Below are 72,089 nucleotides of genomic sequence, written 5' to 3'. Positions count from 1 at the left end.
ACATTTTTATTCATTCACCAATTGGCCAATTCTCTTTGCTGGGTATTTTAAATGGAGCAGCAATGAATGTGAATGAACAGATGTCTCTAGAGTAGGATATGGAGCTCTTTGGGTGTATATTCAAAAGTAGTATAGCTGGGTCATCAGGTAGATCTAAGTCTTTTAAAGAACCTCCACATGGATTTCCATAGAGAGTGTACCAATTAACATCACCAGCAGCAGTGAATAAGTGTTCCCCTATCCCCACATCCATGGCAAAATGTTTTTTTTTAGTTTTTTTAAGTGGGGTAAGATGATATTTCAAAGTTGTTTTAATTTGAATTTCCCTGCAGCTAAAGGATTTTGTTTTCTTTTGATTGATTAATTTTGTTAGCTCCTCATATAGTCTAGATACTAATCCACTGTCAGATAAAATAGCTAGTGTAGATTTTTCTTACTCTGTAGCCTGTCTCTTCATTCCAGTGATGATATTTTTGATGCATGCAAATATTTTAATTTTTTTATAAGATAGCACTTTTTAATGTTTATTTTTCTTACAAACATGTTGCAAGAAAGTACCGATAACAGGAATTCCAGAAGTATTGTTCTGTAGTTTTCTTACCTATTGGCAGAACCATAAGTGTGGCAATGCAATATTATAAGAATATATCTTATATTCTATGAGGATGTATATCTTTTGCTGAAAACATCAAATATAGAGGCTGAAAGCAAACTTCTAAAATGAATATGCCTTTATAGATATTGGTTGATAAACAGTGATGCTTGTAATACAGTTTGTTATCTTAATCAGTTAAGGTCAGTTAGAGTCAGTGACTTAATCACTTGTAAAAACTTCCTTAAAGATTTCGGTAAAGTATCCCATTCCTTCCCCCATGTGATGCTTTTATTGCTGTTCAATAAAGACAGCAAAGCTCTTTGTTAAGGACAGACCCATAGAGATAACAAAAAGACATATACACAGAGACAGAAGACAGAGGGATTCATTCACAAGACAGCTTCAGGTAGGCAAAGGTTCAAACTAATGCAATAGATAGAGTATGGAATGCACAGGGAGCATGAAGTAGAGAATTCAAATGTGGACTCACTCTTAGTTAAATGATTCCAAGGGAAAAGGCTTTCATTTCTTTCCTTAATTCAATTCAGATGCTTTATTAATCACTAATGCATTTAATCCACTCACATATGCAGAAACTATTAGCTGATGATATTGTTTGTTTGCTTGTTTTGCATAAATATAAGCTGAGAAACATAAAACTCACCACAGTGTGAAACAATTAGCCCTGTCATTTGAAAGGCATGAGCTCAGAACCCTGAACTTTCAGGACAAACCTTAACTCTGGGTTTGTGTTTCTGAGCTCCCACCTCCTTGCAGAGCTAGGATACCTTTTAACCTGTCATGATCATGACAACACAGCTTGAACCTCAGAACACACCAGAGAAATCTGGTCCTCATTATAATCATGAAAAACCTATTTCTTAGCTAGACTATGTAAAAAGTCTATGGTAATTCTGTAGTATCTTTCCCCAGCCTATGCAGGAATATATGGGTATACACAGAAAATTATAAGGAACAATCAATAAAACATCGACAAATTGTTAAACAGTACAGTGTCTGTGGTAGTTAAATTTTTATGTTTTTTTAAATCTAGAGAGTTTTCTAAAGTGCCTACTCTAGTTTACACTCCCATAAGTAGCATATAATAGTGTTCCTTTCCTAACAATCATGTCAAACCTAATTTATTTTAGTAATGGGCGTTACAATTGGGTTGAGATGGAATCTTTTTTTTTATGCTGGAGCTACACAGTATTGCTAACTCTCATTCTTTTTTTTTTCTTCTCCATCTTTATTAAATTGGTTATTTCTTACTAACATTACAATGGTTGTTCTCTTTCCCAGTTTCCAGGTCAACATCCCCCCAACCCCTCCCATACCCCTTCTATCTAGGTGTTGCCCTCACCATCCTCCCACCATTACTGCCCTCCCCCCAACAATCACGTTCACTGGGGGTTCAGTCTTCGCAGGACCAAGGTCTTCCCCTTCCACTGGTGCTCTTACTAGGCTATTCATTGCTACCTATGAGGTTGGACCCCAGGGTCAGTCCATGTATAGACTTTGGGTCGTGGCTTAGTCCCTGGAAGCTCTGGTTGCTTGGCATTGTTGTTCATATGGGGTCTCAAGCCCCTTCAAGCTCTTTTAGTCCTTTCTAAGATTCCTTCAACGGAGGTCCTGTTCTCAGTTCAGTGGTTTAATGATGGCAATCACCTATCTACTTGCCACATTCTGGTTGTGTCTCTCAGGAGAGATCTACATCCGGTTCCTGTCAGCCTGCACTACTTTGCTTCATCCATCTTATCTAGTTTGGCGACTGTATATGTATGGGCCACATATGAGGCAGGCTCTGAATTGGAGATCTTTCCGTCTCTGTTCTAAACTTTGAAAGCTATTCCCTCCCAAGGGTATTATTGTTCCCCTTTTAAAGAAGGAGTGAAGCATCTGCATTTTGGTCATCCTTCTAGAGTTTCATGTGTAATGTGCATTTAAAGGAATTCGAGCATTTGGGCTAATATCCACTTATCAATGAATGCATACCATGTGTGTTTTTCTGTGGTTGGGTTACCTCACTCAGGATGATATTTTTCCTATGAATTCCATAAAGTCATTGTTTTTAATAGCTGAGTAATATTCCATTGTGTAGATGTACCACATTTTCTGTATCCATTCCTCTGTTGAAGGACATCTGGGTTCTTTCCAGCTTCTGGCTATTATAAATAAGGGTGCTATGAACATAGTGGAGCATGTGTCTTTGTTATATGTTGGGGCATCATTTAGGTATATGCACAAGAGAGGTATAGCTGGGTCCTCAGGTAGTTCAATGTCCAATATTCTGAGGAACCTCCAGACTGATTTCAAGAATGGTTGTACCTACCAGTCTGCAATCCCACCAACAATGGACGAGTGTTCTTTCTCCATATCCTCACCAGCATCTGCTATCGCCGGAGTTTTTGATCTTAGCCATTCTGACTGCTCTGAGGTGGAATCTCAGAGTAGTTTTGATATGCATTTCCCTTATGACTAAAGATGTTGAACAGTTTTTAGGTACTTGGCAGCCATTTAGCATGCCTCAGCTATGAATTCTTTGTTTACCTCTGAACCCCATTTTTAATAGGGTTATTTGTCTCCCTGCAGTCTAATTTTATGACTTCTTTGAATATTTTGGATATGAGTCCCCTATCAGTTGTAGGATTAGTAAAGATCTTTTCCAGAACTATTGGTTGCCATTTTGTCCTAACAACAGTATCATTCGCCTTACAAAAGCTTTGTAGTTTTATGAAATCCCATTTGTTGATTCTTGATCTTAGAGCATAAGCCATTGGTGTTTTGTTAAGGAAATTTTCTCCAGTGCCCATGTGTTCGAGATTCTTCCCCACTTTTATTCTATTAGTTTGAGTGTAATTGGTTTGGTGTGGAGGGCCTTGATCCACTTGGAATTATGCTTTGTACAGGGTGATAAGCATGGATCGATCTGCATTCTTTTACATGCTGACCTCCAGTTGAACCAGCACCATTTGCTGAAAATGCTATCTTTTTTCCATTGGATGGTTTTGGCTCCTTTGTCAAAAATCAAGTGACCATAGGTGTGTGGGTTCATTTTTGGGTCTTCAATTCTATTCCACTGGTCTACCTGTCTGTCTCTGTACCAATACCATGCAGTTTTTATCACTATTGCACGGTAATACTGCTTGAGTTCAGGAATAGTGATTCCACCATAAGTCCTTTTATTGTTGAGGATAGTTTTAGCTAACCTGGGTTTTTTGTTATTCCAGATGAATTTGCAAATTGTTCTGTCTAACTCTCTGAAGAATTGGATTGGTATTTTGATGGGGATTGCATTGAATCCATAGATCAATTTTGGTAAAATGGCCATTTTTACTATATTAATCCTGCTAATCCATGAGCATGGGAGAACGTTCCATCTTCTGAGATCTTCTTCAATTTCTTTCTTCAGAGACTTGAAGTTCTTATCATACAGATCTTTCTCTTGCTTGGTTAAAGACACACCGAGGTATTTTACATTATTTAGGACTATTATGAAGGGTATCGTTTCCCTAATTTCTTTCTCGGGTTGTTTCTCTTTTGTGTAGAGGAAGGCTACTGACTTATTTGAGTTAATTTTATACCCAGCCACATTGCTGAATGTGGTTATCAGGTTAAGAAGTTCTCTTGGAACTTTTGGGATCACTTAAATATAATATAATATCATCTGCAAAAAGTGATATTTTGACTTCTTTTCCAATCTCTATCCCTTTGATCTCCTTTTGTTGTCTGATTGCTCTGGATAGAACTTCAAGAACTATATTGAATAAGTAGGCAGTGAGTGGGCAGCCTAGTCTAGTCCCTGATTTTAGTGGGATTGCTTCAAGTTTCTCTCCATTTAGTTTAATGTTAGCTACTGGTGTGCTGTATATGGCTTTTACTATGTTTAGGTATGGGCCTTGAATTCCTAGTCTTTCCAGGACATTTATCATGAAGGGGTGTTGAATTTTGTCAAATGCTTTCTCAGCATCTACTGAAATGATCATGTGGTTTTGTTCTTTCAGTTTCTTTATATAGAGGATTATGTTGATGGTTTCCATATATTAAACCATCCCTGCATGCCTGGGATGAAGCCTACTTGATCATGATGGATGACTGTTTTGATATGCTCTTGGATTCGGTTTGCCAGAATTTTATTGAGTATTTTTGTGTCGATACTCATAAGGGAAATTGGTCTGAAGTTCTCTTTCTTTGTTGGGTCTTTGTGTGGTTTAGGTATAAGAGTAATTGTGGCTTCATAAAAGAAATTCAGTAGTGCTCCATCTGTTTCAATTTTGTGGAATAGTTTGCATAGTATTGGGATGATGTCTTCTATGAAGGTCTGATAGAATTGTACACTGAACCCAGCTGAACATAGGCTCTTTTTGGTTGGGAGACCTTTAATGAATGCTTCTATTTCTTTAAGAGTTATGAGGTTGTTTAAATGGTTTATCTGTTCCTGATTTAACTTCGGTACTGGTATCTGTCTAAGAAATTGTGAATTTCCTGCAGATTTTCTAGTTTTATTGAATATAGGCTTTTGTAGTAGGATCTGATGAATTTTTGAATTTCCTCTAGTTCTGTAGTTATATCTCGCTTCTCATTTCTGATTTTGTTAATTTGTACACACTCTCTATGTCATCTCGTTAGTCTGGTTAAGGGTTTATCTATCTTGTTGATTTTCTCAGAGAACCAACTTTTGGTTCTGTTGATTCTTTCTATGGTCCTTTTTGTTTCTACTTGGTTGAATTCAGCTCTGAGTTTGATTATTTCCTGCCTTGTACTCCTCATGGCTGTATTTGCTTTATTTTGTTCTAGAGCTTTTAGGTGTGCTGTCAAGCTGCTGATATATGCTCTCTCCTATTTCTTTCTGCAGACACTCAGACCTATGAGTTTTCCTCTTAGCACAGCTTTCATTGTGTCCCATAAGTTCGGGTATGTTGTACATTCATTTTCATTAAATTCTAAGAAGTCTTTAATTTCTTTCTTTATTTCTTCCTTGACCAGGTTATCATTGAGTAGGTGTATATGTGGACATTCTTCCCTTATTGTTATTGTAGACCAGCTTTAGCCCGTGGTGGTCTGATAGGAAGCATGGAATTCTCTCTCTATTGAGGCTGGTTTTATGACTTATTATATGATCAGTTTTGGAGAAAGCACCATGAGGTGGTGAGAAGAAGGTATATCCTTTTGTTTAGGATAGAATGTTCTATAAATATCTGTTAAGGCCATTTGGTTCATGACTTCTCTTAGTCTGTCTGTGTCTCTGTTTAATTTCTGTTTCCATGATCTGTCCATTGATGAGAGTGAGATGTTGAAACCTCCTACTATTATTGTGTGAGGTGTAATGTGTGCTTTGAGCTTTAGTAAGGTTTCTTTTATGTACATAGGTGCCCTTGTATTTGGAGCATAGATATTTAGGATTGAGAGTTCATCTTGGTGGATTTTTCCTTTGATGAATATGAAGTATCCTTCCTTATCTTTTTTGATGACTTTTGGTTAAAAATCGATTTTATTCTATATTACAATGGCTACTCCAGCTTGCTTCTTCAGACATTTGCTTGGAAAGTTGTTTTCCAGCCTTTCACTCTGAGGTAGTGTCTAAGACAGACACTAGCCTTTGCTTGGAAAGTTGTTTTCCAGCCTTTGTCTCTGAGGTGTGTTTCCTGTAGGCAGCAGAATGCAGGGTCCTCACTGCCTATGCAGTTTGTTAATCTATGTCTTTTTATTGGGTAGTTGAGTCTATTGATGTTGAGAGATATTAAGGAATAGTGATTGTTGCTTCCTGTTATATTTGTATTTGGATGTGAGATTATGTTTGTGTGCTTTTCTTCTCTTTGTTTTGTTGCCAAGACGATTAGTCTCTCCCCTTTGTTGGGTATTTCAGCTAATGACATCCCCATTGGGTCCTGGGAGCCTCTTGCTTTCCTGGCATCTGAAACTTTCTGGTGGCTACCCCCAGTTCCCCATCCCCCACTGCTACACTCTCTCCTTCCACACCAGATCCAGCCCTCCCTTTCTTTCTCCCTCCCAGATCCTTCCCTTCCTCTACCTCCCTTGATTATTTTGTTCCCCTTTCTAAGTAGGACTGAAGCATCCACACTTTGGTCTTCCTCCTTCTTGAGCTTCACATAGTCTGTGAGTTGTATTGTAGGTATCAAAGTAGGAGATTTTTTCCTAATATCCACTTATCAATGAGTGCATACCATGTGTGTTTTTCTGTGATTGGGTTACCTCACTCAAGATATTTTCTAGTTCCATCCATTTGACTATGAATTTCATGAAGCCATTGGTTTTGATAGCTGAATAGTATTCAATTGTGTATATGTACCACATTTTCTGTATCCATTCCTCTGTTGAAGGGCATCTGGGTTCTTTCTAGCTTCTAGCTATTATAAATAAGGCTCCTGTGAACATAGTGGAGCATGGGTCCTTTTTATATGTTGGAGCATCATTTGGATATATGCCCAGGAGAGGTATAGCTGGGTTCTCATGTAGTACAATGTCCAATTTTTTGAGGATCCTCCAGACTCACTCCAAAGTGGCTGTACCAGCTTGCAATCCCACCAACAATGGAAAGAGTGTTCTCCACATCCTTACCAGCATCTACCGTTACCTGAGTTTTTGATCTTAGCCATTCTGACTGGTGTGAATACATCCGGAATTTTATCCATTTTCCTTCCAATTTCTAGTCAATAGAATTACTTAATTTTGTTTTGCTGAGACACGGTCTGGCTGTTCTATAACTCACAACATAGATCCAGCTGGTCGCAAACTCACAAATATCTGCCTGCTTCTGCCTCTGCCCCTCTGCCCCTCTGCCCCTCTGCCCCTCTGCCCCTCTGCCCCTCTGCCCCTCTGCCCCTCTGCCCCTCTGCCCCTCTGCCCCTCTGCCCCTCTGCCCCTCTGCCCCTCTGCCCCTCTGCCCCTCTGCCCCAGCCTGTCTCCAGAATGCAAGGGTTAAAGGTGTGTGGCACCACACCTGAATATAGACTTTAAAATCATGTCTATGATTCTTTGAATTGCCTGAGTAGTTCTTGCAAATTAATTTTAGCCTTGAGATTTTTCAGATTTTCTTGCAAAGGGACCACAGTGCTGTAATCTTTCCTCTTATAATTACTTTTATTGTGCTTGTAGATTTATGTAAGTTGTGTTTTCATTTTCATTTTTATTAAATTCTAAGAATTTTAAATTTTCTTTCCTGATTTCTCTCTTGACTTTTCCATTCTATAGTGTGTTGTTTGGGTTTCCATGAGTTTATATAGTCTCTTCTTGCTGATATCAAGTTTTACTCCACTGTGCCCTAAAAGCATTCAGGATATTATTTCAATTTTCCTAAATTTGTTGAGACTTGTTTTGCATCCTAATTCATGGCTTATTTTGGAGAAATTTCCATGGGCTGCTGAGAGGAAAGTAGTTGTTCAGTGTTTGGGGTTTAGGTGGAAGCCTGTTAGAAATAGTTGTTTTCTTTTTCTTTCTCTCTTTCTGTTCTCTCTCTCTCTCTCTCTCTCTCTCTCTCTCTCTCTTTCTCTCCCTTCCTCCCTTTCCTCCTTCCCTGCCCCCTCTCCCTCTTCGTTTTCTGAGACAGGGTTTCTCTATGTACCCATAGATGTCCTGGAACTTGCTTTGTAGACCAGGCTAGCCTCGAACTCACAGAGCTCTGCATGCATCTGCTTCCAGAATGTTGGGATTAAAGTCATGACACACCACACTGAACTTGACATAGTTGTTTTCTAACTGGTAGAATAATTCTTTATGGATATAAATATTTAAAATAATTTCTTGCTTATTTTCTACTTATTCTGTCTTCTTGTGTACTGGTAGAAGAATGTGTTATGGAAATGAAGCATTGAAATATTTTGCTTGTACTGTATGTGCTGGTTCTCTGATTCGATCACATGGAAAACTGCAAGAACACTATATGAACATTGGATACCTGTTTCTGCTGTTTGTTGAGTTTCTGGTGCCATCTTGTGGCCATATAAGTTTAGAATAATTAAAATTCGTTTTGCTTTCTACAGCATTTGATAAATTTACACCACTGTGGAGGTATCCAAATCCCTTCAGGGAGAGAGCTGGACTCTCAGAAGTGCACACAATCCTGAGAGATCAGGGAATACTTCCACTTCTGCTCACATTTCTGCCCCAAGAGGAACCTGCTTAGGGTCCTCTGGATAGAAGAAACTAGGAGCAGTCAGGGACAGGAACCTTCTGGTTTCTGCCGGTCACCTGGAGCTCTGACATACCTGAGAGCAGAGGTAAGACCAATGTTGCAGCTCCAAGCGACACGCCTGGAGGCTTTAGGTCATGCAAACCCAGGAGCAATTATCTGTTCCTAGATCTGGCTGAAAAAAAAAATAGGTCTACAGGAGTGCTGACACACAGGCTTACAGGAAGGTCAAGCCACTGTCAGAAACAGAAAGACAAACTATCACCAGAGAGATAGTGAGAGGCAAGCGCAGGAACCCAAGCAAATGAGACCAAGAATATTTGGCCTGAGCAAAGCCCAGTTCTCCCACCAAAACAAATACTGGATATCCAAACACACTGGAAAAGCAAGATTTGGATTTAATATCACATTGAATGATGATAGAGGACTTTAAGAAAGCCATGAATAACTCCCTTAAAGAAATACAGAACAACACAGGTAAACAAGTAGACGTTCTTAAAGAGGGAACACAAGAATCCCTTAAAGAATTACAAGAAAACACAACCAAACAGGTTAAGGAATTGAAGAAAACCATCCAGGATTTAAAAACGGAAATAGAAACAATAAAGAAAGCACAAAGGGAAACAAGCCTAGAGATAGAAAACCTAGGAAGGAGATAAGAAGTCATTGATGCAAGCATCATCAACAGAATATAAGAGATAGAAGAGAGATTCCAGGGGCAGAAGATACCATAGAAAATATTGACACAACCATGAAAGATAATGTAAAATGCAAAAAGCTCCTAGCACAAAAAATCCAGGAAATCCGGGACACAATGAAAAGGTCAAACCTAAGGATAGTAGGTATAGAAGAGGACGAAGACTCCAAAATTAAAGGGTGAGTAAACATCTTCAAGAATATTATGGAAGAAAACTTTCCTAACCTAAAGAAAGAGATACCCATAGGCATACAAGAAGCCTACAGAACTCCAAATAGATTGGACCAGAAAAGAAATTCCTCCCATCACATAATGGTTAAAACAACAAATGCACAAAACAAAGAAAGAATATTAAAAGCAGTAAGGGAAGAAGGTCAAGTAACATACAAAGGCAGAACTATCAGAATTACACAAGATTCTCACCAGAGACTATGAAAGCCAGAAGATCCTGGACAGATGTCATACAGACCCTAAAAGAACACAAATGCCAGTCCAGGTTACTGTACCCAGCAAAACTCTCAATTAACATAGATGGAGAAACCAAGATATTCCACGACAAAACCAAATTTAAACAACATCTTTCTACAAATCCAGCCCTGCAAAGGATAATAAATAGCAAAGCCCAACAAAAAGAGGCAAGCTACACCCTAGAAAAAGCAAGAAACTAATCTTTTTGCAAGAAAAGTAAAAGAAGAGAAGCACACAAACATAATCCACCTTCAAATAGGAAAATAAGAGGAAGCAACAATCATCACTATTCCTTAAAATCTCTCAACATCAATGGACTCAATTCCCCAATAAAAAGACACAGATTAACAAACTGGACACATGATGAGGACCCAGCATTTTGCTGCCTACAGGAAACACATCTCAGAAACAAAGACAGATTCTACCTCAGAGTAAAAGGCTGGAAAACAATTTTCCAATCAAATGGTCTGAAGAAGCAAGCTGGAGTAGCCATTCTAATATCGAATAAAATCGACTTTCAACCAAAAGTCATCAAAAAAGATAAGGAAGGACACATCTTATTCATCAAAGGAAAAAATCAACCAGAATGAACTCTCACTCCTAAATATCTATGCTCCAAATACAAGGGCACCTACATACATAAAAGAAACCTTATTAAAGCTCAAAGCACACATTTTACCTCACACAATAGTAGTAGGAGATTTCAACATCCCACTCTCATCAATGGACAGATCATGGAGACAGAAATTAAACAGAGACATAGACAGACTAACAGAAGTTTTGAAACAAATGGACTTAACAGATATTTATAGAACATTCTATCCTAAAACAAAAGGATATACCTTCTTCTCAGCACCTCAAGGTACCTTCTCAAAAATTGACCATATGATCAGTCACAAAATATGCCTCAACAGTTACAGAAAGATAGAAATAATCCCATGCATCCTATCAGACCACCACAGACTAAGGCTGGTCTTCAATAGCAACAATAACGAAAGAATGCCCACATATACATCGAAGTTGAACAATGCTCTACTCAATTATAATTTGGTCAAGGAAGAAATATAGAAATTAAAGGCTTCTTAGAATTTAATGAAAATGAAGGTACAACATACCCAATCTTATGGGACACAATGAAAACTGTGCTAAGAGAAAAACTCATAGCGCTGAGTGCCTGCAGAAAGAAACAGGAGAGAGCATATGTCACCGGCTTGAAAACACACCTAAAAGCTCTAGGACAAAAACAAACAAGGACACCCAGGAGGAGCAGAAGGCATGAAATAATCAAACTTAGAGCTGAAATCCACCAAGTAGAAACACAAAGGACTATACAAAGACTCAACAGAACCAAAAGTTGGTTCTTTGAGAAAATCAACAAGATATATAAACCCTTAGCCAGACTAACCAGAGGACACAGACAGTGTGTCCAAATTAACAAAATCAGAAATGAAAAGGGAGAAATAACAACAGAGCCAGAGGAAATTCAAAAAATCATCAGATCCTACTACAAAAGCCTATATTCAACAAGCCTTGAAAATGTAGAGAAAATGGACAATTTTCTAGACAAATCCAGGTACCAAAGTTAAATAAGGAACAGATAAAGCATTTAAAAAGCCCCATAACTCCTAAAGCAATAGAAGCAGTCATTAAAATCTCCCAACCAAAAAGAGCCCACAACTAAGTAGGTTTAGTCCAGAATTCTATCAAGCCTTCATAGAAGACCCCATACCAATACTGTCCAAAATATTCCACAAAGTTGAAACAGATGGAGCACTACCAAATTCCTTCTATGAAACCACAATTACTCTTATACCTAAAACACACAAAGACCCAATAAAATAAGAGAGCTTCAGAACAATTTCCCTTATGAGTATTGACACAAAATTACTCAATAAAATTCTGGCAAACTGAATCCAAGAACACATCAAAACAATCATCCATCATGATCAAGTAGGCTTCTCCCAGGTCTGCAGGGTTGGTTCAATATACAGAAAATCATCATTGTAATCCACTATATAAACAAACTCAAAGATAAAAACCATATGATCACTTCATTAGATGCTGAGAAAGCATTTGACAAAATTCAACACCCCTTCATGATAAAAATTCCTGGAAAGAATAGGAACTCAAGGCCCATACCTAAACATAGTAAAAGCCATATACAGCAAACCAGTAGCTAACATTAAACTGAATGGAGAGAAACTTGAAGCGATCCCACTAAAACCAGGGACTAAACATGGCTGCCCACTCTCTCCCTACGTATTCAGTATAGTTCTTGAAGTCCTAGTCAGAGCAGTCAGACAGTGAAAGGAGGTAAAACGGATACAAACTGGAAAAGAAGTCAAAATATCACTATTTCCAGATGATATGATTGTATACTTCAGTGACCCCAAAAGTTCAACCACAGAACTACTAAGCCTGAAAAACAATTTCAGCAAAGTAGATGGGTATAAAATTAACTCAAACTAATCAGTAGCCTTCCTCTACACAAAAGATAAACAGGCTGAGAAAGAAATTAGAAAAACAACGTCCTTCATAATACTTGCAAATAATGTAAAATTAGGGAAACTACACCCTTCATAATAGAGCCAAATAATATAAAGTACCTCGGTGTGACTTTAACCAAGCAAGTAAAAGATTTGTACAATAAGAACTGAAGAATTGAAGACCCAGAAATGAATCCACACACCTATGGTCACTTGATTTTTGACAAAGGAGCCAAAACCATCCAATGGAAAAAAGATAGCATTTTCAGCAAATGGTGCTGGTTAAATTGGAGGTCAACATGTAGAAGAATGCAGATCGATCCATGCTTATCACCCTGTACAAAGCTTAAGTCCAAGTGGATCAAGGACCTCCACATCAAACCAGACACACTCAAACTAATAGAAGAAAAATTGGGAAGCATCTGGAACACATGGGGACTGGAAAAAATTTTCTGAGCAAAACACCAATGGCTTATGCTCTAAGATCAAGAATCGACAAATGGGATCTCATAAAACTGCAAAGTTTCTGTAAGGCAAAGGACACTGGTTAGGACAAAACGGCAACCAACAGATTGGGAAAAGATCTTTACCAATCCTACAACAGATAGAGGCCTTATATCTAAAATATACAAAGAACTCAAGAAGTTAGACCACAGGGAGACAAATAACCCTATTAAAAATGGGGTTCAGAGCTAAACAAAGAATTCACAGCTGAGGAATGCCGAATGACTGAGAAGCACCTAAAGAAATGTTCAACATCTTTAGTCATAAAGGAAATGCAAATCAAAACAACCCTGAGATTTCACCTCACACCAGTGAGAATGGCTAAGATCAAACACTCACGTGACAGCAAATGCTGGCGAGGATGCGGAGAAAGAGGAACACTCCTCCATTGTTGGTGGGATTGCAGACTGGTACAACCATTCTGGAAATCAGTCTGGAGGTTCCTCAGAAAATTGGACGTTGAACTGCCTGAGGATCCAGCTATACCTCTCTTGGGCATATACCCAAAAGATTCCCCAACATAAAAAAAAGACACGTGCCCCACTATGTTCATCACAGCCTTATTTATAATAGCCAGAAGCTGGAAAGAATCCAGATGCCCTTCAACAAAGGAATGGATACAGAAAATGTAGTCCATCTACACAATGGAATATTACTCAGCTATCAAAAACAATGACTTTATGAAATTCATAGGCAAATGGTTGGAACTGGAAAATATCATCCTGAGTGAGCTAACCCAATCACAGAAAGACATACATGGTATGCACTCATTGATAAGTGGCTATTAGCCCAAATGCTTGAATTACCCTAGATGCCTAGAACAAATGAAACTCAAGACAGATGATCAAAATGTGAATGCTTCACTCCTTCTTTAAAAGGGGAACAAGAATACCCTTGGCAGGGAAGAGAGGCAAAGATTAAAACAGAGACTGAAGGAACACCCATTCAGAGCCTGCCCCACATGTGGCCCGTACATATACAGCCACCCAATTAGACAAGATGGATGAAGCAAAGAAGTGCAGACCGACAGGAGCCGGATGTAGATCGCTCCTGAGAGATACAGCCAGAATACAGCAAATACAGAGGCAAATGCCAGCAGCAAACTAATGAACTGAGAATAGGACCCCCGTTGAAGGAATCAGAGAAAGAACTGGAAGAGCTTGAAGGGGCTCCAGACCCCATATGTACAACAATGCCAAGCAACCAGAGCTTCCAGGGACTAAGCCACTACCTAAAGACTATACATGGACTGACCCTGGACTCTGACCTCATAGATAGCAATGAATATCCTACTAAGAGCACCAGTTGAAGGGGAAGCCCTGGGTCCTGCTAAGACTGAACCCCCAGTGAACTAGACTGTTGGGGGGAGGGCGGCAATGGGGGGAGGGTGGGGAGGGGAACACCTATAAGGAAGGGGAGGGGGGAGGGGGATGTTTGCCTGGAAACCGGGAAAGGGAATAACACTTGAAATGTATATAAGAAATACTCAAGTTAATAATAAAAAAAATGGCCATTTCACCAAAAGCAATCAACAGATTCAATGCAATCCCCATCAAAATTCCAATCCAATTCTTCAGAGAGTTAGACAGAACAATTTGCAAATTCATCTGGAATAACAAAAACCCAGGATAGTTAAAATTCTCCTCAACAATAAAAGGAATTCCAGGGGAATCTCTATCCCTGAACTCAAGCAGTATTACAGAGCAATAGTGATAAAAACTGCATGGTATTGGTACAGAGACAGACAGATAGACCAATGGAACAGAATTGAAGACCCAGAAATGAACCCACACACCTATGGTCAGTTGATATTTGAGAAAGGAGCCAAAACCATCCAATGGAAAAAAGATAGCATTTTCAGCAAATGGTGCTGGTTCAACTGGAGGTCAGCATGTAAAAGAATGCAGATCGATCCATGCTTATCACCCTGTACAAAGCTTAATTCCAAGTGGATCAAGGCCCTCCACATCAAACCAGATACACTCAACCTAGTAGAAGAAAAAGTGGGGAAGCATCTAGAACACATGGGCAATGGAGAAAATTTCCTGAACAAAACACCAATGGCTTATGCTCTAAGATCAAGAATCAACAAATGGGATCTCATAAAACTAAAAAGCTTCTGTAAGGCAAATGATACTGTTGTTAGGACAAAACGGCAACCAACAGTTTCGGAAAAGGTCTTTACCAATCCTACAACTGATAGGGGACTCATATCCAAAATATTCAAAGAAGTCATGAAGTTAGACTGCAGGGAGACAAATAACCCTATTTAAAAATGGGGTTCAGAGGTAAACAAAGAATTCACGGTTGAGGCATGCTGAATGGCTGAGAATCATCTTAAAAATGTTCAACATCTTTAATCATAAGGGAAATGCAAATCAAAACAACCCTGAGATTTCACCTCACACCAGTGAGAATGGCTAAGATCAAAAAACTCAGGGGAAAGCAAATGCTGGCGAGGATGTGGAGAAAGAGGAACACTCCTCCATTTTTGGTGGGATTGCAGACTGGTACAACCATTCTGGAAATCAGTCTGGAGGTTCCTCAGAAAATTGGACATTGCACTACCTGATGACCCAGCTATACCTCTCTTGGGCATATACCCAAAAGATTCCCCGACATATAAAAAAGACACATGCTCCACTATGTTCATAGCAGCCTAATTTATAATAGCCAGAAGCTGGACAGAACCCAGATGCCCTTCAACAGAGGAATGGATACAGAAAATGTGGTACATCTACACAGTGGAATATTACTCAGCTATCAAAAACAATGACTTTATGAAATTCATAGGCAAGTGGATGGAACTGGAAAATATCATCCTGAGTGAGCTAACACAATCACAGAAAAACACACATGGTATGCACTCATTGATAAGTGGCTATTAGCCCAAATGCTTGAATTACCATAGATACAGAGAACACATGAAACTCAAGAAGGATGATCAAAATGCGAATGCTTCACTCCTTCTTTAAAAGGGGAACAAGAATACCCTTGGCAGGGAATAGGGGGGCAAAGTTTAGAACAGAGGCAGAGGGAACACCCATTCAGAGCCTGCCCCACATGTGGCCCATACATATACAGCCAGCAAACTAGATAAGATAGATGAAGCAAAGAAGTGCAGACCGACAGGACCCAGATGTAGATCTCTCCTGAGAGACACAGCCAGAATACAGCAGATACATAGGCGAATGCCAGCAGCAATCCACTGAACTGAGAACGGGACCCCCGTTGAAGGATTCAGAGAAAGGACTGGAAGAGCTTGAAGGGGCTCAAGACCCCATATGAACAACAATGCCCACCAACCAGAGCTTCCAGGGACTAAGCCACTACCCAAAGACTATACATGGACTAACCCTGGACTCTGACCTCATAGGTAGCAGTAAATATCCTAGTAAGAGCACCAGTGGAAGGGGAACCCCTTGTCCTCCCAAGACTGAACCCCCAGTGAATGTGATTGTTGGGGGGAGGGTGGTACAAGGGGGAGGATGTGGAGGGGAAACCCATATAGAAGGGGAGGGGGAGGGGGAGGGGGATGTTGACCCGAAAACCAGGAAGGGGATTAACAATCGAAATGTAAATAAGAAATACTCAAGTTAATAAAAAAAATGGGGTATAGACCTAAACTACTCATTCTCAGCTAAGGATTATTGAATGGCCAAAAAGCACCTAAAAAATGTTCAACATCCTTAGTCATCAAATACAAATCAAAACAACTCTGAGATTCTACCTCACACCAGTCAGAATGGCTAAGATAAAAAAACTCAGGTGACAGCAGATGCTGGCAAGGATGTGGAGAAAGAGGAACACTCCTCCATTACTGGTGGGATTGCAAATGGGTACAAACACTCTGGAAATCACTCTGGAGGTTCCTTAGAAAATTGGACATTGGTGCAGCAGGAACACTGTGTCTGAGACACCGCCAGAACCTGAAGGGCCTGACCGGATAAACAGTTCTCTGCACCCAAATCCTGTGGGAGGGAGAGCTAAACCTTCAGAGAGGCAGACACGCCTCCAGACACAGGCCCACAGGCACAGCTGAGGACCTGTAGATAGGAAAAACTACCCGCCCGAAAGCAGAACACTCTGTCCCCATAACTGGCTGAAAGAAAACAGGAAAACAGGTCTACAACACTCCTGACACACAGGCTTATAGGACAGTCTAGCCACTGTCAGAAATAGCAGAACAAGGGAACACTAGAGATAATCTGATGGCGATAGGGAAGCGCTGGAACCCAAGCAACAGAAACCAAGACTACATGGCATCATCGGAGCCCAATTCTCCCACCAAAACAAACATGGAATATCCAAACACACCAGAAAAGCAAGATATAGTTTCGAAATCATATTTGATCAATATGCTAGAGGACTTCAAGAAAGACATGAAGAACTCCCTTAGAGAAACACAGGAAAACATTAATAAACAAGTAGAAGCCTACAGAGAGGAATCACAAAAATCCCTGAAAGAATTCCAGGAAAACACAATCAAACAGTTGAAGGAATTAAAAATGGAAATAGAAGAAATCAAGAAAGAACACGTGGAAACAACCCTGGATATAGAAAACCAAAAGAAGAGACAAGGAGCTGTAGATACGAGCTTCACCAACAGAATACAAGAGATGGAAGAGAGAATCTCAGGAGCAGAAGATTCCATAGAAATCATTGACTCAACTGTCAAAGATAATGTAAAGCTGAAAAAGCTACTGGTCCAAAACATACAGGAAATCCAGGGCTCAATAAGAAGATCAAACCTAAGGATAATAGGTATAGAAGAGAGTGAAGACTCCCAGCTCAAAGGACCAGTAAATATCTTCAACAAAATCATAGAAGAAAACTTCCCTAACCTAAAAAAAGAGATACCCATAGGCATACAAGAAGCCTACAGAACTCCAAATAGATTGGACCAGAAAAGAAACACCTCCCGTCACATAATAGTCAAAACGCCAAACACACAAAATAAAGAAAGAATATTAAAAGCAGTAAGGGAAAAAGGTCAAGTAACATATAAAGGCAGACCTATCAGAATCACACCAGACTTTTCGCCAGAAATATGAAAGCCAGAAGATCCTGGACAGATGTCATACAGACCCTAAGAGAACACAAATGCCAGCCCAGGTTACTGTATCCTGCAAAACTCTCAATTAACATAGATGGAGAAACCAAGATATTCCATGACAAAACCAAATTTACACAATATCTTTCTACAAATCCAGCACTACAAAGGATAATAAATGGTAAAGCCCAACATAAGGAGGCAAGCTATACCCTACAAGAAGCAAGAAACTAATCGTCTTGGCAACAAAACAGAAGAAAAGCACACAAACATAACCTCACATCCAAATATTAATATAACAGGAAGCAAAAATCACTATTCCTTAATATCTCTCAACATCAATGGCCTCAACTCCCCAATAAAAAGACATAGATTAACAAACTGCATAGACAGTGAGGACCCTGCATTCTGCTGCCTACAGGAAACACACCTCAGAGACAAAGACAGACACTACCTCAGAGTGAAAGGCTGGAAAAAAACTTTCCAAGCCAATGGTCAGAAGAAGCAAGCTGGAGTAGCCATTCTAATATCAAATAAAATCAATTTTCAACGAAAAGTCATCAAAAAAGATAAGGAAGGACACTTCATATTCATCAAAGGAAAAATCCACCAAGATGAACTCTCAATCCTAAATATCTATGCCCCAAATACAAGGGCACCTACATACGTAAAAGAAACCTTACTAAAGCTCAAAACACACATTGCACCTCACACAATAATAGTGGGAGATTTCAACACCCCACTCTCATCAATGGACAGATCATGGAAACAGAAATTAAACAGAGACGTAGACAGACTAAGAGAAGTCATGAACAAAATGGACTTAACAGATATTTATAGAACATTCTATCCTAAAGCAAAAGGATATACCTTCTTCTCAGCTCCTCATGGTACTTTCTCCAAAATTGACCATATAATTGGTCAAGAAATGGGCCTCAATAGGTACAGAAAGATAGAAATAATCCCATGCGTGCTATCGGACCACCACGGCCTAGAGCTGGTCTTCAATAAAAATAAGGGAAGAATGCCTACATATACGTGGAAATTGAACAATGTTCTACTCAATGATAACTTGGTCAAAGAAGAAATAAAGAAAGAAATTAAAGACTTTTTAGAATTTAATGAAAATGAAGGTACAACATACCCAAACTTATAGGACACAATGAAATCTGTGCTAAGAGGAAAACTCATAGCGCTGAGTGCCTGCAGAAAGAAACAGGAAAGAGCATATGTCAGCAGCTTGACAGCACACCTAAAAGCTCTAGAACAAAAAGAAGCAAATACACCCAGGAGGAGTAGAAGGCAGGAAATAATCAAACTCTGAGCTGAAATCAACCAAGTAGAAACAAAAAGGACCATAGAAAGAATCAACAGAACCAAAAGTTGGTTCTTTGAGAAAATAAACAAGATAGATAAACCCTTAGCCAGACTAACCAGAGGACACAGTGTGTCCAAATTAACAAAATCAGAAATGAAAAGGAAGACATAAATACAGACTCAGAGGAAATTGAAAAAATCGTCAGATCTTACTATAAAAGCCTATATTCAACAAAACGTGAAAATCTGCAGGAAATGGACAATTTCCTAGACAGATACCAGGTACCGAAGTTAAATCAGGAACAGATAAACCAGTTAAACAACCCCATAACGCCTAAGGAAATAGAAGCAGTCATTAAAGGTATCCCAACCAAAAAGAGCCCAGGTCCAGATGGGTTTAATGCAGAATTCTATCAGACCTTCATAGAAGACCTCATACCAATATTATCCAAACTATTCCACAATATTGAAACAGATGGAGCACTACCGAATTCCTCCTATGAAGCCACAATTACTCTTATACCTAAACCACACAAAGACCCAACAAAGAAAGAGAACTTCAGACCAATTTCCCTTATGAATATCGATGCAAAAATACTCAATAAAATTCTGGCAAACCCAATCCAAGAGCACATCAAAACAATCATCCACCATGATCAATACCAGGCATGCAGGGATGGTTTAATATATGGAAAACCATCAACGTCATCCATTATATAAACAAACTGAAAGAACAAAACCACATGATCATTTCATTAGATGCTGAGAAAGCATTTGACAAAATTCAATACCCCTTCATGATAAAAGTCCTGGAAAGAATAGGAATTCAAGGCCCATATTTAAACATAGTAAAAGCCATATACAGCAAACCAGTTGCTAACGTTAAACTAAATTGAGAGAAACTTGAAGCAATCCCACTAAAATCAGGGACTAGACAAGGCTGCCCACTCTCTCGATACTTAGTCAATATACTTCTTGAAGTTCTAGCCAGAGCAATCAGACAACAAAAGGAGGTCAAGGGGATACAGATCAGAAAAAATAGTCAAAATATCACTATTTGCAGATGATATGATAGTATATTTAAGTGATCCCAAAAGTTCCACCAAAGAACTACTAAAGCTGATAAATAACTTCAGCAAAGTGGCTGGGTATAAAATTAACTCAAATAAATCAGTAGCCTTCCTCTACACAAAAGAGAAACAAGCTGAGAAAGAAATTAGGGAAACGACACCCTTCATAATAGACCCAAATAATATAAAGTACCTCGGTGTGACTTTAACCAAGCAAGTAAAAGATTTGTACGATAAGAAATTCAAGACTCTGAAGAAAGAAATTGAAGACCTCAGAAGATGGAAAGATCTCCATGTTCATGAATTGGCAGGATTAATATAGTAAAAATGGCCATTTTACCAAAAGCGATCTACAGATTCAATGCAATCCCCATCAAAATTCCAATCCAATTCTTCAGAGAGTTAGACAGAACAATTTGCAAATTCATCTGGAATAACAAAAAACCCAGGATAGCTAAAACTATCCTTAACAATAAAATGACTTCAGGGGGAATCACTATCCCTGAACTCAAGCAGTATTACAGAGCAATAGTGATAAAAACTGCATGGTATTGGTACAGAGACAGACAGATAGACCAATGGAACAGAATTGAAGACCCAGAAATGAACCCACACACCTAAGGGCACTTGATTTTTGACAAAGGAGCCAAAACCATCCAATGGAAAAAAGACAGCATTTTCAGCAAATGGTGCTGGTTCAACTGGAGGTCAACATGTAGAAGAATGCAGATCGATCCATGCTTATCACCCTGTACAAAGCTTAAGTCCAAGTGGATCAAGGACCTCCACATCAAACCAGATACACTCAAACTAATACAAGAAAAACTAGGGAAGCATCTGGAACACATGGGCACTGGAAAAAATTTCCTGAACAAAACACCAATGGCTTATGCTCTAAGATCAAGAATCGACAAATGGGATCTCATAAAACTGCAAAGCTTCTGTAAGACAAAGGACACTATGGTTAGGACAAAACAGCAAACAACAGATTGGGAAAAGATCTTTACCAGTCCTACAACAGATAGAAGCCTTATATCCAAAATATACAAAGAACTCATGAAGTTAGACCGCAGGGAGACAAATAACCCCATTAAAAAATGGGATTCAGAGCTAAACAAAGAATTCACAGCTGAGGAATGCCGAATGGCTGAGAAACACCTAAAGAAATGTTCAACATCTTTAGTCATAAGGGAAATGCAAATCAAAACAACCCTGAGATTTCACCTCACACCAGTGAGAATGGCTAAGATCAAAAACTCAGGTGACAGCAGATGCTGGCGAGGATGTGGAGAAAGAGGAACACTCCTCCATTGTTGGTGGGAATGCAGACTGGTACAACCATTCTGGAAATCAGTCTGGAGGTTCCTCAGAAAATTGGACATTGAACTGCCTGAGGATCCAGCTATACCTCTCTTGGGCATATACCCAAAAGATGCCCAAACATATAAAAAAGACACATTTTCCACTATGTTCATCGCAGCCTTATTTATAATAGCCAGAAGCTGGAAAGAACCCAGATGCCCTTCAACAGAGGAATGGATACAGAAAATGTGGTACATCTACACAATCTAATATTACTCAGCTATCAAAAACAATGACTTTATGAAATTTGTAGACAAATGGTTGGAACTGGAAAATATCATCCTGAGTGAGCTAACCCAATCACAGAAAAACACACATGGTATGCACTCATTGATAAATGGCTATTAGCCCAAATGCTTGAATTACCCTAGATGCCTTGAACAAATGAAACTCAAGACGGATGATCAAAATGTGAATGCGTCACTCCTTCTTTAAAAGGGGAACAATAGAAATACTCAAGTTAATAAAAAAAAAAGAAAAAAGAAAAAAAAAAAGAAACACCCAATTTAATAAAGATGGAAAAAAGTGAAAAAATGAAAAAAATAAATTCAGAAGTACATAAAAGCTTGTATATTCTCTACATGTTGTAATAAAAATCATTTTTTAGACACCCGCGGATCCCGGCCCGCAGCAGCTCTCTGCTCCCAGACCCGGTGAGAGAGAGACCCAATGGCCTGGTCAGGTGGGCACTCCTGAGGCTGCAGAGCGGAAGAGACCACCAACACTGCTCACCCCTGCCCACATCCCTGGCCCAAGAGGAAACTGTATAAGGCATCTGGGCTCCTGTGGGGGAGGGCCCAGGAGCGGCAGGACTTCTGCGCCTGAGACACCCCGGAACCTGAAAGAAACAGACCGGATAAACAGTTCTCTGCACCCAAATCCCGTGGGAGGGAGAGCTAAACCTTCAGAGAGGCAGACAAGCCTGGGAAACCAGAAGAGACTGCTCCCTGCACACACATCTCGGACGCCAGAGGAAAAAGCCAAAGACCATCTGGAACCCTGGTGCACTGAAGCTCCCGGAAGGGGCGGCACAGGTCTTCCTGGTTGCTGCCGCTGCAGAGAGCCCCTGGGCAGCACCCCACGAGCGAACCTGAGCTTCGGGACCACAGGTAAGACCAAATTTTCTGCTGCAAGAAAGCTGCCTGGTGAACTCAAGACACAGGCCCACAGGAACAGCTGAAGACCTGTAGAGAGGAAAAACTACACGCCGGAAAGCAGAACACACTGTCCCCATAACTGACTGAAAGAGAGGAAAACAGGTCTACAGCACTCCTGACACACAGGCTTATAGGTCAGTCTAGCCACTGTCAGAAATAGCAGAACAAAGTAACACTAGAGATAATCTGATGGCGAGAGGCAAGCGCAGGAACCCAAGCAACAGAAACCAAGACTGCATGCCATCATCGGAGCCCAATTCTCCCGCCAAAACAAACATGGAATATCCAAACACACCAGAAAAGCAAGATCTAGTTTCAAAATCATATTTGATCATGATGCTGGAGGACTTCAAGAAAGACATGAACACACTTAGGGAAACACAGGAAATCATTAATAAACAAGTAGAGGCCTACAGAGAGGAATGGCAAAAATCCCTGAAAGAATTCCAGGAAAACACAATCAAACAGATGAAGGAATTAAAAATGGAAATAGAAGCAATCAAGAAAGAACACATGGAAACAACCCTGGATATAGAAAACCAAAAGAAGAGACAAGGAGCTGTAGATACAAGCTTCACCAACAGAATACAAGAGATGGAAGAGAGAATCTCAGGAGCAGAAGATTCCATAGAAATCATTGACTCAACTGTCAAAGATAATGTAAAGCGGAAAAAGCTACTGGTCCAAAACATACAGGAAATCCAGGACTCAATGAGAAGATCAAACCTAAGGATAATAGGTATAGAAGAGAGTGAAGACTCCCAGCTCAAAGGACCAGTAAATATCTTCAACAAAATCATAGAAGAAAACTTCCCTAACCTAAAAAAAGAGATACCCATAGGCATACAAGAAGCCTACAGAACTCCAAATAGATTGGACCAGAAAAGAAACACCTCCCGTCACATAATTGTCAAAACACCAAACGCACAAAATAAAGAAAGAATATTAAAAGCAGTAAGGGAAAAAGGTCAAGTAACATATAAAGGGAGACCTATCAGAATCACACCAGACTTCTCGCCAGAAACTATGAAGGCCAGAAGATCCTGGACTGATGTCATACAGACCCTAAGAGAACACAAATGCCAGCCCAGGTTACTGTATCCAGCAAAACTCTCAATTAACATTGATGGAGAAACCAAGATATTCCATGACAAAACCAAATTTACACAATATCTTTCTACAAATCCAGCACTACAAAGGATAATAAATGGTAAAGCCCAACATAAGGAGGCAAGCTATACCCTAGAAGAAGCAAGAAACTAATCGTCTTGGCAACAAAACAAAGAGAATGAAAGCACACAAACATAACCTCACATCCAAATATGAATATAAAGGGAAACAATAATCACTATTCCTTAATATCTCTCAATATCAATGGTCTCAACTCCCCAATAAAAAGACATAGATTAACAAACTGGATACGCAACGAGGACCCTGCATTCTGCTGCCTACAGGAAACACACCTCAGAGACAAAGACAGACACTACCTCAGAGTGAAAGGCTGGAAAACAACTTTCCAAGCAAATGGTCAGAGGAAGCAAGCTGGAGTAGCCATTCTAATATCAAATAAAATCAATTTCCAACTAAAAGTCATCAAAAAAGATAAGGAAGTACACTTCATATTCATCAAAGGAAAAATCCACCAAGATGAACTCTCAATCCTAAATATCTATGCCCCAAATACAAGGGCACCTACATACGTAAAAGAAACCTTACTAAAGCTCAAAACACACATTGCACCTCACACAATAATAGTGGGAGATTTCAACACCCCACTCTCATCAATGGACAGATCATGGAAACAGAAATTAAACAGTGATGTCGACAGACTAAGAGAAGTCATGAGCCAAATGGACTTAACGGATATTTATAGAACATTCTATCCCAAAGCAAAAGGATATACCTTCTTCTCAGCTCCTCATGGTACTTTCTCCAAAATTGACCATATAATTGGTCAAAAAACGGGCCTCAACAGGTACAGAAAGATAGAAATAATCCCATGCGTGCTATCGGACCACCACGGCCTAAAACTGGTCTTCAATAACAATAAGGGAAGAATGCCCACATATACGTGGAAATTGAACAATGCTCTACTCAATGATAACCTGGTCAAGGAAGAAATAAAGAAAGAAATTAAAAACTTTTTAGAATTTAATGAAAATGAAGATACAACATACTCAAACTTATGGGACACAATGAAAGCTGTGCTAAGAGGAAAACTCATAGCGCTGAGTGCCTGCAGAAAGAAACAGGAAAGAGCATATGTCAGCAGCTTGACAGCACACCTAAAAGCTCTAGAACAAAAAGAAGCAAATACACCCAGGAGGAGTAGAAGGCAGGAAATAATCAAACTCAGAGCTGAAATCAACCAAGTAGAAACAAAAAGGACCATAGAAAGAATCAACAGGACCAAAAGTTGGTTCTTTGAGAAAATCAACAAGATAGATAAACCCTTAGCCAGACTAACGAGAGGACACAGAGAGTGCGTCCAAATTAACAAAATCAGAAATGAAAAGGGAGACATAACTACAGATTCAGAGGAAATTCAAAAAATCATCAGATCTTACTATAAAAACCTATATTCAACAAAATTTGAAAATCTTCAGGAAATGGACAATTTCCTAGACAGATACCAGGTATCAAAGTTAAATCAGGAACAGATAAACCAGTTAAACAACCCCATAACTCCTAAGGAAATAGAAGCAGTCATTAAAGGTCTCCCAACCAAAAAGAGCCCAGGTCCAGATGGGTTTAGTGCAGAATTCTATCAAACCTTCATAGAAGACCTCATACCAATATTATCCAAACTATTCCACAAAATTGAAACAGATGGAGCCCTACCGAATTCCTTCTACGAATCTACAATTACTCTTATACCTAAACCACACAAAGACCCAACAAAGAAAGAGAACTTCAGACCAATTTCCCTTATGAATATCGACGCAAAAATACTCAATAAAATTCTGGCAAACCGAATTCAAGAGCACATCAAAACAATCATCCACCATGATCAAGTAGGCTTCATCCCAGGCATGCAGGGATGGTTTAATATACGGAAAACCATCAACGTGATCCATTATATAAACAAACTGAAAGAACAGAACCACATGATCATTTCATTAGATGCTGAGAAAGCATTTGACAAAATTCAACACCCCTTCATGATAAAAGTCCTGGAAAGAATAGGAATTCAAGGCCCATACCTAAACATAGTAAAAGCCATATACAGCAAACCAGTTGCTAACATTAAACTAAATGGAGAGAAACTTGAAGCAATCCCACTAAAATCAGGGACTAGACAAGGCTGCCCACTCTCTCCCTACTTATTCAATATAGTTCTTGAAGTTCTAGCCAGAGCAATCAGACAACAAAAGGAGATCAAAGGGATACAGATCGGAAAAGAAGAGGTCAAAATATCACTATTTGCAGATGATATGATAGTATATTTAAGTGATCCCAAAAGTTCCACCAGAGAACTACTAAAGCTGATAAACAACTTCAGCAAAGTGGCTGGGTATAAAATTAACTCAAATAAATCAGTTGCCTTCCTCTATACAAAAGAGAAACAAGCCGAGAAAGAAATTAGGGAAACGACACCCTTCATAATAGACCAAAATAATATAAAGTACCTCGGTGTTACTTTAACCAAGCAAGTAAAAGATCTGTACAATAAGAACTTCAAGACACTGAAGAAAGAAATTGAAGAAGACCTCAGAAGATGGAAAGATCTCCCATGCTCATGGATTGGCAGGATTAATATAGTAAAAATGGCCATTTTACCAAAAGCAATCTACAGATTCAATGCAATCCCCATCAAAATACCAATCCAATTCTTCAAAGAGTTAGACAGAACAATTTGCAAATTCATCTGGAATAACAAAAAACCCAGGATAGCTAAAGCTATCCTCAACAATAAAAGGACTTCAGGGGGAATCACTATCCCTGAACTCAAGCAGTATTACAGAGCAATAGTGATAAAAACTGCATGGTATTGGTACAGAGACAGACAGATAGACCAATGGAATAGAATTGAAGACCCAGAAATGAACCCACACACCTATGGTCACTTGATTTTTGACAAAGGAGCCAAAACCATCCAATGGAAAAAAGATAGCATTTTCAGCAAATGGTGCTGGTTCAACTGGAGGGCAACATGTAGAAGAATGCAGATCGATCCATGCTTATCACCCTGTACAAAGCTTAAGTCGAAGTGGATCAAGGACCTCCACATCAAACCAGACACACTCAAACTAATAGAAGAAAAACTAGGGAAGCATCTGGAACACATGGGCACTGGAAAAAATTTCCTGAACAAAACACCAATGGCTTATGCTCTAAGATCAAGAATTGACAAATGGGATCTCATAAAACTGCAAAGCTTCTGTAAGGCAAAGGACACTGTGGTTAGGACAAAACGGCAACCAACAGATTGGGAAAAGATCTTTACCAACCCTACAACAGATAGAGGCCTTATATCCAAAATATACAAAGAACTCAAGAAGTTAGACCGCAGGGAAACAAATAACCCTATTAAAATATGGGGTTCAGAGCTAAACAAAGAATTCACAGCTGAGGAATGCCGAATGGCTGAGAAACACCTAAAGAAATGTTCAACATCTTTAGTCATAAGGGAAATGCAAATCAAAACAACCCTGAGATTTCACCTCACACCAGTGCGATTGGCTAAGATCAAAAACTCAGGTGACAGCAGATGCTGGCGAGGTTGTGGAGAAAGAGGAACACTCCTCCATTGTTGGTGGGATTGCAGACTGGTAAAACCATTCTGGAAATCAGTCTGGAGGTTCCTCAGAAAATTGGACATTGAACTGCCTGAGGATCCAGCTATACCTCTCTTGGGCATATACCCAAAAGATGCCTCAACATATAAAAGAGACACGTGCTCCACTATGTTCATCGCAGCCTTATTTATAATAGCCAGAAAATGGAAAGAACCCAGATGCCCTTCAACAGAGGAATGGATACAGAAAATGTGGTACATCTACACAATGGAATACTTCTCAGCTATCAAAAACAACGAGTTTATGAAATTCGTAGGCAAATGGTTGGAACTGGAAAATATCATCCTGAGTGAACTAACCCAATCACAGAAAGACATACATGGTATGCACTCATTGATAAGTGGCTATTAGCCCAAATGCTTGAATTACCCTAGATCCCTAGAACAAACGAAACTCAAGACGGATGATCAAAATGTGAATGCTTCACTCCTTCTTTAAATGAGGAAAAAGAATACCCTTGGCAGGGAAGGGAGAGGCAAAGATTAAAACAGAGACTGAAGGAACACCCATTCAGAGCCTGTCCCACATTTGGCCCATACATATACAGCCACCCAATTGGACTAGATGGATGAAGCAAAGAAGTGCAGACCGACAGGAGCCGGATGTAGATCGCTCCTGAGAGACACAGCCAGAATACAGCAAATACAGAGGCGAATGCCAGCAGCAAACCACTGAACTGAGAATAGGTCCCCTATTGAAGGAATCAGAGAAAGAACTGGAAGAGCTTGAAGGGGCTCGAGACCCCAAAAGTACAACAATGCCAAGCAACCAGAGCTTCCAGGGACTAAGCCACTACCTAAAGACTATACATGGACTGACCCTGGAGTCTGACCCCATAGGTAGCAATGAATATCCTAGTAAGAGCACCAGTGGAAGGGGAAGCCCTGGGTCCTGCTAAGACTGAACCCCCAGTGAACTAGTCTATGGGGGGAGGGCGGCAATGGTGGGAGGGTTGGGAGGGGAACACCCATAAGGAAGGGGAGGGGGGAGGGGGATGTTTGCCCGGAAACCGGGAAAGGGAATAACACTCGAAATGTATATAAGAAATACTCAAGTTAATAAAAAAAAAATTCAAAAAAAATCATTTTTTAATAAATTCATAAAATTTAAAAATAAAGGGGGGGAACAATAATACCCTTGGCAGGAAATAGAGAGGCAAAGATTAAAACAGACATAGAAGGAACACCCATTCAGAGCCTGCCCCACATGTGGCCCATGCATATACAGTCATCCAATTAGACAACATGGATGAAGCAAAGAAGTGCAGACCGACAGGAGCCGGATGTAGATCTCTCCTGAGAGACACAGCCAGAATACAGCAAACACAGAGGCGTATGCCAGCAGCAAACCACTGAATTGAGAATAGGACCCCCGTTGAAGGAATCAGAGAAAGAACTGGAAGAGCTTGAAGGGGCTGGAGACCCCATAGGTACAACAATGCCAAGCAACCAGAGCTTCCAGGGACTAAGCCACTACCTAAAGACTATACATGGACTGACCCTGGACTCTGACCTCATAAGTAGCAATAAATATCCTAGTAAGAGCACCAGTGGAAGGGGAAGCCCTGGGTCCAGCTAAGACTGAACCCCCAGTGAACTAGATTGTTGGTGGGAGGGCGGCAATGGGGGGAGGATGGGGAGGGGAACACCCATAAAGAAGAGGAGAGGGGAGGGGGATGTTTGCCCGGAATCCGGGAAAGGGAATAACACTTGAAATGTATATAAGAAATACTCAAGTTAATAAAAAAAAAAAGAAAATTTGACATTACATTACCTGAGGACCCAGCTATACCTCTCTTGGGTATATACACAAAAGATGCTCCAGCATACAACAAAGACACATGCTCCACTATGTTAATAGCAACCTCATTTATAATAGCCAGCAGCCGGAAACAACCCAGATGCCCTTCAACAGAGGAATGGATTCAAAATATATGGTACATTACTACTCAGCTATCAAAAACAAAGACTTCATAAAATTCATAGGCAAATGGAGTGAACTAGAAAATATCCTGAGTGAGGTTACTCAATCACAGAAAAACACAATTGGTATGCACTCACTGATAAGTGGATATTAGCCTACATGCTCGAATTACCCTAGATGCAATCCACAGACCACAGGAAGCTCAAGAAGAAGGATGACCAAAATTCAGATGCCCTCACTCCTTCTTAAAAGGGGAAAAATATCCATAGGAGTGGATATGGAAGCAAAGTTTAGAGCAGTGACTCAAGGAATGGCCATTCAGAGACTGCCCCACATGTGGCCCATATATATATACAGCCACTAAAACTAGATAAGATTGATGAAGCTTAAAAGAAAATGCACACTGAAAGGGACTGGATATAGATCTCTCCTGAGAGACATATCCAAACATGTCCAATACAGAGGTCAATGCTACAGCAAACCACGAAACTGAGAATAGTCCCCCCTTGGGGGGAATTAGAGGAAGTATTGAAAGAGTTGAAGGAGCTTGCAACCCCATAAAAACAACGCCAACCAACCAGAGCTTCCAGGGACTATACCACTACCAAAAGACTATACATGGACTGACCCTGGGCTCCAACTGCATATGTAGCAGAGAATAGCCTTATTGGGGTACCAGTGAAAGGGGAATCCCTTGGTCCTGCCAAGGTTGGACCCCCAATGCAGGGGAATATGGGGGAACAATAAGGGAGAAGTATGTGGGGAATACCCGTATGGGGGAGGGTGTGGGGAGGGATGGGGTTTATGAACAGGAAACCGGGAAGGGGAATAACATTTGAAATGTAAGTAAAAAAATATATCTAATAAAAAAATTTTAAAAAGAGGATAATGAGAATTTTAATTTCTGTAGTAAAAGCAATATATCCATTGTACATACTAATATTTATGCTAGTATATTATAATATACTTTTGGAAAATTTAGACACAGAAGGGAACTGTCTAGTTCAGTTTTTCCCTCTGGAAAGACGAAAAGCTTTTTGGCTCTGAAATCTTTGATAAAAGTAGTACATAATTTTCGTATCTACAGAATATTGCCACTAGTAGGACCTCCAAATTTGAGTCTCCAACACTATGTAATCCGGATAGGGTTTAACCCTATATCTTGCATGCCTTCATTAGGGGACTTAAACACACAGTTCAGGAATTCCTTATACTAATTTATACATTTCTTTTCTAGGAATGCTACAAGAAGCATTACATAATAAATGAATGCTGTTAAAAATAAGTTCTGATTAGTTAAAAGTAACAAGCATTAGCAGATACAAAACAGCCTGTTCAGAATGGATCGTGGGCACCAGCCTTCCCACAGAATCTTCAAGGAGGGGTAGGGGTAAAAAGTCCCACAAAACTGTCTTAAAATAATATAATTAGATACATATGCACTGTGAACAGTTCTCCCACTCTCCAGTGGACAGAAGAATCTTTCCATGCCCACTGCACTTCAGAGTGCCCAGGGTTTCCATCATGAGCCATACAACTTATGGTGAGCCTCTGGAGCCCTCACAGATACAAGTTGGAATTCTCTCTCTCTCTCTCTCTCTCTCTCTCTCTCTCTCTCTCTCTCGTGTGTGTGTGTGTGTGTGTGTGTGTGTGTGTGTGTGTGTGTGTGTGTGTGTTAGATAACTGTGTTTGGCAGAATTACTTTTGACAGCTGGATGCTAAAAATCATGTTCTGTTTAGAGGAGGAGGGACACACATTGAAGACCTAGGTGCAAGTTCTGGGTCTATAAAACACTCTGTGCTCTGTGATCACCACCCCTTCAACAACTTCATCTCTCATCAGAGGCATTGGCTGAGTCATTCTTGTCTAGCTTGACGGGTTCAGGGAATTCATTGTATAGCTCGACTTCTGTTTCCTGCTTAAGGGTGTTCTGAGCAATTGTCTGAAAAGCCTGCTCCACATTGATGAACTCTTTGGCAATGGTCTTGAAGCAGTGAATATTGTTTGCTCTGTAGCACCAAGCCCATACCCTCTTTGTGGCCACATGTCTTGTCTTTGAGGTCAATTTTGTTTCCCAACACAAAAGGGAAGTTCTTTGGCTCCTAGGTGCTGGCCTGAATAAGAAATTTGTCTCTTTTGCTGTCCAGGGTTTTGAATGTGTTGGAGGCAGTCATATCAAACACCAGAATGCAGCAATCTGTACCTGTGTAGAAGGCCACACCAAGAGACTGGAACCATTCTTGACCAGCTGTATCCCAGATCCACACGGTAACAATTCTGTAATCCACCATCACCCCCTGCTCTTATTGTGGTTTTGTACTGGCTACTAAACTTATTCATATGCTAGTTCATGAGACATGTCTTTCCAGCAACCACAATCTCCCAGGCTGATGCCCTTCAGCAGGACTTTATTCTTAGATGTCATCCTTTAAGTGTAGGGTCCACTGAGGAGGAGGCACAACAGCAAACAGATACAGAAGTCCAACTCAGGTTTCAGGGGGTTCTTCAGAGCTACCCAGCCCCAACCACAATAGCCAATGCCACCCCATCGGGTTTTATCATCAGTAAACCTTTTAATTCCTTTGCATTTAAGAGTATTATCAGTTCAGAGAACCTGATTAGGGTCCTTAAGAGTAATTGTGACAGAAATGACTGTTAATGAGTTCTCCGGAACGGAAGAATTCTAGAATTTAGGAAGGATATTTTTGGACGAGGTATGGGTCTATACACAGACTGTGGGGTGATGTTGTCTGAGGTCCCAGTGAACTCTAGACCATTACAGGATAGAGCACTGAAGGACAAGAATGTTATAAGAATCACTAGATTATCAATGAGACTTAAATGAACCTGAACTTTAGACATGATATCCCTATCTAGGAGAGAAATAGGGCAACAATGTAAGACAAGAAATAGAGTGAAAGGATATTTGTTTATCATATATAAAGTTTTTATAGTTGGGGCTGGGGATTTAGCTCAGTGGTAGAGCGCTTACCTAGGAAGCGCAAGGCCCTGGGTTCGGTCCCCAGCTCCGAAAAAAAAAGAACCAAAAAAAAAAAAAAGCTAAAGTTTTTATAGTTACTCATGAAACTTTTATGGTTAAGGAACAAAATGAGGTCATAATCCAAGGCATCTTTCAATGCACTGGTATGAATATTAAGTAGTTGAATTACAACAAAGTAGGTAAATCTCTGATATAGATTTCATATATTATTGGATGATATTCTTGGTTTTGAGTTAGTTGTACCTAGTGGCCTGCTAGCAGGAGTCAAAAGGTTTTATATGATAGTCTCAAGGGCTCTTAGGTCAGACACAGAGGTGGGAAATGATTGCTTATTAAAGGAAATATACACATCTTCAGATTATTGAGTTTCTTAATATACAGGGGAAGTTTTTAAAACTGATCTGTTAACTTGAATACATTTGGAAAACTTCTTAGGGCAGAGATGTGATTATTATGACACGGTAAATATGTCAGCTTTTGTTTTTAGACTTGAAATCAGAGAGCGATATGAAAGATTAATGTGCTCTGACATTCATTTTCATATATTCTAGGTTTATTAATCATTTTTCCTTCAGTGCCATCAATTAAAACTGTAATTTCATAAGATCACTTGACAAGTAGGTAAGTTCATTTTAATGAAAGTCCATAATCCGACCAATGAAGTAATAAAACAAATGAGACAGAAAAGATAATAAAGAGGCATTTGGCCATTTTCTGTCACAGGCCATTTGGACATTGCTGAGTCCTTGGAAATTTTAGTCATCTCAAAAATCCTTGCTGTAGCAACATGAAGTTTTGGATTGTTTTTCAAGGTGAAGTACATTCAGTTTCAGATATTAGGAAGAACTTGTATGTTTAAGGGAAATGTGAAAGAAATGAAAATCACACCACTGCACAAAAACAGGATGGCTGCTAGAAATGCCACTACCATGGCAATGCCAACCTGCTGAATATGTGGGTAAAAAGGCATATGGAAAGATGGTGGAAAAGCAATCCCTTCATTGTTTATGATGGAGAAATAATTGCACAAGACAGCAAGGAAGACAAAGCTACTGGCAATGATGTTCAGAACCGCTGAAAGGCCAAAGGCATTGTAGGTGACATCCCGCTCTTGTCTTCCTGTGTACACATTTCTAAGAGCAACAACAGTGGCTGCTTTTCCAATCAGGCAGAAAATGCAGGTGATCAACATCAGGTGCTGAGCAACACGAATATCCAAAGGAACGAAGGTGTCATGGTAGCTGTATTGGTAACACATTCTAATATTGCTGAAGTTGTCATGGTGGTAGATGCAGGTTTTCCACACTCCCACAAAGGCCACAGTAGGGTAAGAGATCACAGGTTCCTTCGAGTACCACACTCGCCACTGTGGGAGGCCCATGGAAGTGATGCAAAGAATCCATGCTATGGTGGACAAAGCAAAACCTCCTACCTGGCAACTGGAACCTTTGTTGAACAATATCATGATGACAGTGAACACAACTGCAAAGAAATACAAGACAAAATAAGGACAGGCTCCTCAAGCCTGAGACACTGTCAGTTAGGTGACTAGTAACAGGAAGTAATAAATGTAATAAATGTTTGAGAAAATGAATGTAATAAATGTAATAAATGTTTCTGAAAATTGCTATTGGGAATGTGGCCTGAGCAAATTACAAGAAGATCCTTCTAAGAGAATTTACTATGGCTTGACAATAAATTCTAACAGTTCCATTTCTGATGGTTGGTTCAGATATACAATGAGGCTTGAATACAGATATTCAGCCACGAAGATGATCACCAATTTGTAATATTGGGAAATATCAAGACCAGCATAACCTATGTTTCAAGTTCCAGGCCAGCCAGGGCTTCATAGTGAGACCCTATATAAAATAAATAAACAAACAAAAAAAGTAATATAGCAAAACCAATAAATGATTAATTAATTAACAAAAATAATATAAGATTCTGGAAAACAAATACAGTTCAGTGTACATCACCTTGAAGCAAACCAATTCACTAGAATATTTGTCATATGTCTTAAGAACTTAAGAAAATGTTCACCAGGAAGCAAATCTAAAATGCATAGAAACCAGTACTTGGTTGGAGCTCCGTCTTCCCTCCTGTCTGCACCTACACCTGCAGCAGTGGCATATCAGCACACTGCACCCCACCCCACAGCTCTGCCTGCCTCCCAAGAAGCTGACTCTACAGGTGAGACACATACCCCACCCCAAACATCCACACCTGCTGTGGCCCCAACAAGCCTAGCAGCCCTGGGCTCTGCACTGCCCAGTTGAAGCTCCATCTTCCAGCCTCACCTACACCTGGAACAGTCTTGGATCAGTAAAGTACACCCTATCTCACAGCTCCACCTGCCTCCCAGGTGGCTGGCTCTAACCTGAAACACATGGTTCTGCCTACCTTCCAGGAGGACTGCTCAAACCTGAGGCACACAATTCCAACTGCGTTGCTGGATGGCTGCTCCAACCCAGGATACCTAGGCCAGCCAATACCAGAAACAACAAGAAGGTGAAAGGCAAGTGCAAGAACATAATCAATAGAAACCAATACAATATAGCACAATCAAAACCCAGCTCTCCTACGAGCAGCAAGCCCTGAATATACTAACACACCTGAAGAGTAAGACCGTGACCTTGAATCCCATCTCATGGAGATAACAGAGACCTTAAATGATGATATAAAATAATTCCCTTAAAGAAATACAGGAAAATACAATCAAGCAGGTGAAGGAAATGAATAAAATGTTCCAACACCTAAAAGGGAAATAGAAGCAGTAAAGAAAACACAAATGGGGACAACCGTGGAAGTGGAAAGCCTAAGGAATAGAACAGGAACTACAGGTACAAGCATCACCAAGAAGATACAAGAGATGAAAGAGAAAATCTTAGGTGTAGAAGATACCATAGAAGAAATGGATACATCAATCAAAATAAATGACAACGTGAAAAGTTCCTAACTCCTATCTCCAATCTATAATTAGGTTGAAGACTAAATAGTTAGTCCCACAATTTAAGTTGTTTAACATTTAAGAAGATGGTCTAGGTTTAAAAAGATGTTATTAGGATGAAAATACAAGTTAGGATAGAAAATCATTTAGACATAAAGCTCTAAACTCATCAAGAGAAGAAAGATAATTGAATACTTTATCTAAGCTGCCAAATATAAATGGACTAGATATTGTTAATGTGTATCATACCACATAGTTTTCAATTTTTTGTAATTATTATAATTGTATTCAATTTATATTTGAAAGAAAAAGAGCCTGTTTCTGAACTAAAAGGGAGAATTGTAGAGAGAAAAAATCTAATCATAAAAGAATGGCAAGGGTAACATTTAATGATCCACTCACAACTGAAAAATCAAATGAAAGAACTAGAACTCTAGTCACTTGTCAAACTAACCTCCATCACTACTTGGAAAACTCTCCTAGTAATTCAAACTTTATAGTTCATATTAGACCATTTTATTATAGATGAGAATCTCAAGGAAAAAATTCTACTAAAGTGGATACTTTAGGAATATATTGATCCATAGTTTCCAACTGGAAACTTGACAATTTATGCTATTACATTTTCCACTTGTTTTAAAGGACATTTAATAAAACCTCAAAAATTAAATGAGTCAAATGTGGTGGTGCACTTGAGAGGCAGAGGTCATGGGATCATGGCTTGAGGCCAGCCTGGGATATTGAATATTGAAATATTGTAAGACCTATTTCAAAATAACAACAATGGCAACAACAACAAAGAAAAATGAAGGCTGGCTATACAGCTCAGCTGCTTGACCTTGATATGCAAGACTATATATTTTTATAGCACTGTAAAAACAGTAAATTAATTATTCTTAGTATATTCATAGAATAGAAATTTTGATAGTGTACTCATTTTAAAGTGAATAAACAATGGGCAATATTACCAAAATAAAATACTCATTAATGTAAAAAATATGTTCCTACCTCAAAACATCCAGGAAACTTAGGACACTATGAAAACATCAAACCTAAAACTAATAGGAATAGAAGGTGAAGATTTAAGTTCAAAGGGGCCAGAAAACATCTTCGACAAAATCATAGAAGAAAATTCTCCTAACCTAAAGAAAGAGATGGCAATAAATGTACAAGAAGGTTACAGAACAGCAAACAGATTCGACTAGAAAAGAAAATCCTCTTGCCACATAATAATCAAAACACTAAATATACAGAAGAAAAGTGATTAAAACCTGCAAGGTAAAACTGCCAAGTAACATATAAAGGCAGACCTCCAGAATTACACCTGACTTCTCAACAGAAACTCTAAAAGCCAGAAGATTCTGGACAGATGTCTTGCAGACCCTAAGAGACTGCAGACGCCAGCCCCGACTACTATACTCAGCAAATGTCTCAATCACCATAGATGGAGTAACCAAGATATTCAATGACAAAACCAAATTTTAACAACATATTTCTACTAACCTAGGCCTACAGAGGATGCTAGAAGGAAAACGCCAACACAAGGAGGATAACTACACCCAAGAAAACACAAGTTACTAATCATCTCACAGTAAAACCAAAAGAAGAGAAACATACACACACACAGTAACACCTCCAAAAAACAAAATAACAGGAACTAACAATCATTTGTCATTAATATCTCACAACATCAATAGACTCAAATCACCAATAAAAAGACACAGGCTAACAGACTGGATGCCAAAATAGGATTGATCATTCTGCTGTATACAAGAAACACACTTCAGAAACAAAAATAAACGTTATCTCAGAGTAAAGGGTTGGAACATGATTTTACAAGCAAACAGAACCAAGAAACAAGCTGGAGTAGCCATTCTAATATCTAGTAAAATAGACTTTCAACCAAAAGTTATCAAAAGGGTTGGGGAAAGGACACTTCATACTCAAAGAAAATATCCACCAAGATGACATCTCAATTTTGAACATCTATGCCCCAAATGCAAGGGTACTCACATTTGTAAAAGAAACTTTACTAAAGTTCAAATCACACATTGAACTCCACACAATAACACCAATGGGCAGGTTATCAAACAGAACTAAAAAGAAAAACAATGAAAGTAACAGATATTATGAACCAAATGGATTTAACATGCATCTGCAAAACCTTTCAACCAAAAACAAAAGAATACACCTTCTCAGCACCTTATGGAATCGTCTCCAAAACTGACCATATAATTGGACTCAAAGGAAACCTCAACAGATACAAGAAAATAGAAATAACCCCTTGCATTCTATCACATCACCATACAGCAAGGTGAGCTTCAACAACAGAAACAACAGAAAGCCTACGTACTAATAGAAAGTGAACAACTCTCTACTCCATGATCATATGGTCAGGGAAGAAATAAAGAAAATGAAGACTTTCTAGAATTCAATGAAAATGAAGGCACAACATTCTCAAACTTATGGGACACAATGAAAGCATTGCTAAGAGGAAAATTCAGAGCACAAAGTGCCTTAATAAAGAAATAAGAGAGATCTCAAACTAGCAACTTAACAGCACACCTAAAAGCTCTAGAACAAAAGAAAGTAAATACACCCAAGAGAAGTAGATGGGAGAAAATAGTCAAACTCAGGGCTGAAACCAACCAATGCAATACAAAGAATCAACAAAACCGAGAGCTGGTTCTTCGAGAAAATCAAGAAGATGGGTAACCCTTAGATAAACTAACTAAAAGCCACAGAGACAGTATCCAAACTAACACTATTGGAAATGAAAAGGGAGATGTAACAATAGAAACTGAGGAAATTTTAAAAATCATTAGGTCTTACTTCAAAAGCTGTACTCCACAAAACTGGAAAATCTAAATGAAATGGATGTGTTTCTAGACAGATACCACATACCAAAATTACATCAAGATTGGGTAATCTATCTGAACAGTCCGATAAACCCCTAAAGAAATAGAAGTAATCATTAAAATTCTCCCAAACAACAACAAAAAAAGCCCAAGGCCAGATGGTTTTAGTGAAGAACTCTACCAGACCTTCAAAGAATAATACAAATACTCCTCAAACTATTTGACAATAGAAACAAAAGGAATGCCACCTAATTCATTCTGAGGCCACAGTTACCCTGAAGCCTACACTGCACAAAAATTCAACAACAACAAAAAAAGAGAACTTCAGACAAATTTCTTTCAAACCAAATCCAAGAACAAATCAAAAGCATCATTCACCACAATCAAGTAGGCTTCATCCCAGGGATGCAGGAATGGTTCAATATAAAAAAGAACTCCATCAACATAATCTACTATACAAACAAACTGAAAGAAAAATCACATGATCATTTCATTAGATGCTGAAAAATCCTTCTACGAAATCAAACACCCATTCATGTTAAAATTTTGGAGAGATCAGGGATTCAAAGTACATACATAAAAATAATAAAAGATACATATACAAACCAACAACCAACATCAAATTAAATGGAGAGAAACTTGTAGCAATCCCAGTAAAATCAGAGACAAGACCTTTTCAGTGTAGTACTTGAAGTTCTAGCTAGAACAATAAAACAAAAGGAGATCAAGGGGATACAAGAAAAGGAAGAGTCATGGTGTCATTATCCGTGGATAATATGATAGTATTTATAAACAATCCCCAAAATTCTACCAGATAACTCTTACAGCTGATAAATACCTTCAGCAAAGTGGCTGGATGTGAAGCTAACTCAAAGAAATCAGCAGTTCTCCTTTATACAAATGATAAACAGACTGAGAAATTATGGAATAACATAAATTAACTAAGCAAGTGAAAGATCTGTATAACAAGAACTTCAAGTCTCTGTAGAAAGAAATTGAAGTAGATATCAGAAAATAGAAACATCTTCCATACTCATGGATAGATAAGATTAACAGTGAAAATGGCCAACTTACCAAAAGCAATCTACAGATTGGATGCAATCTCCATCAACATTCCAACACAATTTTTTAACAGACCTTGAAAGAACAATTCTCAACTTCATATGGAAAAGCAAAAAAACTGGGATGCCAAAACCAAGTCTGAACAATAAAAGAACTCCCACAGACATCACAGAGCAATAACGATTTTTTTAAAAATGAATAAAACAGTATGGTATTGGTGTAGAAACAGACAGGTTGATCAATGGAATCATATTGAACTTCCAAAAGTAAACTCACACATCTATGAGCACTTAATTTTTGACAAAGAAGCCAAACCATATGTTTTGGCTATACAAACATCATGATCAAGAAGCAAATTGGAGAGGTTTATTCAACTTACACATCCACAATGCTGTTCATCACCAACAGAAGTCAGGACTGGAACTCAAGCAGGTCAGGAAGCAGGAGCGATGCAGAGGCCATGGAGGAATGCTGCTTACTGGCTTGATTCCCCTGGCTTCCTCAGCTTGCTTTCTTATAGAACTCAGGACTACCAGCACAGGGATAGTACCACCACCAACGGGCTGGGCCCTCCCCACTTGATCCCTAATTGAGAAAATGCCTTACAGTTGGATTTCATGGAGGCATTTCCTCAAGGGAGGCTCCTTTCTCTGTGATAACTCCAGCTTGGGTCAAGTTGACACAGAAAACCAGCCATTACAACTGACCCCTTGTCAACTTGACACACAAATACATTACTATTAAGCCTCAACCCTTACTTTCTTATTTATCCCCAAAATCTAAAGAATTTTAAAAGTCCCATAGTCTACAAATTCTTACATATTAAAATTTCAACCCCTTTAAAATATCCAATCTCTTTTGAAATTCAAAGTCTTTTTACAATTTGAAGTCTCTTAACTGTGGGCTCCACTAAAATATTTTCTTACTTCAAGAGGGAAAACTATCAGGGCACAGTCACAGTCAAAAGCAAAAACAAACTCTAACCATCCAATGTCTAGGATCCACTCACGATCTTCTGGGCTCCTCCAAGGTCTTGGGTCACTTCTCCAACTCTGCCTTTTGTAGCACACAGCTTGTCTTCTAGGCTCCAGCTGCCTGTTCTCCACTGCTTCTGGTATTCTTCATGGTCATCCCATGGTACTGGCATTTCCTCTGCTGCAACTGGACTGAACTTTCACAAATAGTCTCTCATAGGCTCTTTTCATGGTGCCAATCCTCAAATTCCCTGCATAACTCTTTCAGTACTAGGCCTTCAACTGCCACTGAGGGTACACCTTCACCAATGGCCTCTCCTGGCCTCTCCTAGTACCAAGCATCTGCTGCTACCCCTTCATGTTTCAAAACCAGTACCACCTGGGTGACTCTTATACATTACCAAGCCAACATGAGGTACAACCATGGCTGCCTCTGGACACAGCTCTCTGTACTCTCAGGAAACACTTCTCAGATTTCACCTCAGTGATGCTAGTCTCTTCTTAATCACTGCTAACTTCTTAGCTCCAGCTAACCAGCATCAATCATCCCAGGAATGCAAAGGTTTCACTTTAGTAGTTCTGGCATCTTGTTAATCACAGATGATTCTTCAACCCCAGCTAACCAAAACCACAGCATAATCAAAACAGCAATGGCCATGATCTTTAACCTTCCCAATGGTTATACTTCCAGACAGGAGCCTATTATAGCTGTCTTTTGAGAGGCTCTATTCAGCAGCAGACTGAAACAGATGCAGTTACACACAGCCCAACATTGGATGGAAGTCGGGTACATTTATGGGAGAGTTGGGGGAAAGATTGAAGACCCTGGAGGAAAAGGGAACCCTATACGAAGACCAAAAGAGTCAACTAACCTGGACCCCTCAAAGACTCAGCCACCAATCGAATAACATATTCCGACTGCAACAAGGTCCCCAACACTTATGTAGCAGACATGCAGCTCAGTCTCCATGACTGGACTATCTAGCCTCAGTGAGACAATGTGGCAGAGACTTGATGTGTCAGGGTGGGGAGATATTCAGGGGGACCACCCTCTCAGAGGAGAAAGGGAAGGAGAATTTGGGGTAGGAGTCTGTGAAGGAAGGACTGGGAAGGTGAAAAGTATTTGATATATAGATAGGTAGATAGATAGATAGATAGATAGATAGATAGATAGATAGATAGATAGATAGATAGGAAACCAGTAAGCATATTTTTGTGCTATTGTTCTGTCATATTTTTAAATATCTTTTATTTAGATATAGTTGTTTTTCTTCCCTTTTCTTTTCTTTTTTGAATTTTATTTTGCTTTTTGAGACATAGCCTCACTAGTATACAAGGATTTTCTCCAACTCACTAAGTGGCCCAGGTTGTCACATACTCAAGGAAATTCAGGTGCCTCCAAATTCTGAATACTTGGATTATAGGCATGTGCTACTATGCCTGCATTGTGTCAGGTTTTATATTGTTGTTTTATGGCTGTTGTTATTTTTTGAAGTGATGTTGTTAGAACTCAGGGACTTGAGTGTGCTAGATAAATGGTTTGCCTCACCATCTCCAAAAGTGTGTTTTCAGGGTCTTTATTTTCAGGTACTATCTATAATCATGTCCTTGGTGACAAAGAAAGAAAATATGAGAAATGAACTGCTAGATCGGATCCAAGGGAAAACATTTTCCTGAAGTCAATTATCTTCTGCATGAGAACGTAACTCCTGGAAACAAAGATCTAAAGAAGTTTCCATTTTCATTGCTTAAGAAGGAGCACTTAGGGGCTGGAGAAATGGCTCAGCATTTAAGAGCACTTACTACTCTTGCAAATGACCTGGGTGCAGTACCCAGCACCCACATGGTAGTTCATAATTATAACCAGGTCCAGTGGATCTGATGCCTCTTCTGATTCCTTGGGCTCCAGCACACACACACACACACAATATTAAAATATTTTAAAAGCAGCATTTACAGATGGCACTTACTCACTGTTTGGTCCATAGTTTGCATTTCTTATGTGACTGCTATTTGTCTGCTACTAAAAACTGTTTCAGCTTCAGTCAGTGTGGAAAGACGTATCAATGCTTGTTTCAGCTGGGGAGATGGTGGATAGATGAAGCTACATAATGGAGGTGTAATGATGGGAAATATTCTCAAAGCATACTGTGATGGTTTGTATATGCTTGGCCCAGGGAGTGGCACTATTAGAAGGTGTGGCCTTGTTGGAGTAGGTATGTCACTGTGGGTATGGGCTTTAAGACCCTCTTCCTAGCTGCCTGGAAGTCAGTGTCTAGCAGCTTTCAGATGAAGATACAGAACTCTCAGCTCCTCCTGCACCATGCCTGCCTAGATGCTGCCATGCTTCCACCTTAATGATAATGGACTGAACCTCTGAACCTGTAAGCCAGCCCCAATTAAATGTCTTTTATAAAGACTTGCCTTATCATGGTGTTTGTTCACAGTAATAAAACCCTAACTAAGACAGATCCTTTTCCTAGCTCAACCAAAAGGAGAAGTCTAAATGTGAGAAACAGGGAGAGGGGATGCCACCATGTGTCTGAGACCTGCTCTGGATGGTGAGGTCAAAATGTAGCCTAGCCTTAGAGGCTGCTGAATGGCAGGTGTAGGTTCAGGTGAATGAAGGACAAGTGAGAGAAGATATCCAATTTAGTCTGTGAAGATTACTGAGTTCTGGAAGTTCTAGTGGCAGTATCCTAGACAGAGGCACAGAGTGAAAGAATGTGGCAAGCTGGTTCCTGAAATCACATTTAATCTCCAAAACAATCTGCCAAGGACCATATTAACTATTATCATTATTTTTGAACAGATAATCCTGACCAAATTAGTTTTTGGCAACGGAGATTGAAGTTATGGTGTCACACATACTAGGTAAGCAGTAAACTACTGCACTATATTGCTAGCCCTGTAAAAATTTATATTTTGAGACAGAGTGTTGAAAGGTGTCCAAAGTCGTTCAGGAAGACATTTTTTGAGATGGGGTCTCTCTGTGTAGTTCCGGCTGTCCTGGAACTCTCTATGTAGACCAAGCTTGACTTCCAAGTGCTGTGATTAATGGCATGTGCCACAGCCTTCAGCTTAATGAAAACATTCTCTTTGATATAGTTTGTTTGATCTGAGTTATGACTTTAATATGCTGGATTTAAACTCACTATGTACCCCAGACTGTACCTAAACTTGTGTGACTGGCCTCAAATCCAGTGTGGAGAGAGACTGGACTTGAAATGGTGTTCCTCATGCTTTGGCCCCCACCCTGGGTACCATGTTGCATTTATATGAATAGTATTTAGAAGACAATGAATACTTGCTTGCATTAAATTCCTGGGATGCCTTTGCGGTTGAAGGGTGGATGAAATGAAGGAGTACACATTTTATCCCTAGTCTAAAAGCTCCCACCAGAGAAGCCATTTTGTGTTTAATTGACATCAACAGATTCAACAAACTAGCTCTTTGTTCTAGGACTATCTCTACTGCCAAAAGTCTAAAAGAATCAAAAGTTCTATTAAATGGCCACTTAAGTGGGTAAGAGAAATAAGGGAGTTCAGGTAGACCATAGAAACAGAAGAGACACTACCTTGCACTCTGCACAGTGTGTGTGTGTGTGTGTGTGTGTGTGTGTGTGTGTGTGTGTGTGTGTGTGTGTTTTGCAGGCTGTGTAGCTCTGGAAAAGAACAAGGAAGGCTACTAAGGACATCACAAAAACATAAGAATAGTCTTGGATGGTTTTTAATGTGTTTAAAACAACCTTTTATAGGAAGAGGTCTTTTCCAAATCATGAGGATACTCAAGTTGCCCAGGTATCTTGGTTGTGCAGCAGAAAATCACCTCTAGGAGGCAGAAGTGGAGTCAAAGAAGGTAGCCACAGGACTGATCTACCCATCATGATGAGAACTGTCCACAACACATACACACATATGCACACACGCCCATATACACACACAGAGAACACCACACACCAAAACATTACTTACAAACAGGTGTTTATTTACATATAGGCACACAGACACTCTCACACATCAAAACATGTAAACATAGACACAGGTGCATAGGCACATGGTATGACAATGAGGATAGCTTCTCTACAAGGTGTCAATATTACAAAATTACGCTATCTCATGTGCTGCTTGATGTACATTGAGAACATACATGTCTTACCAGACTTGTAAGTATGCCTGCATAAATCAAAAGGTCTGGCACCTGCAGCTTTTCATAAAGACAGGCCTGTGAGTGGAAGTGGGAATCACAGATGAGAATGAGACTTCAGGCCACATTTCCTGACCTTTTGCTACAATTCAGATAGGGAACATAAGACACAGAATGTAACAACAAAGGAAGGCAGGAATGTCACAGAAAGACAGACAAAGAGACAGAGGAGAGACAGAGAATGGTGCTAATGCATGATGGTATCATTGCCATACTACATATCACTAACCTGGATGAAAGTCCACACTCAAAATTCAAAGCATGTCTCTACAGAGTTTGTTCTGTCTTTCATATTACTGTGATGTTGAGAAAAAATTCATTAATTTGAACCATCATAACTCAAAGCTTCAGTGTTGCTCAGATTTCCACAGGTGTGGCCAAAATACTTGAGAAAAAACTTAGAAAGGAATTATTTAGTTTGGGTCAGATTTCAGAGATTTAAGTCCATTGTCCTTGGCTTTATGGATTCCGTGAGGACTGAAGCCAGACATCTCTGTGGTAAGAGCCTTTGACCAATGCTATTCACCTCATAGAGTACAGGAGTCAGAGACAGAAGGGACCAGGCATAAGGTAAAATCTTCAAAGGCGTGCATGCTGGTACCTACTGTGAGCTATGTCCTGTCAAGAACCTCACACAACAATGCCACCATATAGAGACCAAATATTTAACACATGAGCCTTGTAGCAGAAATATCACATGAGAACTATAACATTATCTCAGAAGAACAAACACTGTGTGATTGCCCTAAGGGGATCCCTGGGGTGCTCAATTCCTCAGAGGCAGAAAGTAGAATGGTGGTTACTAGTAGCTAGGGAAGTCAGAAATGGGAGATGACATTCAATGAGGACAGCATTTCTGTTAGGAAAGATGAACAGTGGTGGCTGCTCCATGGCACTATGAATATATTTATAGCCACAGATCTGTACACATAGACATGTCAGTGACAAATTGTGGTATGTATATTTAGCCACATTAGTATATATAACAAAGATGGGTGGAGCTTCTACTAACCAGCAATGCTGTCTTCAAGTGAACCAGTGACCAGCTATGTGGCAAAACAAACAGCTATCTGGGCCAGCAGAGATGATGAGGACACAGCTCTCCTAATATGTCCTTTGATGCTTGTTGCTGGCGACACAGTCGGCCTGATTTGTAGTTCTGAGAATTCTATGATGTCATCAAATTCCAACCCTTTTGAACCCCTGTTTTCAGACATTAATGTGTGAATATCATGATACTGCCTTTGCTTTCTTTTGTCACTTACTTTCCCCCCTCTTTTGCAGGGTGGGCTGTATATACTAGTGGTCCTTCCTGCTCATGGACAAGACCCATTTGAGTTATTCAGACATGTCTGACATCACCTTCTTTATTCCTTCCCTTTGAGGCATAGTTTCTCACCCTTGTCATTGAAAGCAGTGACAACTTAGAAGAGTCATTGCCATATTTAGATTCAAGTGCTAGCAGAGATGACCTCAACACACTAGGAAAGATCCTGGTAAATTCATCAAGACGTGCACAAAGTCCCAGGTATATGGAATGAGGTTATAGTTGGGACAAAATGAAAAAGCTAAAATATCTCAATGAATCATGTGTAGTTACTATTGTATATTCCCACATACTACACAGTCAAACCACATAATGTCGAATTATATCAAAAGAAACTTCTCCAAACTGCTTGAAATGGAATTCAGAAATGCTTAATATAAAGTGGAATTCAGAAATATATCATTTGTCTAATCCTGTATCTATTTGAAAAAAGAGAAAGAGATGGAAGCTGAAAATTATTTCAGAGAAGGAAAGAAAGGATTGGTAGCAATATAGTGTTTTCTGTATCTTTTCCCTTGTGTTTAAGACAGTTTCACTATGCAGCTCATGTTCAATTTGAACTTCTGATTCTCTAACCTCTGACCCCAGAGATGTGGGATTTCTGGCCTGTGCCACTATGTACTTCCTAAACACCCATAGATATCTAGTATAATGACTATACCTGACAGTATCATTGAAAAATGTTTTTTGTTTCTTTAATGTTTTGTAATAGGTCAATCTATATTTCTGTGCTAATGGTTGCCTTTTGAAACAGAAAAACAACACTGATATGAATTTTCCTCCAATATGTAGACTATTATGTGATGGTTCAGATAGCCACAGACACCCCAGACAGATTCCCCTGAAAATAAGAAGGACAACTATACGAAGAACTTAGGCAGAGTGTCTTTACGAGGCCTGGGTTTCAAACACATTAGCATGTCTCTCATATCAAAATGACACATCTCTAATTGTGATGATATGTGTAGTAGGTCAGCAAGACTGAGTCACTTTCTCAGGCCACACAACTGTGAAGTGAAAGGTTCCTGGCACCAGGCTAGTTTCTCAGGGTTTGAATGCTTTTGCAATTAGTCGTGTGATTTGCTTCAGCCAATAGAAAGTTGCCAGGTATGAAATGTCCAAATCTATGACAAGTATCTTTATAATTGGGCTTGTGCTTTGTTTTATCTGCTAAGAACATGCCTAATTCATACAATTGTTTCTGACAACAAGATGAGGCCACATGGCATAGAATACAGCCTGTACCAGCTGCTGTACCTAGGAACTGCACGCTGCTGAGAATTTATAATTGTTACACATCACAGATTTAAACAATTACCCAATACAATCTGTGCTCCCTCACCATTATTGGACTGCAAATTATAAATTTATGATCAATAGCAGAAATTGCTTAAATAATTTAAGTCTCTCCCTTAGTGAAGTTCTTCCTCTCCCTCCTGCTCTTCTTTCCTTTTTCCCCTTTCTTCCTCTTCCTCTCTTCATCCCCATCTTTTACCCCAACCTCTTCTTTTCCTATTCTGCATCTTGTTATATGGCCCAGACTGGTTCTGAACTCTTATCAATGCTCTTCTAGTATTTCAGATGTGTGCTTACATGCCTGGTTTAGGTTTTCCTCTTGGTGAAAAAAGAATAGGAGGTAAATAGTTTGGTTGGCTTTTGGACAGTCAGCTTCACCTTTTGTAATGTGATCCATGCTCATAGGAAGGACTGACCACATGGAAGGAAGAGGAGGCTGTGTTGGCAGAGCAAGGACTTTGTGAGGTAAAAGTAGATTCATTTAACAGGAATCAACACTTTTGTAAAGATTTTTATCCAACCAGGATTGGTAGGCTGTCAACAGGCCATTTGTGTTCTCCAATCTTGAACCTTGTCAGCCTTGACTCAACTGTTTTGAGGGAGGTATCATCTTCAACTGAGCCTCTAGCACCAACTTTGGCTCCTCTGGCTCAAGGAGGAGACAACATGAGCCTATGTACCTACACATGAATGTAATTGTGTGTGTATATTTTGGGAAGACTGCGGTTACTGATGTAAAAGGGAACTCTCTGCAACCATGGCAAACTCAGGAGAGAACAAGACATAAACGGTCTCTTGTTAGACTACTGTAGTGAGATATAAAATTCAGGGCTTCTGGGGACTTCCTCACTGTTTTCAATGTATTTGGTTACAGAACCATCATTTTTGAGGAACTACACAAAGTCTATACACATTTAAAAGTAGGTCATAACCAAGCCATTGGTGCTTGAACTTTTCATGCACTTCCTTGAACATATATATTCTTTTTGGCAAAGTATCTCATAAAATTCTCTGTCCACTTTTTAATTTGAGCTGTTTGTTTTCCTAATTGGGTTTTGGGAGTTCTTTATATATCCAAGAAACAAAACCTTTATTAGACATATGCAACCATGAAGAAAGCATGCTAGTGTATGTCTGTGATCCCAGCTCTCAGGAGATGGGAGCAGGAAGCTCAGGTCAAAGCAAGTTTAGCTACACAGGAAGATTTATGTGAAGCTAAGCTACATGAAACCCTTCTTATTAAAATAAGCAAACAAATCAAAAACATGGCTTTCACATGTATTTCCCCCAGTTTCTGTTTTGTCAACTGGAAATTAATAGGATGCCAATGTTTTCCTAGTGAGTAAGACTATATTTACCATTGTCCATTTTAATTGATTAGAATGGCGTAGAACTTTGAAATTCTGTTTCAAATGTAGTTGTTAGTCAGTCCCCAGGAACACTGACAAACTAGTGTGCTAACTTGTTTCTATGTCAGCTTGACACAAGCTAGGATCATCTGAGAAAAGGAAACTTCAACTAAGAAAATACCTCCATTTGATTGGCCTATAGGCAAGCCTGGTAATGATTTTATTGGTTAATGATTGATGTGGAAGGGTCTAGCCCATGGAGGAGGGGTGATGCTGCCCCTGGGCTGGTGGCCCTGAATTGAGTAAGAAAGCAGGCTAAGAACAACATGAGGAGAAGCAAGCCAGTAAACAACACTTCTTCATGGGGACTGCGTTAGTTTCTGCCTCCAGGGTCCTTCCTTGAGTTTCTGCCCTGATTTCCCTAAATGAAGTTATAAGATAAAATAACATGCCCCCAAGTTGCTTTTGGTTGTAGTGTTTTATCACAATAATAGAAAGTAACCAATACATACAAGAAGGAGGCCTTACATGTACTTGTGTGATATGGTAATAGCAGGGAGGTAAAATCCACCAACTAAAGGATCACATATAAAAATGTTTCAAGGAAGGCAACCTCAAAATATTCCATTTGATTCAGGAAACCAAGAATTAGCAAGAACATTATTAATAACTAAACACACTTTTCCTTTGTTTTGTTTTGAGATAGGATCCCAGAGTATAGCACTGACTGACTGGCCAAGAACTTACTGTGTAGACCAAGCTAGCCTCAGAACTCAGAACTCAGGGAGATCTACCTCATCGCTTCCCAAATATTAGGATTAAAGGCATTCACCACCAGAACTGGCATGGACACACTTTAACCAAGTATGTTACTTGGCTGGAAAATATTGTTTAGCCTGTGACAAAGGAAAAAAACTTTATTTTGCATGTGTTTTAACATGCAGAGTAGCTATTTAACAATTGTAATTGAATGCACTTAACACATTGGTTGTCTGTTTCACAGTTGGCTTTTAACCACTATAAAATCATTCATGTTTCTCACACATTAATAAGTTACCATCATCACTGATTTTTTTCTCAGTCGGAGAACAACTTGATTGACACAATGAATGCTCACACAGTTGAATAAACAAGGACAAAACAGCTCATGCCTGGCTAAACACAAGGGTCTAGCCAGTGTTAGATACTTTGTAAGATCTTCTTTCTTCCACGTTTTTTCTACCCTTTGAACCCCCTAGCACTAAAGAAGAAAGAAAAAAGATAGAAAGGAAAAGGGTGAGGTTATCATTAGACTACTTACTGCTTATTAGGGACATTGAGTTCCTTGGGGCAAGTTTAATGTTCGCCATCTTGATATCTAATTTTTTTCTTCTTTCTTCTTTTTACATTATTTAAGAAAATTGTGACCAACAACAACCCACAGCAACCAAACAACAACCCATCCTACCTCTCAGGGCCCTAGCATTTATGTATTCTAAAAAGTTCCCAGAATTACAAGCATCACACAATCACAGAAATGATCTGCAGCTGGCAAAATCACACCCCTACTAGAGCACAAGACAAATCAGAGTCAGCTCCTGTGGACAGTTAAGCAACCCCTTATCCCACACCTGGGATTAAAATAAAACATATTTTTATACTAGTATTGGGTTCTTTAAAGAAACCAAAATTCTTACTACACAAGGGTCTCTCCTCTTCTGCACCTTAGGGATGCGTTGTGTATCTACACATAGGAAGAATGACAGTCCTACCTTAGCAAAAGACTGCTCATGTGTTGTACAGTTGGTCCATTCCTCATCCATCCTAGGGATCATGCCAATCAGCAGAGCGCAGGGCTCATATCCTGGGTAGTCACGTGTAATAAGAAACACTGCTGAGCAGTCCAACAGAAACACAAAGTTAAACTACCACACATTGACAGGATGTTGTCACCTTTCTAGTATTTTCTAGTAACTTGAGATGGTATCTCTCTAGGAAATTAACACATAGGCTAGAGTTTTCTCTTGTGCTCCCAGATATAGAGCCACTTACCTTTGAGGACCAGCCTTGCCTCTTTATTCCTTTTACCCACATTTTTGATCCACATGAAATGCATAATCATTCCAGATTGTAATCTAAACAAATGCACTATTTCTGATTGTCCCAAAGAATTCCTGTACACAGTCTACCTGAGTTGCCTCAGGATTAAAATTACTTTTTAAAAGTTTTAAGTGTTATTTGTCTTTACTTCATCTGTGTAAAGGTTTTGCCTACATCTTATGTGCCTTATGAATGCCTGGTGCCTGCTGATATCAGAAAGAGGTTTTGAATCCTATCCTAGTCAGTGTTTTATTGCTGTGAAGAGACACCATGAACAAGGCAACTCTAAATATTTAATTGGGACTTGCTTACAGTTCTGGAGATTTAGTCCATTATCATCATGGAGGAAAGCATGGTACCATGCAGGAAGACATTGTGCTGGAGAAGTAATTGAGAGCTAATGTGTTGAGGTGAGACAGAGCAGATGTCCCTCCATCTTGTATTCTGGAAGAGGCCATTTCAACTTTAACTGGAATTTCATCTTCTTGATGGAGAATACCATGGAAAACTACCCAGCTCTACTCAAAAAACCAAAGATCAGAGTGCCCTAGTTATCTTAGTTTATGTTAAAACTGCCTGTTTGTATGGAACCCCTTCCATAAAAATAACTGCTTATCTAAGCTTCTGTTAAAATGACTTGCTTCAAAATTTCTTCAAAGCCCCACATAGGTGCCAAACAAGTTGTCAGATTATGTTTTCTTCTTTTAAAAATCCAGTGATCTGCACACTCATGGCTATACCCAGAGAGATCTGAGTAAGCATGCTTGGTCTATCTTTCCTCATGGTGCCCTCCATGTTGCTATTGAGGCATGATAGGAAGACAGGAACTATTATTATAGGAACATGAGAATGGAGAGCCATCCCTAACCCAAGAATCTAGTTGAAGCCATTGCTATCAGGGAAGCAAGAATTCCAGCACAATTAACAACTGCTTCAGACCTTTCTCCTTTCCCAGATACATATCTGCAGTTTTCTAGGAATCTCGCCACAGACCTCATTTATAGGCAAACTCCATGTGTTCAAACCCCTCAAGAACACTGATGGCTCCCTGCTTTACCTTAGCAAGCAATCATACTATCCAAGGCAGGTCCAACAGCACCCTATATCTTATATTGCGTGCGTATGCACACACACACACACACACACACACACACACACACACACACACACACAGAGAGAGAGAGAAAGAGAGAGAGAGAGAGAACACAAACCAATAATATTAATAATCATCATCACCATCACCATCACCATCAACAACAACAACAACAACAACAACAACTACCTGGTCAGGAATTTCAGGTGCTTGGCACTTGAGGCAACTAGTCCACTCTATTGAAAAAATAAATTTTTCATTTGCAAGTACACATCAATTGATAATAGCTTCATGGTTAGGGATAAGAACTTCTTCCCCCTCTCAACACTGAGACCCCATCTAGCTTGGACCTCTGTAGGTCTTGTAATGGCTAGATACTATTGCAATGCAGAACATAAGGGTTTCTACTATTCACCTTCTATATATCACTGAGTCTTGTCAGTTGAAGCAATCTACCTTGGAAGGGAGGTTTTTATTATTAATGGTCCTTCAAACTATCTTCCCCATGAGGTGGAATGAAGAAAAAGACAACTCACTTTGTAGAAGGTGGAGATGCTGGCAACAGGGAAGACCAGATAAACAGGCTTACTAGATGAATGAACTAAGGTATTGCCCGTGGTATTTTTATAATCTGGTCAATTAATAAACAGTCACAGCTTGGCAAAAAAAAGAAATCTAGAAATATCTCATGAGGTCATATAAGGAAGTGATTCACTTCCTTATATGATTCAATATAAACAAAGGAAAAAGCAAAAGTCAAACAAAAATAAAGTAAAATATACCTTCATGACATGAAAGCCAGTTTGATATTTCTCTTAACTTTAGATATAAAAATATTAGAGGAAAGAGTCAAGCTTTTACCTTGTTTGTCTGTATGAATTTGATAGTGGAATAACGAACTGGTCATAGAAGATAAACCCAAACTTTAAAAAGCTTCTCAGCTAATTAGAAGAAAACACATTGGAAAGTGACTTTTGGGGATCCCAGTGTGATCACTGATGGAAACAGGGGCCACCAGAGAATCAAACTATCAGGAAGTTTTAGAATCCACGAGGCTTAAGTACAAATCTGATTAGAAAATTTAAACAGGAAGTGTGCTTTCCCTTCCTGGAGCAATGTGTTTATGTATCAAACCCAAGTAGCACTAAAAGTACTAGTATCATGTTGTACCTGATATACTATAGCTAGTTAAAATGCCAGCACTTAGGAAATGCTCTTTCTCAAAGTGTTCAGCTGGAGTTTGTTAACTGACAGGACAATTAAAACAAGTTGTTGAGCAAGTCAAAATAGAACTGCAAGCATGAGAGGAACAAGGCACATCATAGGAGAGCACAGACATGCAAAGGTATTGTCAATTATGAGCTAGGAGGCAGACCTAGAAAATTATGTGTAAATGGATTGAAGAAAAACTTTTGGGGGCTGGGGGTATTGTGAAACAAATTAATCTGAACTGAACCATTCCATTTTGACTCAGGAAGCATCTGGGCATTGTAATGCATACTTTTGGCCCCAGTATTTAGGAGGCAGAGGCAGGCAGATTTCTGTGAATTTGAGACCCACTTCTTCTGTAACAGCAAATTTCAGGACAACCAGGGCTACATAGGGAGATTCTGTCAAAATAACAATGACCCTGAAATGGATATATATATATATATATATATATATATATATATATATATATATATATATATATATATATATATCCTAAAATGAGGAAAGGAGACTATAATATCCCTTTGAGCTCCTTTCCTGAGTAGACACCCATACTGCAGTGACTTTTTTGGTGAAACACTTTGTATTGTCCCCGCTCCTATAAGTAACTCGTTACCCATACTACTGTAAGTAACCACAATAAACACATTAACTTACCTACTTGGGTTGATTTCCTAGGTAGAATCATTTCTTTGTTCTCTTGCTGATGCCCTGTGAAGGGTCATACTGAGAAAGTGTGGTCTGAGCAAACTAAGGGCAATATTTACTGGCAGGTAGATAATCAACACACCCTCTAAAACTGACCACAAATATTTAGAAAACAGTATGGTCACCACAGCACTATTTTTCATACTGAAAACGAGAGACCACTTTAGGTCTGACAGTTGCATAATTTATGCTCTAACCATTCCACAGAGATATATGCCAACATTATGGATGCAAGTGGAGTCATGCATTCACATTGTAATTTTTTGGGTTCAATGCCTTTCACTTAGCTTCTTTTTTCTTTAAGATATAATGTGACCATGTGTCCAGGGCTGGCCTGGAACTATGTCCTCAGGCTGGACTTTAATTAGAGGTACTCTTGCTGCCTCTCCTTCTCTTCCCTTCCCTAGTGCTGGCATTAAAGGCATGAGCCACATCAAATTACAAGGATCATTTTTCCAAAGTCCATCCATTTTGTATCTCATGTCAAAAGTTTGTTCTTTTTCACACTATTTTTTCAGGGTATAGATGAAACAGATTTCCTCTTCTCACTCATAAAGTTTGGACATCTAAATTAGCTCCAAGTTTTACCTATCAGGAATAATGGTGATTGATAGATGTGAGCATACATAATATAAAATTTTGTGATGATAGACAATCGTGATTCTCTTGAGTCTCTTATAAGAGAACTAGAAAAATGACATGGTGTCTAGTTCATACTTTAGAATTTACTAAACTTTTTCACCAAGTGGTTACATCATTTTATACTCCCAGTAGCAAGATAAGAAGAATCCATCGTGTTCATATCTCAATACATTGGCTATCTCAAACAACAACAACAATATACCCATACCAATAAACTATGAATGATTTTTAAAAAAAAAAACTGCCAATTAATAGAGTATTAACTTTTGGTCCTTTTAACTTAGTACTTAGTATACATTTTCTTGAAGAAGCCTGTTCACTGGACTACCTAACTAACACATGTCAAATATAAAACAACCTAGGAACAGAGCTGGGATTTGGGGAGATAATGTTCATCTGTAGGCAAATGTAAAACACAGAGAAAAGTGTACGTACATGATTATTATGATGGTTAGTTTGATTGTCCACTTACCCAATTTAGAATCACCCAACTGGATGATTCTCTCTGTGAGGAAGTATATTGATTTGTGTTGATTGGGTTGCTTATGGGCATGCCTGTAAAGGATTGTATTATCTTAAGTTGGATGACCAACATATTGTGGATGACATCAGTTCTTAGGAATGGATTCTGAACTGTATCAGAGTAGAGAAAACTATCTGCATGCTAGTATGAATCCAAGAATTCATTATTCTCTATTCATAGGTGGGGACATAATGTGATTGTTTCAAGTTCTTGCCCTCTTGACTTCTCCACAATGATGGACCTTGACCCACAATAATTATATTTCTAAATATGTTGCTTTTGTGGTATTATTTTATCATTGCAATAGGAAGAGAAGCTAAGACATGTAGTATAATTGTTGGTATAATTTTTTATTTTGCCTATCATGATATGTTATGTAGATGTAAAAAACAAACAAAAAACAAGGTGCAGCTGAATCCTGGGATTAAAGGTAAGTTTTATTTTCTTTTTGCTTTAAGCTAAAAATCCACCACACTTGGGTTGTTTTATTTTGTTTGCTTTGTGCTTTTATTTTTCTGGAACTGGGTTGCATGATGTAGGTTAGGATTTTTCAAAACCAATACTTGGTTCAGATTGATCTCAAACTGAAAGAAATTAATGTGCCTCAGATTCCCTTATGCCAGGATTGTGGACATGTACTTAGGTGTTCTGGATAGTTCTATGTCAACTTGACACAAGTTAAAGTCATCTGAGAAGAAGGAACTTCAATTAGGAAAATGTCTTCATGGGATCAAGCTATAGACAAGTCTGTAGGGCATTTTCTTATTTGCTGACTATTGTGGGAGGGCTTAGCCCATTGCAGATGATAGCATCATTGAGCTGGTGGCCCTGGGTTCTACAAAAAACAGGCTGAACAAGCCATGATGAGCAAGCCAGTAAGCAGCACTCTTCCATGGCCTCTGTATCAGCTCCTGCATTCAGATATCTGTCCAGCTTGAGTTCTTAGCCTGACTTCCTTTGATGATGGACTGGTGTGGAAGTATAAACCAAATGAACCCATTTCTCCGCCAGTTGCTTTTGACCATAGTGTTCCATCATAGTAATAGTAATCAAAATCTGTCTTCCAGTAGTGGAGACTGAAGCTAGGGCACCATGCATATTAGGCAAGCACTCTACAACTGAACTATTTCCCAGCACTCTTTACATTTATGTTTTGAAGCATGTCTTGAAAGGTACACAGGCTGGCCCTGATATACTGAGTAGCATGGAAGAAGCTCTCTTTGCTGTGCTTTGTTTGTTTGCTCTAACAGTGTCCTCATTATGTAGATCAGGCTGGCTTCATCCTAGAGCCCAGACTGGATTTCAAGCCCTATTCCCTTTTCCTTTGCTTTTCTGTACCTGGTGACTGTGGTGCAGTTGTGGTAACAGTATTTAGAAGGAAATGAACACACATGCTTAAATTAAATTTACAGACTGCCTTTGTCATCCAGGAGCAGGTGAGGGAGGAAGTACAGACTGTTCCTGGGGCAAAAGTTCCTATTGGAAAGCTCATTCTGTGCTAACCTGGCATCAGCAGATTCAACAAACCAACATTTTGTTTCAGGTTTGGCCCTATTTCTAAAACTTCTAACAAAAGCAAAAAGTTCCAAGGATCAAATGGCCACTCAGAAGAGGAGGGGAAGGGACAGACCGGATAAACAGATCTCTACACCCAAATCCCATGGGAGGGAGAGCTAAACCTACAGAGAGGCAGACACGCCTGGGAAACCAGAAGAGACTGCACTCTGCACACATCTCTGACGCCAGAGGAAAACACCAAACACCATCTGGAACCCTGGTGCACTGAAGCTCCCGGAAATGGCGGCGCAGATCTTCCTGGTTGCTGCCGCCGCAGAGAGCTCATGGGCAGCACCCCGCAAGCGAACTTGAGCCTCGGAACCACAGGTAAGACCAACTTTTCTGCTGCAAGAGACCTGCCTGGTGAACTCAGGACGCACAGAGGCAAAATTCCTCTAGGACCGGGCACTTCCTGTGTTTACCGGAAGTCACAAACGTGCGGATCCCGGCCCACAGAAGCTCTCCACTCCCAAACCCCGTGGGAGAGAGACCTCACCACCTGGTCAGGTGGGCACTCCTGAGGTTGCACAGCAGAAGAGACCACCAACACTGCCCACCCCTGCCCACATCCCTGGCCCAAGAGGAATCTGTATACGGCCTCTGGGTTCCCATGGGGGAGGGCCAAGGAGCGGCAGGACCCCTGCGCCTGAGACACCGCCAGAACCTGAAGGGACAGACCAGATAAACAGTTCTCTGCACCCAAATCCCGTGGGAGGGAGAGCTAAACCTTCAGAGAGGCAGACACGCCTGGGAAACCAGAAGAGACTTCACTCTGCACACATCTCTGACGCCAGAGGAAAACACCAAACACCATCTGGAACCCTGGTGCACGGAGACTCCCGGAAACGGTGGTGCAGATCTTCCTGGTTGCTGCTGCCGTGGAGCGCTCGTAGGCAGCACCCCACGAGCAAACTTGAGCCTCGGGACCACAGGAAAGACCAACTTTTCTGCTGCAAGTGAGCTACCTGGTGAACATCAGACACAGGCCCACAGGAACAGCTGAAGGCCTGGAGATAGGAAAAACTACAGGCCCGAAAGCAGAACACTCTGTCCCCAAGACTGGCTGAAAGAAAACAGGAAAACAAGTCTACAGCACTCCTGACACACAGGCTTATAGGACAGTCTAGCCACTGTCAGAAATAGCAGAACAAAGTAACACTAGAGATAATCTGATGGCTATAGGCAAGCTCAGGAACCCAAGCAACAGAAACCAAGACTACAAGGCATCATTGGAGCCCAAATCTCCCATCGAAACAAACACAGAATACCCAAACACACCATAAAAGCAAGATCTACTTTCAAAATCATATTTGATCATGATGCTGGAGGACTTCAAGAAAGACGTGAAGAATTCCCTTAGAGAACAAGTAGAAGCCAACAGAGAGGAAGCACAAAAATCCCTAAAAGATTTCCAGGAAATCATAAATAAACAAGTAGAAGCCCATAGAGAGGAGTCACAAAAATGCCTGAAAGAATTCCAGGAAAACACAATCAAACAGTTGAAGGAAATAAAAATGGAAATAGAAGCAATCAAGAAAGAACACATGGAAACAATCCTGGACATAGAAAACCAAAAGAGGAGACAAGGAGCTGTAGATACGAGCTTCACCAACAGAATACAAGAGATGGAAGAGAGAATCTCAGGAGCAGAAGATTCCATAGAAATCATTGACTCAACTGTCAAAGATAATGTAAAGCGGAAAAAGCTACTGGTCCAAAACATACAGGAAATCCAGGACTCAATGAGAAGATCAAACCTAAGGATAATAGGCATAGAAGAGAGTGAAGACTCCCAGCTCAAAGGACCAGTAAATATCTTCAACAAAATCATAGAAGAAAACTTCCCTAACCTAAAAAAAGAGATACCCATAGGCATACAAGATGCCTACAGAACTCCAAATAGATTGGACCAGAAAAGAAACACCTCCCGTCACATAATAGTCAAAACACCAAATGCACAAAATAAAGAAAGAATATTAAAAGCAGTAAGGGAAAAAGGTCAAGTAACATATAAAGGCAGACCTATCAGAATCACACCAGACTTTTCGCCAGAAACTATGAAGGCCAGAAGATCCTGGACAGATGTCATACAGACTCTAAGAGAACACAAATGCCAGCCCAGGTTACTGTATCCTGCAAAACTCTCAATTAACATAGATGGAGAAACCAAGATATTCCATGACAAAACCAAAGTTACATAATATCTTTCTACAAATCCAGCACTACAAAGGATAATAAATGGTAAACCCCAACATAAAGCGGCAAGCTATACCCTAGAAGAAACAAGAAAGTAATCATCTTGGCAACAAAACAAAGAAAAGAAAAGCACATAAACATAGCCTCACATCCAAATATGAATATAACAGGAAGCAATAATCACTATTCCTTAATATCTTTCAACATCAATGGACTCAACTCCCCAATAAAAAGACATAGATTAACAAACTGAATACGCAACGAGGACCCTGCATTCTGCTGCCTACAGGACACACACCTCAGAGACAAAGACAAAGACTACCTCAGAGTAAAAGGCTGGAAAAAAAATTTCCAAGCAAATGGTCAGAAGAAGAAAGCTGGAGTAGCCATTCTAATATCAAATAAAATCAATTTTCAACTAAAGGTCATCAAAAAAGATAAGGAAGGACACTTCATATTCATTAAAGAAAAAATCTACCAGGATGAACTCTCAATCCTAAATATCTATGCCCCAAATACAAGGGCACCTACATACATAAGAGAAACCGTACTTAAGCTCAAAGCACACATTGCACCTCACTCAATAATAGTAGGAAACTTCACCACCCCACTCTCATCAATTGACAGATCATGGAAACAGAAATTAAACAGAGACGTGGACAGACTAAGAGAAGTCATGAGTCAAATGGACTTAACAGATATTTATAGAACATTCTATCCTAAAGCAAAAGGATATACCTTCTTCTCAGCTCCTCATGGTACTTTCTCCAAAATTGACCATATAATTGGTCAAAAAACGGGCCTCAACAGGTACAGAAAGATAGAAATGATCCCATGCGTGCTATCGGACCACCATGGCATAAAACTAGTCTTCAATAACAATAAGGGAAGAATGCCCACATATACGTGGAAATTGAACAATGCTCTTGTCAATGATAACCTGGTCAAGGAAGAAATAAATACAGAAATTAAAGACTTTTAAGAATTTAATGAAAATGAAGGTGCAACATACCCAATCTTATGGGACACAATGAAAGCTGTGCTAAGAGGAAAACTCATAGCGCTGAGTGCCTGCAGAAAGAAACAGGAAAGAGCATATGTCAGCAGCTTGACAGCACACCTAAAAGCTCTAGAACAAAAAGAAGCAAATACACCCAGGAGGAGTAGAAGGCAGGAAATAATCAAACTCAGAGCTGAAATCAATCAAGTAGAAACGAAAAGGACCATAGAAAGAATCAACAGAACCAAAAGTTGGTTCTTTGAGAAAATAAACAAGATAGATAAACCCTTAGCCAGACTAACGAGAGGACACAGAGAGTGTGTCCAAATTAACAAAATCAGAAATGAAAAGGGAGACATAACTACCGATTCAGAGAAAATTCAAAAAATCATCAGATCTTACTATAAAAGCCTATATTCAACAAAACTTGAAAATCGGCAGGAAATGGACAATTTCCTAGACAGATACCAGGTACTGAAGTTAAATCACGAAGAGATAAACCAGTTAAACAACCCCATAACTCCTAAGGAAATAGAAGCAGTCATTAAAGGTCTCCCAACCAAAAAGAGCCCAGGTCCAGATGGGTTTAGTGCCGAATACTATCAGACCTTCATAGAAGACCTCATACCAATATTATCCAAACTATTCCACAAAATTGAAACAGATGGAGCACTACCAAATTCCTTCTATGGAACCACAATTACTCTTATACCTAAACCACACAAAGACCCAACAAAGAAAGAGAACTTCAGACCAATTTCCCTTACGAATATCGACACAAAAATACTCAATAAAATTCTTCCAAACCAGCTATACCCTAGAAGAAGCAAGAAACTAATCGTCTTGGCAACAAAACAAAGAGAAGAAAAGCACACAAACATGACCTCACATCCAAATATGAATATGACAGCAAGCAATAATCACTATTCCTTAATATCTCTCAACATCAATGGCCTCAACTCCCCAATAAAAAGACATAGATTAACAAACTGGATACGCAACGAGGACCCTGCATTCTGCTGCCTACAGGAAACACACCTCAGAGACAAAGACAGATACTACCTCAGAGTGAAAGGCTGGAAAACAACTTTGCAAGCAAATGGTAAGAAGAAGCAAGCTGGAGTAGCCATTCTAATATCAAATAAAATCAATTTTCAACTAAAAGTCATCAAAAAAGATAAGGAAGGACACTTCATATTCATTAAAGAAAAAATCTACCAGGATGAACTCTCAATCCTAAATATCTATGCCCCAAAAACAAGGGCACCTACATACATAAGAGAAACCGTACTTAAGCTCAAAGCACACATTGCACCTCACTCAATAATAGTAGGAAACTTCACCACCCCACTCTCATCAATTGACAGATCATGGAAACAGAAATTAAACAGAGACGTAGACAGACTAAGAGAAGTCATGAGTCAAATGGACTTAACAGATATTTATAGAACATTCTATCCTAAAGCAAAAGGATATACCTTCTTCTCAGCTCCTCATGGTACTTTCTCCAAAATTGACCATATAATTGGTCAAAAAACGGGCCTCAACAAGTACAGAAAGATAGAAATGATCCCATGCATGCTATCGGACCACCATGGCATAAAACTAGTCTTCAATAACAATAAGGGAAGAATGCCCACATATACGTGGAAATTGAACAATGCTCTTGTCAATGATAACCTGGTCAAGGAAGAAATAAATACAGAAATTAAAGACTTTTAAGAATTTAATGAAAATGAAGGTGCAACATACCCAATCTTATGGGACACAATGAAAGCTGTGCTAAGAGGAAAACTCATAGCGCTGAGTGCCTGCAGAAAGAAACAGGAAAGAGCATATGTCAGCAGCTTGACAGCACACCTAAAAGCTCTAGAACAAAAAGAAGCAAATACACCCAGGAGGAGTAGAAGGCAGGAAATAATCAAACTCAGAGCTGAAATCAATCAAGTAGAAACGAAAAGGACCATAGAAAGAATCAACAGAACCAAAAGTTGGTTCTTTGAGAAAATAAACAAGATAGATAAACCCTTAGCCAGACTAACGAGAGGACACAGAGAGTGTGTCCAAATTAACAAAATCAGAAATGAAAAGGGAGACATAACTACCGATTCAGAGAAAATTCAAAAAATCATCAGATCTTACTATAAAAGCCTATATTCAACAAAACTTGAAAATCGGCAGGAAATGGACAATTTCCTAGACAGATACCAGGTACTGAAGTTAAATCACGAAGAGATAAACCAGTTAAACAACCCCATAACTCCTAAGGAAATAGAAGCAGTCATTAAAGGTCTCCCAACCAAAAAGAGCCCAGGTCCAGATGGGTTTAGTGCCGAATACTATCAGACCTTCATAGAAGACCTCATACCAATATTATCCAAACTATTCCACAAAATTTAAACAGATGGAGCACTACCAAATTCCTTCTATGGAACCACAATTACTCTTATACCTAAACCACACAAAGACCCAACAAAGAAAGAGAACTTCAGACCAATTTCCCTTACGAATATCGACACAAAAATACTCAATAAAATTCTTCCAAACCAGCTATACCCTAGAAGAAGCAAGAAACTAATCGTCTTGGCAACAAAACAAAGAGAAGAAAAGCACACAAACATGACCTCACATCCAAATATGAATATGACAGCAAGCAATAATCACTATTCCTTAATATCTCTCAACATCAATGGCCTCAACTCCCCAATAAAAAGACATAGATTAACAAACTGGATACGCAACGAGGACCCTGCATTCTGCTGCCTACAGGAAACACACCTCAGAGACAAAGACAGATACTACCTCAGAGTGAAAGGCTGGAAAACAACTTTGCAAGCAAATGGTAAGAAGAAGCAAGCTGGAGTAGCCATTCTAATATCAAATAAAATCAATTTTCAACTAAAAGTCATCAAAAAAGATAAGGAAGGACACTTCATATTCATTAAAGAAAAAATCTACCAGGATGAACTCTCAATCCTAAATATCTATGCCCCAAAAACAAGGGCACCTACATACATAAGAGAAACCGTACTTAAGCTCAAAGCACACATTGCACCTCACTCAATAATAGTAGGAAACTTCACCACCCCACTCTCATCAATTGACAGATCATGGAAACAGAAATTAAACAGAGACGTAGACAGACTAAGAGAAGTCATGAGTCAAATGGACTTAACAGATATTTATAGAACATTCTATCCTAAAGCAAAAGGATATACCTTCTTCTCAGCTCCTCATGGTACTTTCTCCAAAATTGACCATATAATTGGTCAAAAAACGGGCCTCAACAAGTACAGAAAGATAGAAATGATCCCATGCATGCTATCGGACCACCATGGCATAAAACTAGTCTTCAATAACAATAAGGGAAGAATGCCCACATATACGTGGAAATTGAACAATGCTCTTGTCAATGATAACCTGGTCAAGGAAGAAATAAATACAGAAATTAAAGACTTTTAAGAATTTAATGAAAATGAAGGTGCAACATACCCAATCTTATGGGACACAATGAAAGCTGTGCTAAGAGGAAAACTCATAGCGCTGAGTGCCTGCAGAAAGAAACAGGAAAGAGCATATGTCAGCAGCTTGACAGCACACCTAAAAGCTCTAGAACAAAAAGAAGCAAATACACCCAGGAGGAGTAGAAGGCAGGAAATAATCAAACTCAGAGCTGAAATCAATCAAGTAGAAACGAAAAGGACCATAGAAAGAATCAACAGAACCAAAAGTTGGTTCTTTGAGAAAATAAACAAGATAGATAAACCCTTAGCCAGACTAACGAGAGGACACAGAGAGTGTGTCCAAATTAACAAAATCAGAAATGAAAAGGGAGACATAACTACCGATTCAGAGAAAATTCAAAAAATCATCAGATCTTACTATAAAAGCCTATATTCAACAAAACTTGAAAATCGGCAGGAAATGGACAATTTCCTAGACAGATACCAGGTACTGAAGTTAAATCACGAAGAGATAAACCAGTTAAACAACCCCATAACTCCTAAGGAAATAGAAGCAGTCATTAAAGGTCTCCCAACCAAAAAGAGCCCAGGTCCAGATGGGTTTAGTGCCGAATACTATCAGACCTTCATAGAAGACCTCATACCAATATTATCCAAACTATTCCACAAAATTGAAACAGATGGAGCACTACCAAATTCCTTCTATGGAACCACAATTACTCTTATACCTAAACCACACAAAGACCCAACAAAGAAAGAGAACTTCAGACCAATTTCCCTTACGAATATCGACACAAAAATACTCAATAAAATTCTTCCAAACCAGCTATACCCTAGAAGAAGCAAGAAACTAATCGTCTTGGCAACAAAACAAAGAGAAGAAAAGCACACAAACATAACCTCACATCCAAATATGAATATGACAGTAAGCAATAATCACTAATCCTTAATATCTCTCAACATCAATGGCCTCAACTCCCCAATAAAAAGACATAGATTAACAAACTGGATACGCAACGAGGACCCTGCATTCTGCTGCCTAGAGGAAACACACCTCAGAGACAAAGACAGATACTACCTCAGAGTGAAAGTGTGGAAAACAACATTCCAAGCAAATGGTCAGAAGAAGCAAGCGGGAGTAGCCATTCTAATATCAAATAAAATCAATTTTGAACTAAAAGTCATCAAAAAAGATAAGGAAGGACACTTCATATTCATCAAAGGAAAAATCCACCAAGATGAACTCTCAATCCTAAATATCTATGCCCCAAAAACAAGGGCACCTACATACGTAAAAGAAACCTTACTAAAGCTAAAAGTACACACATTGCACCTCACAGAACAATAGTAGGAGATTTCAACACCCCACTCTCATCAATAGACAGATCATGGAAACAGAAATTAAACAGAGACATAGACAGACTAAGAGAAGTCATGAGCCAAATGGACTTAACGGATATTTATAGAACATTCTATCCTAAAGCAAAAGGATATACCTTCTTCTCAGCTCCTCATGGCACTTTCTCCAAAATTGACCATATAATTGGTCAAAAAAACGGGCCTCAACAGGTACAGAAAGATAGAAATAATCCCATGCGTGCTATCGGACCACCACGGCCTAAAACTAGTCTTCAATAACAATAAGGGAAGAATGCCTACATATACGTGGAAATTGAACAATGCACTAGTCAATGATAAGCTGGTCAAGAAGAAATAAATAAAGAAATTAAAGACTTTTTAGAATTTAATGAAAATGAAGGTACAACATACCAAAACTTTTGGGACACAATGAAAGCTGTGCTAAGAGGAAAATCATAGCGCTGAGTGCCTGCAGAAAGAAACAGGAAAGAGCATATGTCACCAGCTTGACAGCACACCTAAAAGCTCTAGAACAAAAAGAAGCAAATACACCCAGGAGGAGTAGAAGGCAGGAAATAATCAAACTCAGAGCTGAAATCAACCAAGTAGAAACAAAAAGAACCATAGAAAGAATCAACAGAACCAAAAGTTGGTTCTTTGAGAAAATAAACAAGATAGATAAACCCTTAGCCAGACTAACGAGAGGACACAGAGAGTGTGTCCAAATTAACAAAATCAGAAATGAAAAGGGAGACATAACTACCGATTCAGAGAAAATTCAAAAAATCATCTGATCTTACTATAAAAGCCTATATTCAACAAAACTTGAAAATCGGCAGGAAATGGACAATTTCCTAGACACATACCAGGTACCGAAGTTAAATCAGGAAGAGATAAACCAGTTAAACAACCCCATAACTCCTAAGGAAATAGAAGCACTCATTAAAGGTCTCCCAACCAAAAAGAGCCCAGGTCCAGACGAGTTTAGTACAGAATTCTATCAGACATTCATAGAAGACCTTATACCAATATTATCCAAACTATTCCACAAAATTGAAACAGATGGAGCACTACCGAATTCCTTCTATGAAGCCACAATTACTCTTATACCTAAACCACACAAAGACACAACAAAGAAAGAGAACTTCAGACCAATTTCCGTTACGAATCTCGACACAAAAATACTCAATAAAATTCTTGCAAACCGAATCCAAGAGCACATCAACAAAAACATCCACCATGATCAAGTAGGCTTCATCCCAGGCATGCAGGGATGGTTTAATATACGGAATACCATCACCGTGATCCATTATATAAACAAACTGAAAGAACAAAACCACATGATCATTTCATTAGATGCTGAGAAAGCATTTGATAAAATTCAACACCCCTTCATGATAAAAGTCCTGGAAAGAATAGGAATTCAAGGCCCATACCTAAACATAGTAAAAGCCATATACAGCAAACCAGTTGCTAACATTAAACTAAATGGAGAGAAACTTGAAGCAATCCCACTAAAATCAGGGACTAGACAAGGCTGCCCACTCTCTCCCTACCTATTCAATATAGTTCTTGAAGTTCTAGCCAGAGCAATCAGACAACAAAGGGAGGTCAAGGGGATACAGATCGGAAAAGAAGAAGTCAAAATATCACTATTTGCAGATGATATGATTGTATATTTAAGTGATCCCAAAAGTTCCACCAGAGAACTACTAAAGCTGATAAACAACTTCAGCAAAGTGGCTGGGTATAAAATTAACTCAAATAAATCAGTAGCCTTCCTATACACAAAAGAGAAACAAGCCGAGAAAGAAATTAGGGAAACGACACCCTTCATAATAGACCCAAATAATATAAAGTACCTCGGTGTGACTTTAACCATGCAAGTAAAAGATTTGTACAATAAGAACTTCAAGACTCTGAAGAAAGAAATTGAGGAACACCTCAGAAGATGGAAAGATCTCCCATGCTCATGGATTGGCAGGATTAATATAGTAAAAATGGCCATTTTACTAAAAGCAATCTACAGATTCAATGCAATCCCCATCAAAATACCAATCCAATTCTTCAAAGAGTTAGACAGAACAATTTGCACATTCATCTGGAATAACAAAAACCCAGGATAGCTAAAGCTATCCTCAACAATAAAAGGACTTCAGGGGGAATCACTATCCCTGAACTCAAGCAGTATTACAGAGCAATAGTGATAAAAACTGCATGGTATTGGTACAGAGACAGACAGATAGACCAATGGAACAGAATTGAAGACCCAGAAATGAACCCACACACCTGACAAAGGAGCCAAAACCATCCAATGGAAAAAAGATAGCATTTTCAGCAAATGGTGCTGGTTCAATTGGAGGTCAACATGTAGAAGAATGCAGATCGATCCAGGCTTATCACCCTGTACAAAGCTTAAGACCAAGTGGATTAAGGACCTCCACATCAAACGAGAGACACTCAAACTAATAGAAGAAAAACTAGGGAAGCATCTGGAACACATGGGCACTGGAAAAAATTTCCTGAACAAAACACCAATGGCTTACGCTCTAAGATCAAGAATCGACAAATGGGATCTCATAAAACTGCAAAGTTTCTGTAAGGCAATGGACACTGTGGTTAGGACAAAATGGCAACCCACAGATTGGGAAAAGATCTTCACCAAAACTACAACAGATAGAGGCCTTATTTCCAAAATATACAAAGAACTCAAGAAGTTAGACCGCAGGGAGAGAAATAACCCTATTAAAAAATGGGGTTCAGAGCTAAACAAAGAATTCACAGCTGAGGAATGCCGAATGGCTGAGAAACACCTAAAGAAATGTTCAACATCTTTAGTCATAAGGGAAATGCAAATCAAAACAACCCTGAGATTTCACCTCACACCAGTGAGAATGGCTAAGATCAAAAACTCAGGGGACAACAGATGCTGGCGAGGATGTGGAGAAAGAGGAACACTCCTCCATTGTTGGTGGGATTGCAGACTGGTAAAACCATTCTGGAAATCAGTCTCGAGGTTCCTCAGAAAATTGGACATTGAAGTGCCTGAGGATCCAGCTATACCTCTCTTGGGCATATACCCAAAAGATGCCCCAACATATAAAAAAGACATGTGCGCCACTATGTTCATCGCAGCCTTATTTATAATAGCCAGAAGCTGGAAAGAATCCAGATGCCCTTCAACAGAGGAATGGATACAGAAAATGTTGTCCATCTACACAACGGAATATTACTCAGCTATCAAAAACAACGAGTTTATGAAATTCGTAGGCAAATGGTTGGAACTGGAAAATATCATCCTGAGTGAGCTAACCCAATCACAGAAAGACATACATGGTATGCACTCATTGATAAGTGGCTATTAGCCCAAATGCTTGAATTACCCTAGATCCCTAGAACAAACGAAACTCAAGACGGATGATCAAAATGTGAATGCTTCACTCCTTCTTTAAATGAGGAAAAAGAATACCCTTGGCAGGGAAGGGAGAGGCAAAGATTAAAACAGAGACTGAAGGAACACCCATTCAGAGCCTGCCCCACATGTGGCCCATACATATACAGCCACCCAATTAGACAAGATGGATGAAGCAAAGAAGTGCAGACCGACAGGAGCCGGATGTAGATCGCTCCTGAGAGACACAGCCAGAATACAGCAAATATAGAGGCGAATGCCAGCAGCAAACCACTGAACTGAGAATAGGTCCCCTATTGAAGGAATCAGAGAAAGAACTGGAAGAGCTTGAAGGGGCTCGAGACCCCAAAAGTACAACAATGCCAAGCAACCAGAGCTTCCAGGGACTAAGCCACTACCTAAAGACTATACATGGACTGACCCTGGACTCTGACCTCATAGGTAGCAATGAATATCCTAGTAAGAGCACCAGTGGAAGGGGAAGCCCTGGGTGTTGCTACGACTGAAACCCCAGTGAACTAGACTGTTGGTGGGAGGGCGGCAATGGGGAGAGGGTGGGGAGGGGAATACCCATAAGGAAGGGGATGTGGGAGGGGGATGTTTGCCCGGAACCGGGAAAGAGAATAACACTCGAAATGTATATAAGAAATACTCAAGTTGGGGAGGGCCCAGGAGCGGCAGCACACCTGCCTGAGACACCGCCGGAACCTGAAAGAAACAGACCGGATAAACAGTTCTCTGCACCCAAATCCCGTGGGAGGGAGAGCTAAACCTTCAGAGAGGCAGACAAGCCTGGGAAACCAGAAGAGACTGCTCCCTGCACGCACATCTCGGACGCCAGAGGAAAAAGCCAAAGACCATCTGGAACCCTGGTGCACTGAAGCTCCCGGAAGGGGCGGCACAGGTCTTCCTGGTTGCTGCTGCTGCAGAGAGCCCCTGGGCAGCACCCCACGAGCGAACCTGAGCCTCGGGACCACAGGTAAGACCAAATTTTCTGCTGCAAGAAAGCTGCCTGGTGAACTCAAGACACAGGCCCACAGGAACAGCTGAAGACCTGTAGAGAGGAAAAACTACACACCCGAAAGCAGAACACTCTGTCCCCATAACTGACTGAAAGAGAGGAAAACAGGTCTACAGCACTCCTGACACACAGGCTTATAGGACAGTCTAGCCACTGTCAGAAATAGCAGAACAAAGTAACACTAGAGATAATCTGATGGCGAGAGGCAAGCGCAGGAACCCAAGCAACAGAAACCAAGACTACATGCCATCATCGGAGCCCAATTCTCCCACCAAAGCAAACATGGAATATCCAAACACACCAGAAAAGCAAGATCTAGTTTCAAAATCATATTTGATCATGATGCTGGAGGACTTCAAGAAAGACATGAAGAACTCCTTTAGGGAAACACAGGAAAACATTAATAAACAATAGAAGCCTACAGAGAGGAATCGCAAAAATCCCTGAAAGAATTCCAGGAAAACACAATCAAACAGTTGAAGGAATTAAAAATGGAAATGAAGCAATCAAGAAAGAACACATGGAAACAAACCTGGATATAGAAAACCAAAAGAAGAGACAAGGAGCTGTAGATACAAGCCTCACCAACAGAATAGAAGAGATGGAAGAGAGAATCTCAGGAGCAGAAGATTCCATAGAAATCATTGACTCAACTGTCAAAGATAATGTAAAGCGGAAAAAGCTACTGGTCCAAAACATACAGGAAATCCAGGACTCAATGAGAAGATCAAACCCAAGGATAATAGGTATAGAAGAGACTGAAGACTCCCAGCTCAAAGGACCAGTAAATATCTTCAACAAAATCATAGAAGAAAACTTCCCTAACCTAAAAATAGAGATACCCATAGACATACAAGAAGCCTACAGAACTCCAAATAGATTGGACCAGAAAAGAAACACCTCCCGTCTCATAATTGTCAAAACACCAAACGCACAAAATAAAGAAAGAATATTAAAAGCAGTAAGGGGAAAAGGTCAAGTAACATATAAAGAAGACCTATCAGAATCACACCAGACTCCTGCCAAAAACTATGAAGGCCAGAAGATCCTGGACTGATGTCATACAGACCCTAAGAGAACACAAATGCCAGCCCAGGTTACTGTATCCAGCAAAACTCTCAATTAACATTGATGGAGAAACCAAGATATTCCATGACAAAACCAAATTTACACAATATCTTTCTACAAATCCAGCACTACAAAGGATAATAAATGGTAAAGCCCAACATAAGGAGGCAAGCTATTCCCTAGAAGAAGCAAGAAACTAATCGTCTTGGCAACAAAACAAAGAGAATGAAAGCACACAAACATAACCTCACATCCAAATATGAATATAAAGGGAAACAATAATCACTATTCCTTAATATCTCTCAATATCAATGGCCTCAACTCCCCAATAAAAAGACATAGATTAACAAACTGGATACGCAACGAGGACCCTGCATTCTGCTGCCTAGAGGAAACACACCTCAGAGACAAAGACAGACACTACCTCAGAGTGAAAGGCTGGAAAACAACTTTCCAAGCAAATGGTCAGAAGAAGCAAGCTGGAGTAGCCATTCTAATATCAAATAAAATCAATTTCCAACTAACAGTCATCAAAAAAGATAAGGAAGGACACTTCATATTCATCAAAGGAAAAATCCACCAAGATGAACTCTCAATCCTAAATATCTATGCCCCAAATACAAGGGCACCTACATATGTAAAAGAAACCTTACTAAAGCTCAAAACACACATTGCACCTCACACAATAATAGTGGGAGATTTCAACACCCCACTCTCATCAATGGACAGATCATGGAAACAGAAATTAAACATTGATGTTGACAGACTAAGAGAAGTCATGAGCCAAATGGACTTAACGGATATTTATAGAACACTCTATCCTAAAGCAAAAGGATATACCTTCTTCTCAGCTCCTCATGGTACTTTCTCCAAAATTGACCATATAATTGGTCAAAAAACGGTCCTCAACAGGTACAGAAAGATAGAAATAATCCCATGCCTGCTATCGGACCACCACGGCCTAAAACTGGTCTTCAATAACAATAAGGGAAGAATGCCCACATATACGTGGAAATTGAACAATGCTCTACTCAATGATAACCTGGTCAAGGAAGAAATAAAGAAAGAAATTAAAAACTTTTTATAATTTAATGAAAATGAAGATACAACATACTCAAACTTATGGGACACAATCAAAGCTATGCTAAGAGGAAAACTCATAGCGCTGAGTGCCTGCAGAAAGAAACAGGAAAGAGCATATGTCACCAGCTTGACAGCACACCTAAAAGCTCTAGAACAAAAAGAAGCAAATACACCCAGGAGGAGCAGAAGGCAGGAAATAATCAAACTCAGAGCTGAAATCAACCAAGTAGAAACAAAAAGGACCATAGAAAGAATCAACAAAACCAAAAGTTGGTTCTTTGAGAAAATCAACAAGATAGATAAACCCTTAGCCAGACTAACGAGAGGACACAGAGAGTGCGTCCAAATTAACAAAATCAGAAATGAAAAGGGGGACATAACTACAGATTCAGAGGAAATTCAAAAAATCATCAGATCTTACTATAAAAACCTATATTCAACAAAATTTGAAAATCTTCAGGAAATGGACAATTTCCTAGACAGATACCAGGTATCGAAGTTAAATCAGGAACAGATAAACCAGTTAAACAACCCCATAACTCCTAAGGAAATAGAAGCAGTCATTAAAGGTCTCCCAACCAAAAAGAGCCCAGGTCCACATGGGTTTAGTGCAGAATACTATCAGACCTTCATAGAAGACCTCATACCAATATTATCCAAACTATTCCACAAAATTGAAACAGATGGAGCACTACCAAATTCCTTCTATGGAACCACAATTACTCTTATACCTAAACCACACAAAGACCCAACAAAGAAAGAGAACTTCAGACCAATTTCCCTTACGAATATCGACACAAAAATACTCAATAAAATTCTTCCAAATCAGCTATACCCTAGAAGAAGCAAGAAACTAATCGTCTTGGCAACAAAACAAAGAGAAGAAAAGCACACAAACATAACCTCACATCCAAATATGAATATGACAGTAAGCAATAATCACTAATCCTTAATATCTCTCAACATCAATGGCCTCAACTCCCCAATAAAAAGACATAGATTAACAAACTGGATACGCAACGAGGACCCTGCATTCTGCTGCCTAGAGGAAACACACCTCAGAGACAA

General features: G+C 39.5%; 1 protein-coding gene and 1 pseudogene across 1 annotated transcript; both read right to left on the bottom strand.

The window, feature by feature from the left end:
* Nucleotides 1-31,409: 31,409 nt before the first annotated feature.
* Nucleotides 31,410-32,006, bottom strand: LOC147998181 (ras-related protein Rab-7a pseudogene; annotated as a pseudogene).
* Nucleotides 32,007-33,102: 1,096 nt separating this feature from the next.
* Nucleotides 33,103-53,393, bottom strand: Cldn34a (claudin 34A). The gene is given in 2 exon segments (NM_001109366.2): nucleotides 33,103-34,064; nucleotides 50,356-53,393. A coding segment is annotated over 1 exon segment (636 nt). The 5' UTR covers nucleotides 34,048-34,064; nucleotides 50,356-53,393; the 3' UTR covers nucleotides 33,103-33,411.
* Nucleotides 53,394-72,089: the final 18,696 nt, after the last annotated feature.

This window comes from Rattus norvegicus, chromosome X, assembly GCF_021556685.1.
Source record: "Rattus norvegicus strain SHRSP/BbbUtx chromosome X, alternate assembly SHRSP_T2T, whole genome shotgun sequence".
NCBI lineage: Eukaryota > Metazoa > Chordata > Mammalia > Rodentia > Muridae > Rattus > Rattus norvegicus.
This window is presented reverse-complemented; position numbering and strand designations above follow the sequence as displayed.